At 37.8% G+C, this 58,850-nt stretch overlaps 1 protein-coding gene and 1 long non-coding RNA gene across 2 annotated transcripts; one reads left to right on the plus strand and one right to left on the minus strand.

The window, feature by feature from the left end:
• The first annotated feature begins 13,293 nt into the window (after nucleotides 1-13,293).
• On the plus strand, nucleotides 13,294-50,359 carry LOC141379925 (uncharacterized). The gene is made up of 3 exons (XR_012396980.1): nucleotides 13,294-13,424; nucleotides 14,494-14,587; nucleotides 49,554-50,359. It is a non-coding gene; the product is annotated as an uncharacterized lncRNA (long non-coding RNA).
• On the minus strand, nucleotides 24,723-31,994 carry zgc:136410. The gene is given in 9 exon segments (NM_001040294.2): nucleotides 24,723-24,876; nucleotides 24,986-25,095; nucleotides 26,107-26,245; nucleotides 26,347-26,391; nucleotides 28,407-28,522; nucleotides 29,990-30,125; nucleotides 30,626-30,670; nucleotides 30,884-30,919; nucleotides 31,943-31,994. Coding segments are annotated over 9 exon segments (669 nt in total). The 5' UTR covers nucleotides 31,971-31,994; the 3' UTR covers nucleotides 24,723-24,862.
• Nucleotides 50,360-58,850: the final 8,491 nt, after the last annotated feature.

The following is a 58,850-nucleotide window of genomic DNA, read 5'->3' on the forward strand; positions in this document are numbered from 1 at the left end:
CAGGGGAGTTCTCGAGATCTACCTGAGCTCAAACTCCCCTCTCGCCCTGCAAACGAGAGGGAGCCCCAGGCTCGGGGATCTTATGAGCTCATAAAATTAATTATTGAAGTGCAGATGATCACAGAGAGATGCAACATATGTTTTAATCCCAGTTTCTTGGCAAAAAAAAAAATGTTCTGTAGACATGTGTATACATGTTATTATGAAGACATGAAGCAAATCAATACGTTCAGCGGGGAAAACCGCACTCCTACGTCACATGGTGGCGGGCCTCAAAATCACTGGGATCTGGATCCTATTTTACTACTTATTTATTAGACTGGCTGGGTTTATATCACTCCAAATGACCGCGGACACGCTATACCAGGGGTCACCAATTTTCTTCCTGAAGGTTCGGTGCCTTGCAGGGTTTAGCTCCAACTTGCCTCAACACACCTGCCTGGGTGTTTCAAGTATACCTAGGAAGACCTTGATTAGCTTGTTCAGGTGTGTTTGAATAAGTTTGGAGCTAAAATCTGCAGGACACTGGCCCTCCAGGAAAAAGTTTAGTGACCCCTGCATTATACCTACACACAGTTCTGTGCAAAGAGCTCACAAAAGCAGATTTTCATCATAGGTGCCCTGTAAACATCATTTGGGAAATATTTGAAAAATAAATAAAATCACAGCAGGGCGACTCATTTTTGACAAATGGTAAATGATAGACAGTACTCTTATAATGTCATTCATTACACAGTGTAAAACCAAAAAAAACTGTGTGATGCTACTTTTTCAGCTTTCGCACTTGTGTAAAACAAAGTCATGGACAGTGAATTAGATTGATCAGTCAGGTTGACAGCACTGGCATTTACCATTAATTAGAAATGCAGCACATCCCATCGCCATTCATTCCACAGTGGTGACCCCTGATGAAATCAGAGACTGAGCTGAAGGAATGAGTGAGTAGCGCACTTGAATTCCCATCATAGTTTGTATTTTCTTTGCCAGTGTTAGTTTTGGCTTGTTTAGTTGAGATTTAAAAGACAATTATAAAGGCCATGACATCCATCAAATCCAAAAACATCCTGCAGGTTTCATAGATAAAAGATAATTCTCACTCTGAAAACAGCACAGACTACCTGATATCTAAAGATATGCTTTTTTAACACACTTCTAAACATTAGTTTTAATCATTTATAATAAGTAATTGTTTTTTTTTTTGTCTTTAAATCTTTGCAAGATTTACATTTACATTTACATTTAGTCATTTAGCAGATGCTTTTATCCAAAGCGACTTACAAATGAGGACAAGGAAGCAATTTACACAACTATAAGAGCAACAATGAACCAGTGCTGTAGGCAAGTTTCAGGTGTGTAAAGTGTAAGCAGCAAAACATTAGTATATATATTTTTTTTTTGTAATACAGTTAGAGGTGGAGCCAGAGAGGGAATTGCAGAAAGTGGACACTAAATAGTTGAGTTTTTAGTCGTTTCTTGAAGACAGCGAGTGACTCTGCTGTTGCAGTTAAGGAGTTCATTTCACCAACTGGGCAGATTGAGCGTGAGAGTTCGGGAAAGTGATTTCTTCCCTCTTTGGGATGGAACCACGAGGCGACGTTCATTCACAGAACGCAAGTTTCTGGAAGGCACATACATCTGCAGAAGTGAGAGCAGATAAGAAGGAGCAAAGCCAGAAGTCGCTTTGTAAGCAAACATCAGAGCTTTGAATTTGATGCGAGCAGCAACTGGCAGCCAGTGCAAACGGATGAGCAGCGGAGTGACGTGCTCTTTTAGGTTTATTAAAGACCACTCGTGCTGCTGCGTTCTGAAGCAGCTGAAGAGGTTTGATAGAGTTAGCTGGAAGCCCGGCTCGGCTATTGTTATAATGCTTATAAATGAGGCTGTTATAATTTAGGCTTCTGTTATAACGCTAACATAAATATAAAAGCAATATTCGCCCCTTTAAAAGTACTCAAGAAACGTGAGTATTACGATGTGAAAGGCTGATGCGTTTGCATGCTATTTTAGCACATTTGTGTGAAAACGTAACATTCTGTAGCAAATTTAGTGATTGTGCAAAGCCATTTGGTGATTTCAGTTCTCAAACAGTAGAAATATTTATCTTTTCATCATCTAAACAATCTCTTGGTGATTATATGTGATGGTTTCATCCTAATCTCACGAGAAAACGTAAGTATTTTACATGGGGGAAACCCACGCCAACATGAGAAGAACATCCAAACTCCACACAGGAATGCCAACTGACCCAGCTGAGGCTTGTACCGGCGACCTTCTTGCTTTGAGGCTAACGTGCTACCCATTGTGCGACCATGCAGCCAAGATGCAAACAGGAAGATGGAAATGACTTTTATTCATCTTCTATCTTTTATTCAGATTAGTCCCTTATTTATCAGGGGTCACCACAGCGGAATGAACTGCCTAAAATATTTCTTTAAACAAAAATAATTTAAATGTGGGTCAAGATAGTCAAAACTTAAATGGCCCACATTTCAATTTTTAACATCTGGGCCAAACACTGCATTTGACATGTGGCCCATGTCTTGTGTGCCGCCTTCAAGATGGTGCCACCTCAAATGCTGTATGCCAGTGCCAAATAAATGCCAGCTGTGCCAGCTTCTAACCAAATCTGGGCCAGAATTCTTTGCCACCTGGATAATAACCTTAACCTTTCAGATTTGGACTAATGCAGTGATGTGCACCTTCTGTAAAGCTGCTTTGAAATGGCGATAATTATTGTGAAGAGCGCTATACAAATCAACTTGAATTAAATCGAGTTTAACATTCACACCATGCACACACACACCTCTCCATCAGTCACTCAGGTATACTAGCATGAAAATAAAGCACTATTATATTTAACATTTGCATGGCAAAAAAAAATCGGAGAACCTTACAAATATGAAATGGCTTCCTCTTTCTGGTCTGCTTTTCCCTCACACCACATGGCTTTGCATAATTACGCTGCTGCTAATAATCAGGACATCGCTCATTCAGCTCTTCTGGCAGGGCCATTACACACGCAGGGTAAAAGTGATTCTACGTAAATTAGTTCCGGCTGAAGAAGCGGCTTTTCGTGGATTCAGGGCACAAATTACCTGCAGATAGGTTCCTCCATCATGAAGGATGAAGGCAAGATCTCAGAAATAGGTGTGCTCACAGAGGCCGAGGCTTTTAGTGTTGGCACGTTTACAGCAGTGCAGAGGTGCGGATCTTGCTTTAAGGTCCCATGAAGAGCTTTGAGTTGTGCATATTTTATTTGATGTTTGACATCCTAGAGTAGCTTTAAGTAGTTTTACATGATATTTCATACATACTCGACCCTTTTTTTGTTAATTTGTATTTATTTTGATGTATTTTCCAAATTTTAGGACGACGCAGCGGTGAAGTAGGTAGTGCTGTCGCCTCACAGCAAGAAGGTTGCTGGTTCGAGCCTCAGCTGGGTCAGTTGGTGTTTCTGTGCATGTTCTCCCTGCAAATGCGTGTGTTTCCTCCGGGTGCTGCGGTTTACCCACAGTCCAAAGACATGCGGTACAGGTGAATTTGGTAGGCTAAAATGTCCATAGTGTATTAGTGTGAATGAGTGTGTATGGATGTTTCCAAGAGAGAGTTGGAAGGGCATCCGCTGAGTTAAACATGTGCTAGATAAGTTGGTGGTTCATTCCACTGTGGCAACCCCAGATTAATAAATGGACTAAGCCGAAAACAAAATGAATAAATTAATGAATGTATTTTCCAAATATTATTGCTTTATTTTATTTTATTTTATTTTATAAAATATTGTTTAATTGTAATTGTAATTTTTTTATGCTTGAAGGCCTGGAATGATATTTGCTTCTGTTTTACTGTAAAACCATCCTGTTATTTTTGTAAACATTTCATAAACAGATGAAAAATAGAAGGAAATAGCATTTAAAGGGTCACGAAACACCAAAACACATGTTTTGAGCTATTGACAGTCATACATGTGCCCCACGCTGCTATAAACACTATTAGGACACTAAATAGAAAGTGAAAATTGGCTGTTTATGCGTTATTTCGAGCAAATTCGTTCTTCTGGTTTGAAGCTAATTTTTGAAGCTGCGTCACGGAGATTAGATTCTTGCATGTGTTCCAGTGTGGAGAGGGTGGACGTCTGTACCTGCGAGTACATCGTATTGTCTCTGAGTGTGCAGCATTAATTCATGAGAAAGACTTCGGTCAAACCAATTAGCGCGCTCTATTGTGTATGCGGTGCAACTTCATTAATATGCATGATTGCTTCAAAGACTTTGACCTCTTTGTGTTGCCGAAACAAGTGGAAGAAGAATTTGGAGACATGTCGTCAGTGTTGTGTTTATAAATGTGAAGGTTTTGCTTTCATTTCCCGCTATGAGAGCGCAGCTGGACTCACATGTGGATTACAATGCACATACAGAAATACATTTGGGAGGAACATTTTTTACCCGAGAGCTTTTCTCATCTGGAAATGGTGAAATCTGGATTAGCTGCTCGTCTCCTTTTATTAAAGACGCGGCTCCAGTTGATGTTGATTGTTCTGTCTCTACAGATTTGGTAAGTGTGTGTGATCAGTGTCTTTGTTTGTTGTCAGCAGTACTCTTTCAGTGTTTAAAGACAGACCTTAGTCAAAATGATTGAGTTACTCAGTGTACAGTAAGATAATATCACTACAACATTATAGACTGAAAGATCCAGTGTTAATGCTGCTCTCCGAATGTGAATATATGTAAACACCACAATCAAACTATTACCGTCGTGTAGATTTTTCGTCGCATTTTGTGACAGGATAGTCTACACCAGGGGTCACCAAACTTGTTCCTGGAGGACCGGTGTCCTGTTTGATCGGTGTCCAAGATTGGTGACCCCTGGTCTATACACACATGGCTTTCTGACGCTACCTGCCTAGAGCATCTAAGTTACAGAGAAATGCAGAGGGGTTTTTTTCCCATTCGCCGTGCGGTAGCAAACACTCCATTAAAACTATGCTCTTCCAGCAGTTCCTGCATCCTATATCTGGATTGTCAAGGGGGGCATGCAAGAAATGGTCCTGAATGAAAGTAAAAGAGCCAAACTGCAGTTAAAGTCCACAAATTAATAATTTGGCAAATAATTTGATTACTGATGTCCATGTAAACACACTGACTTTCTCTCCTGGGTCTGTTGTTTGTTTTGCCTCTGTGAAAATCAGCGCATGCTCGAACTGAAACTCCCTTTTTTACGCAAAAACCTTCCCTCTTTCCCTCTCCTGATACTCCCACGCAGGGCCGGCGCTTCCATAGAGGCGACCTAGGCGGCCGCCTAGGGCAGCAGAATAGAGATGGCGGCGTTCCCGAAACTACCCTCGCCACCCGCACCCTCATCCGCGTCTAGGGTGGCAGAATAGAGAGAGCGGCGTCCCCGAAACTATCCTCGCCACCCGCGCCTGTTATAGCCACGTCTAGGGCGGCAGAATAGATATGGCGGCGTTCCCGAAACTACCCTCGCCACCCGCACCCTCATCCGCGTCTAGGGTGGGAGAATAGAGAGGGTGGCGTTCCCGAAACTATCCTCGCCACCCGCGCCTCAGTTATAGCCACGTCTGGGGCGGCAGAATAGATATGGCGGCGTTCCCGAAACTACCCTCGCCACCCGCTCCTCAGTTATAGCCGCGTCTGGGGCGGCAGAATAGATATGGCGGCGTCCCCGAAACTACCCTCGCCACCCGCGCCTCAGTTATAGCCACGTCTGGGGCGGCAGAATAGATATGGCGGCGTTCCCGAAACTACCCTCGCCACCCGCTCCTCAGTTATAGCCACGTCTGGGGCGGCAGAATAGATATGGCGGCGTCCCCGAAACTACCCTCGCCACTCGCGCCTCAGTTATAGCCACGTCTGGGGCGGCAGAATAGATATGGCGGCGTTCCCGAAACTACCCTCGCCACCCGCTCCTCAGTTATAGCCGCGTCTAGGGCGGCAGAATAGAGATGGCGGCGTTCCCGAAACTACCCTCGCCACCCGCGCCTCAGTTATAGCTGCGTCTAGGGCGGCAGAATAGACCACCCCGGTTCCACTTTAGGTTTGAGGGTGGCGTGACCGTCCTTTGCCTAGAGCGGCAGTTCAGCTTGCTCCGGACCTGCTGCCACCTAAACAGAGCTGGACTCACCCACTTTGCTGACTTTGTCCAAACTAGAGATGTGAAAACACCCTGCTCCTATTATAATGCCGGCTCGCATTTTATATGACTGTCTCAGTTTGATGATAGCAAAGGGAGCTGTTGGCAAAAACGGCAACTGGATCCTGCGGTTCAACACAGTATAATAGGCTGATTTCGAGCACATCAAATTTCACCCATGAGCAGTGAGAAGCACGTTCGCGTATTCTGCATGCAGATGTCGAACAACAGGCCATTGGTGAATAATATCTGAACTCTTTTGGAACAAATCATCCTCACCTCATGCAGAAAATTAAACAACGGCACAATAGAAATGTACGTTGGCGCAGATTAGCGTGGGGGAACGGCAGAAAGATTTTTCTCACAGGGGTTTGTGTCCTGCCATCTGAGAAATCAAAGTAAACAAGTCTGGCTTCCTCGTGCACATGATCTGGGATTCTCTGTGGTACCTGCTGACAGCCAGAGGAGCATGAAGGAGCGCTTGAAAAGAGCCACGATGTGTGTGTGTGTGTGTGTGTGTGTGTGTGTGTGTGTGTGTGTGTGTGTGTGTGTGTGTGTGTGTGTGTGTGTGTTTGTGTGTGTGTGTGAAGTTTAGATGTCAAAGACCTGACACCATCCGCTGTGTTTAAACAACATACTTTTAGATGCATTTTGGAATATTACATTACAAATATGCTTAATGGAAATGCCAGCATGTGTGTATATGCACAACTGAGTAGGATAAACTTTTCTTCTGATAAGAAAAATGCATATAAACTACAATGAAAACACTGTTAGTGAATAAACTCCAGCGTGTGCATCGGTAAAGTCATGGGATTTCGTTTTTGACAGATGATCATCAAATATAGATGTGTATGATGGGACACAGTAATGGAGTTTGCAGCATTCTCAGCACACCCTGCTAAAAAATCCAGCTTAAACTAGCCTAAGCTGGTTGGTTGGTTTTAGCTGGTCGACCAGCCTGGTTTTAGAGGGGTTTTGGCCATTTCCAGGCTGAATTGCAGCCATTTCCAGCCTGGTCTTAGCTGGTTAAGCTGGAAAATGACCAGCTAAAACCCAACTAAAACCAGCTTGACCAGCCTGGTTTAAGCTGGAGACAGCTGGTTTTGGCTGGGCTCCCAGTCTGGCTAGGCTGGTCAAGCTGGTTTTAGTTGGTCATGTCCCAGCCTGACCTGCTAAGACCAGGCTGGAAATAGCTGGAATTCAGCCTGGAAATGGCCAAAACCCCTCTAAAACCAGCCTGGTCAACCAGATAAATCCAGCCAACCAGTTTAGGCTGGATTAAGCAGGATTTTTCGACAGGGCATTGTGAAAGATCTGAAATGTTGTTGTGCTGATTGTAAAAGGACTCAGCCGTCAGTCCGTCATCACAGTGCTTTAGTATTATTATTCTTCTATTATTCTTCCTAGTAGCAAAGAATTCTGGCCCAGATTTGGCATTAAGCTGGCACAGCAGGCATTCATCCGGCACTGGCATACAGCATGTGGGCCAAACATGGCCCGGGTTTGGCAGAGGTGGCATCGTCTTTAAGGCAGCACACAAGATTTGGGCCAGATGTAAACATAGTATTTGGCCCAGATTTTAAAAACTGATATGTGGGCCACGTGAGTTTGGCCAGTCTTGACCCACATTTACACAAAATACATTAAAATAATTTTTGAGAAAAGAAAAAAAAATCCACCAATCAGGTCACTTTGAGGAAAAGCATGCCCATAGTGTGCCGAAAGTGCAACGTTTCGTGGGTTTATTAATGTCATTGCAATCGTGACACACCAACCTATCTGGCCCAGATCAGGCCCAGTTATGAGTTATTAACTCTACTGAGACTTATATGGTCCATTTTTGGCCCTCATCTGGAAGCCAAATTTGGTCCAGTCATGTATTGTAATTCACTGCGGCATGTGGGCCAAGCAAACCTGACTGTGTGGGCCAGAGCTGGGCCAGAGATACTTTGCTGAGTGGGAACTGTCTTGAGCATCTGTCTGTGCTCCCGTCTCTCGCCTCCGAAAGCCACCACATTCACCGCGTTCATTGCATTTCGTCTTCGTGTTCTGAGGCTCAACTGATTTATAAGAGAAGAACAAACAGCCCAGCGGCTTCTCTACTGCACTTTCTCGGACTCATATTTATTCATATATTTTACATATTGATTTATATTTAACTCATATCGCTCCAGTTTATCAGGAAGTGATGAGTTTATTCTCTTCTGTTGCTCATTGGATGGAAACGCTGCTTTATTCGCAAATGTTTTATGCAATATTCCAGTTTGTTTGCATGTCTGGATGGATATTATGTTCAACATGTAAACCAGAAACAGGATGGCATCACTACACAGTTTCTTAGCAACGCCTGCAGTACCCGCTGTGCACACGAGCTTACAGTGATTACAGACTAGCGCCGTGGTAAACATTAACATGCTCTGCGTTTCTCTCCTGAATGAAACTTGTTCAGCACTTTTCTAAGACTTGCAGCCAGAAAGTGTGGCATTTCTGACATGATGGAGAGAGTGGTCTTATTTTCACTGACTGTAGTGTGGTTTGTGCAGAGAACTGTCAGCATATGGGTGATGTGTGCCTGGGCAAGAAGAGTTACAACCATTATATATATATATATATAGAGAGAAATTTTTACAGTATATCTGATATATTTGTTTTACTTTAGCTAGAATAAAAGTAGTTTTTAATTTTTCAAAGACCATTTTAAGATGAAAATGTATAAAAAAAAAATTATAAAAATGTATAAAAGTTGTATATTTTTTTCAATAGTCTACAGAACAAACCATCATTATACAATAACTTGCCTAATTACCCTAACCTGCGTAGTTAACCTAATTAAGCCTTTAAATGTTCAATGAGCGCAAGCTCAGCATCTACTGGGAAGAGAGTCACCGTCAGTGAAGTGCTCCCAGTTTGCTTATTGATTTAACGATAGAAGATGAAGCCTTCAACTTCACAAAAATGTATAAAAGTGGACCAGAATAAGATACTCCTGCGTCTGTCAACAATACACAAATGCAGCAGGAAACGAGTCTCCGCTGATGTCAAGAGGAAGGCCAGGGAGCGCCTTTTTTCCTGCGCTCCTCCCCATCCCAAGAATCCTGTCTGCAAGGAGACATTTCTAAGTGTAAGTTTATTTTTTAAATAATTTCCTACATGTAGCTGAGTTGCTTATCTGAAGGTTTATTTATGCAGTTGCACCTATTATGTATAGCCTAAAACCTCACATTAAGTGTTGTTGTTGTAGATTTGATATTAGGGAACATAAAGGGCACAGGTTATTATGGAGAAAAATAAACAGTTTTGCTTTTTTAATACAAGCAATAAATAAGCTATTATTAATATTATTATTATTATTATTACAGTGAAATAATTCATCAAATATGACAGGGCAAGACGATCTTTTGCTTCCGATCATACGGGTTTGGTTTTCAGCAGCGGTGGGGAAGGAGCCGCCCTTCACTCTTTCAGTAACAAGCTACAAGTCGATTATCTAACTTAAATAAATTTAATCTTACTTATCAAACAAAACATTGATGCTTTTCTTAATGGTATTACTGTAGTAGAATATAGCCTAAGGTGGATATATAGCGTTTTGCAAAAAAAAAAAAAAAAAAAAAGTTATGTTATGTGTAGTTGTGTACATTCTGGCTAAATCTAACTCAGAATCTTATTATTAATAATCAATATTTGCATAAATTATTCCATATATTTAAGGCAAGGCAAGTTTATTTATATAGCACATTTCATACATAGTGGCAATTCATAGTGCATAATATACACAGGAAAAAAAGAAGCAAGAATAAGAAAAATAAAAACAAATAATAAAAATAATTTAAAAAAAAAACATAAAAACAGATAAAATTTGTTATAAAAGAATGAAAAAGAAGAGAGAAAAAACATAATAGTGCAATCATGCAGTGCTCATTCAGTAAAGGCACAGCTAAACAGACGTGTTTTCAGTCTTGATGTGAATGTGCATATCTGCAATGTATTGAGCTCCTAGGCCATTTAGTGATTTATAGACCAGTAATAATACTTTAAAGTCTATTCTGAATGCAACAGGGAGCCAGTGTAAACACCTGAGGACAGGTGTTATTTGCTCTAATTTTCTGGTTCTGGTCAGAATCCTGGCCGCATCGTTCTGGATGACCTGTAACTGTCTAACTGTCTTCTTAGGAAGGCCAGTGAGGAGGCCGTTACAGTAATCCATCCTGCTGCTGATAAAAGCATGAACAAGTTACTCTAAGTCTTCACTGGAAACAAAGCATCTGAGTCTTGCAATTTTTTTTAGATGATAGTATGCTGATTTACTGACTGCTTTGACATGACTATTGAAACTCAGATCTGACTCCAGAGTCACAATGCCACTATTTATGTTGTATAGTTTGTTTGTTTTTAACCAATTCAAGATGTTTGACAATGTAAAGATTAAAATGTTGAATTTTGGCATGTTTTTTAACTTATTAATGAACTATTTATGGACATAAAATTAACTAAATATATCCTGCATTTGAAAATATTGTGTCCCTGGCCTTCACTGAGCTCAAGTAATAGTTTAATGTACAAAAACTGTGAATGAACTTGACTGTTGATGTCTTAAATATTAATGTCAAACATCAACACTTCTCAAAATGGATATATCTCGTTTTGCAATGAAACCCCTCATATACTGAACTAGAGAAATGGCCGCAATGACAGAGAACACACTTTGTTCTTGATCATCTTTGCGCTGATTCCGTTTATAGTTTGTGTTTTCTCTGAACAATGTTTACTTTCAGCGGCACATGAGCTCAATCGCTCTCTGCGAATATCACCATAAACACTGCCTAAACAACCTCAAGGAACACCCACAACGGTTTCCACACAGAGCGGCAGTGTGAGTGAGGCTTAACAATAACAAAATCAACTATAATGAGCATGGCAGCTCTTCAGTAGCAAAGCTGCAAACCCCTGATTTAATGCGAAGAAGAAAAGCATATGTTAGCAATATAGATGAATGACAACATCCCTTGAAAGATAATTAGCAGAGCGATATTTGCATTCTGTATGGTTAAGCATTGATTCTGATGGCTTTGGCTACTTCCATTGGCTGTGTATGGGACTACACTATGGCAGATTTCCACTAATGCACATGATATATGTGTGGTCAGAGGCTGAGCATAAGCTTTCAGTCATTATCCACTTTACATCTGTTTTTATGGTATCTAGAGTAATGCATTTGCTAATCGGCAATTGACCCTTATTTAGATTCCATTACAAGAGCCAGCATGCAGCTTCAGTATAACAGCAGCTCATCTCTGCTGCACGCTTGCTCTGTTTTGTCACGTTACAGCGTAAACAAGGTGTCAGTGTTTACAATGCAGATCTATTTCACGTATTTCCTGTTCATTGTTTGTTTAAGGAAGTAAGATTAAGGCTCTTGTTAGTAGAAGTGGATTTAAATACAACATATTAAAGCCTCACTAAAGTTTCCTTGTTTTCTAGAAAATCAAAGCGGAGCTCGAGTGTGTGTGCCATCATTAGTATGAACACCAGTGGTAAAGAGTCGTGAAACATCACGCTCGAGTAAAGGTATCATTACTTGCCCAAAAATCTAGTGCAAGACGAGTAAATGTGTCTGTTGTAAATATTACTCAAAGTATAAGTATGAAGCAGGCCTTTTAAAAGTACTGAAGAGGAATGAGTATTAAAGATGCGTTCACGTGATGCGTTTGCATGCTGTTTGTGTACATTCTGTAGGAAATTTAATGATTATTTAAAGCCATTTGGTGATTTCAGTTCTCATATAGAAATCTTCATCATCATCTAAACCAGAGATGCCCAAACTAGGGCCCGCGGGTGGTAATAAGAGTAAAGTCAAGAGTATTATTAAGATAAGACTGAAAGAAAGGTGGCAAAAACAATGGGATAATGAAAAAAAGAGCCAGTGGTTTTACAAAATTCAAAAGAAAGTATGAGAAATGAGAAGTGTATAGGAAAAAACAGGAGAGCAGAGATAATATCTAGGATGAGATTTGGACACACAAAATAAATAGTACACTTTTTTAAATGGGTGAACATGGTACAGGACAGTGTGAGTTTTGTGGACAAGAGGAGACCGAAGAATATGTTATATTACACTGCATGAAGTATGAAGACAAAAGGAGGGAACCTAGTGAAAATTTAGAAGAGATAAGAGTGCAATTCAAATGAGATGACATGCACTCTAAAAGATATTGTTAAACAAAACAAAAAAATAAAATAACTCAACAGTTTGCATTAATATATTCAAGTTACGACAACATCTAATAAAATGAAGTTCGGACAACAAACTTTATTATGTTAGCCAAATCATTTCCTCTTCAATCAGAAGCATTTTCACATAGCATAAATCTAAAAATTTTAAGTCGAGTACTCAAAATAAATGTTGTTTCAGTTAGTTTTTTTTTTTTATTAAAATTGAAAACAAGTCCAGTGTTATTAATTACATGCACAATTAAGTATCCCAAATTGTTTTAATTTTTGTTTGTTTTCAAATTTACTGTTCATGCGTTTAAGAAACACATTTAACAACAACATTTTTGTTTTCCAGTACTTTTTTATTTGCATTAAACCACAGGTTTTTATTGATTTACAAAACAAAAACATGTTCTGTCCCATATGATCAGTATTAAAAATAACAAAAATCATCAGTGTGTGGACTTCAAAATACAAAACAACTCCATTAGTGTGGAAAAATTATCAACCTAATTTCTTTGGGTTGCTACAAGTTAAGTATAGTTTTAAAGTAACTGACCAATATATTTACCTTTAAACTGGCCACATTTTTAAATTGATAAATTGATATCATTATTTTCCTGTTTTGAAAACTTAATAAAAAATTATTCTGGCAACTTAAAAGTTTTAATCTAATCAGCATTTTAGAATTTTTAAGCTACAATAATGTATTAAACTGTGTAGTGGTAACAGACCTCTTGAGTTATTTTTTAGAGTGCTACAAAATAACTCAGGAAATAAATGGTTTACCTTTTTATTGCAGTAACTTAAAAATACTCATTAATGGGAGAGGATTTATTAAAAGAAATGGGTAGGTGAGGGTTAAGTCATAATGATTCACACTCCATACCAGTTGGTGGCAGAAATACACAATTTTGTTGTTTGTCAACCGCCAGTAAATTAAAGAAGAAGAAGAAGAAGAAGAGGTCATCTTGTGGGTGGAGAGAAAGAGCAATGTTTCCTAATTCCCACATTAATTTATTATGTCATAAAGTTGAGGATTTGTAATCCCGTGTCAACCTGTAAGTGTTTATTTGATCATTTTGTGATATGTCAAGTGAACTGCAGATAATTGTTGATGTTTGTAGTTTGTTTGAGGTTTATTTTAATGTTATACGTTGTGTTTATTTTAAATAGATGGACATTTTATGATTGACTAACTTTATATTGTTTATCATTCTACTTTCAATATTGGGTCTGAAATGGCAACTAAGTAAATCTTAAAATATCTTAATCTCTATTTAATAGACTAAACAATGTTGTTCTTTGATAGTCATTGGCTGATCATATTATATCTCTATTTAGAATGTGTATACTTTACTAAAAATTATATTAAGTAAGGTGAAAGTCTGAATGTGCGAATATGAAACCAACTTTACCCCAATGCCTCTCACCAATTGAGGTAAAGTTGGTTTAATATTTACACATTCAGGGCTCTATTTTAATGATCTAAGTGCAACATCTAAAGCACATGGCTCAAAATAAAGGTAAAGTTGGTTTTATATTCGCATATTCAGACTTTCCCCTTAATAATATAACTTTAGAAAAGTATTCTTTGCAAATTATAAATTAGGAAACCATATTAGCAGCCTTTGATTATCAAAATACAGCATTGTTTACAGTCAATCAGGTAGTGTTAATGTTGTTTACAAATCATACTTGCATGCTAATTCCCATCAAACATTCAAAGTAACATGGTAAACAATATAGAGACTTCTAAATGAACAAAAATGCTAATATAAAACCAACTTTACCTCTATTGGCTCAAAAGCCAAGTCTAAATCCACTTTGGTTATTTTAAGGATGGTAAAACACGCTCTGCGCCCCGGCGCATGGTCTAACAGGGCTGTGCTTATTCTCTTAATGAGTTCTGCTCATACAAGTTGTGCTCATACCTCATAATTAATCTGTATTAGCCTTTTTAAAATCTGCTTTAGTGTTTTATTGAATGCCAAAGTCTCAGTGTGTGAATATAAAACTAACTTTACCTCAATCTCTAACAAGGAAAGACAATGAAGCATGGTGAATGAATTGATTGTAAAGCTCTTCGTTTTGCATGACGAAGTGGAGTAACTTCAGTGCTCTTTGTAGATCATCAGCGATTATTCTACACTATGGAGACTAAGAAGGTGAGCGGACGCTGTCGGTGGCCAACATTATCTCCAAGTCCAGCGGATTCAGCTAAGTGTGTCTGATATTTTTGTTGCGCCAGCACAGCGTGACTTGTTTAAAGACTCGTTGACTTTCATGGTATTATTTGATGGGTTTTTTGTCTTTGGTACTGTGTGATTGTCAATACTGTTTTGGTAGGGGTGATTAGTATACGCTGTAAGGGAAAATACAGTATGTGCATGTGTAACACAGGCCAGCTAGTATGAGCTGTGCAGGCTATGGTCTTTAGCCTACTTGTTCGAGCAACTCCCATGCAGAAGGTCGCTGGCACGATCCCAGCTCGGAGCAGGTTGGGTGGTGTAGGACCAGCGGGGTTACACATGTAACAGTTGCACTGCATTTACAGCTTTCTTTTTTTGGAATTGACCAGCTGCCTATATCAGATTATTTTTTAACTATGAGCTATTAGATATGCCCGTGTCATTTACATGCACACATGCACATACAAGATCTGACATGTTGTAACTGGCAAATATTTAGTCAAATATTGCACATAAAAAAAGAGCAATATTAGTTTTGACTTGATTTAACTTTACTTTATCCTTCAATAAATGGCAATCTATTGATTATTGCTTAACAATTTCACTTCACATCTCACAAAGTAACTTTTATTTTACATCTTGTAAACTACTACTTATTTTTTCTTTACCTCCATGTGTCCATTTATTTATTTTTATTGATTATTATTTTGCTCGTAAACAATTGTTGCATTTATTTATCTGGTACATGTTTAATTAATCTATTTGCTAACATTGTTTGTGGTTTGCTTTTGTAGTACATTTGGACTATAACCCATGGTTCATTCCTGTGATTATATTTCTGGAAGCACGTTACATCCATTCTGATAACTTTAAATAAACATGTCAACTACAAAAAAAAAGTTAGATGTAGATTTTAATCATTATAAAAGCTGAATTTGTTTTGGATGTACACTAATAAAAGGTTTTAAGAGTTCACCCTTAGCTGATGATTTTTAATAAAGCTAGTTTGGCGTGCTGTCCCGGGAGATCCTCGAGCCCTGGGCTCCCTCCCGTTGCAAGGCGAGAGGGGAGTTTGAGCTCAGGTAGATCTTGATGACTCCCCCTCTTGCTTATTGTAGCTAAGTGTCAGATATGGTGGGAACTCTGGGAGGAAACCGGAGTACCCAGGGAAAACCCACACGAGCACGGGGAGAACGAGCAAAACTGCACAGAAATGTCGCCTGGTTTGGAAAGGAATTAAACCAGGGGCATTCTTGCTGTGAGGCAACAGCGCTAATCGCTGGCCACCGTGACGCCAGTTTGAAAGGAGGGAAAGTAGGGTTGGGTGGGGGGGGGGGGTCTTCAAGATGAAGATATTGAGATGAGAAAAGTCTGGCTATTAATAGTGAGTTAAGGATCGTCTGATAGGATAATTAGTCATTAGCTAAAGTTAGCTGTGAACAATCATAAGCACGTGATCCTCTCGAAATTTGTTTACAATTAAACTTCACTTAAGGTCACAAAAACTGCTATATATTCTGATAGAATACCTTTTTGAGAAGCTTAAAGATAGCTCTCTTTTTATATGACTATAGCTACTAAATAAAAAATGTCACATTCTAACCCCGAACTAACAACATACTACGTGATGAGATTCGCAGGGATAAGCAATTTGGCTGTTTGCACCAGACAAAACCTCAGAAGCACAGAATAGAGCACTCACTGCACTCCAGCCAAATGCTAAAGTTTATAATCTAGTAAACACATATTAAACCTATTTAACATGATTCAATGTAGATGCTGGATCACTGATATGTTGATATGTTGGTTCTAAAGTTCAGTTTCAGACGGTTTATTTCATTTTCCAGATCTGAGCTGAACTATCTGCTGCTGCTTTCAGTAGTATGGCAATAAATGTCGTGTGAATTGACATCCAAACTTACATTTGTAGAAGTCAGCCCAATGGTGAAACTAGCAGCTAGGTCGAAAGTTAAATGCGTGTAAGCCTTCACTAGCGCTTCTGAAAAGAATTCTGTTATTTATAAGAACTTATTTATATTTGTTGATCAGCTCCGAATTGAATCAGACTTCAATTTTAAGTGATCGAAAAAATTTGGACTGTATTTCTAATTATAAGAACGGATCACATGCATCATTTATGAATTTAGAGTTTTGATTTATTACATACTCTTCAGTTGTACGTTCAAACTCCACACAGAAATGCCAACTAATCCAGCCGGGGCTCGAACTAGCAACCTTCTTCCTGTGAGGCGATTGTGCTACCCATTGCGCCACCATGCTGCCCCAAAGGAAATTTGATTAATTGAATGAAAAATTTATAACAAAATGTACATTTTTGAGTGAACTGATCCTTTAAGGTGAACGTTAAGCAAACAGAGACTTCCTCCATAGTAGATTCAATTCAATTCAATTCAGCTTTATTTGTATAGCGCTTTTACAATGTAGATTGTGTCAAAGCAGCTTCACATAAATGGTCATAGTAACTGGAACAGTGTGGTTCAGTAACTGGAACAGTGTGGTTCAGGTTTTAGTGTTTAAGTTCAGTTCAGTTCAGTTTAGCTCAGTTTAGTGTGATTTAATCATTACTGAGAGTTCAAACACTGAAGAGCAAATTCATCGATGTGTAGCTCTACCAATCCTGAACCATGCGAGGCAGTGGCGACAGCGGAGAGGGAAAAAAAACTTCACCTGATGGGAGTGAAGAAAAAAAACCTTGAGAGAACCAGACTCAGTTGGGCACGACCATTTTAATTTCTCCGCTGGCCAAAAGTCTTGTCCAGAACTTCATTCGCCGTGGTTTAGGCTGGAAGATGGCCTCAGCGAATTTTTTCTCAGTGAATTTTTTCTCAGTGAAAAAGATGAATGGCCTTTTCCTGTTTGTGTGCTGTAGAGACAAGTCATTTGGCCTCAGCGGTGTCCTGTGCGCTGATGAAATCTACTAATTTGATTAGGCAATGGAGACAGTTGTGCCATCTGGACCTGTCTTCCCAATGCCAGGCGGCTCTAAAAATAGACCCGTCCGTCACTATTTCAGATGACAGAATTACGAACGCAGACCCGCAATGAGGGAAAGATTTGCTAACAAGGCTCAAAATGAGGCTGGCACCTGTTCTGAACAGACCTGCTTCAGCTGCAGATTACCTTGAGACAGGCGCTGGTGAATGTGTGTGCGTCTTCTCGCCCTGCTCGAACACAGTTAAAGTCAAAATCATTAACCCTCTTGTGACATATTTATTCTTTTTAAATATTTCTCAAGTGATATTTCATGGAGCAAAAAAACACAGTATTCCTGATAATATTTTTTCTTCTGGAGGAAATCTTATTTGTTTTATTTCGGCTAGAATGAAAGCAGTTTTTTATTTTTTTAAAGCCATTTTAAGGTCAATAATATTAACCCTCTGAAGAGTCTAATCAAGGATCTGAGAAGCCTTGTAGCAAACTTATGTGTGTGTTGTTGCAAGAAAGCAACCATTCATTTGTGTTGTGTTTTATTTTCATTTGTTATTCATTTGTTTGTCATGTAATTATTTTATTTAATCAAATGATCATTAGTCATTTATATAAGTATCATTATATCATTTTATTGATCATTAATTAATGATTTGATTATTATTATTATTGATTATTTGTCATTTTATTATGCTTTTTATATTTATTTATTATTATTGGTTTAATCTTATGACTGTGGATTCAAGTGACACTTGTTTTCATGAGTAAGAGATAAGTGAATGTCTCCATTTCAAGGTCTGGATTGTCTCTAGACGATGTTGTGAATAGGCATGATGAGCAAATCGTACTAAATTCTATGAATTAGATCTTACGAATTCATACGAATTAGCCACTAAATGAGTCAAAGTTACAAATTGGCGTGAGATTGCGTTGGTTATACAATGACTAATTACCATAACTTTACCCTAATTACCCTAGTTAAGCCTTTAAATGTCTCTTTAAGCTGAATACTAGTGTCTTGAAGAATATCTAGTCTAATATTATTGACTGTCATCATGGCAAAGAGAAAAATTATCAGTTATTAAAACTATTGCAATTGAAATGTTAAATATGGAAATGTGCTGAAAAAAATATCTCGGCTAAACAGAAATTGGGGAATGAATATACAGGAGGGTTAATAATTCTAACTCCAACTATAACCGTCCTTCACTTTTATTTTTATTTAATCCAGTTGTTTGTAAACCTGTTCCTGGAGCCTTCCCATATTGTGCGTCTATCATCAAACACAGCTTCTAAATCCGACTCCAAAGCTCGAGTTGTGTTTCTATATAGATTTTTACTTCTTTCTTCCCTAACTTCTCCTAACACAAATGTATGTTATTGCTTATGTTGTACGAGTGCCCACTACTAGCAGAATGCATGTAATTGGGTTTAAATGGAACACCTGCAAACCCTTGATTCACTGTGGAGCTGACTTGGCATTAGTTCTTATATTGCAGCCAAGACTTTACAGCATCAGTAAACCGAATTTAGCATACGTTTATTTTCGTAATAACAGTGTCGCTATTTTGGTACACACAGTGTAGGTATAGGGGGGAAATGCACAAAGTTCTGGGAATAAAAGGAGTTACCTGTGACATTTAAAATTATTTATATGGTAAGGGCTCTGTAAGTAATCATATTTTTGTGAGCAATTTTTTTAAAACATGAGTATGCTTATGTGGCTTCTGCACTTTAACCACAGAGTACATATTGTGTTATTGCTGGATACATAATAGGGATTATTGAATGACACTGGAACTTTAGGCTGTTAAGTATATAATAATGTTACGCAACACTTGAATCCCAGTGCATAGCAAAACAGTTAGATTACTCTGTTGCCTTTGTAGCAAAACTGCAGTGCTTTATTATTATTATTATTATTATTATTATTATTATTATTATTATTATTATTATTAGAGATTACAGCCTGATCTCACGAGAAAACGTAAGTATTTTACGTTTTGCCAGTTTAGTGGCTAATTCGTACGAAATGGTACGATTTTAAAAAGGAGGCGTGGCACCTAACCCCGCCCCTAACCCCAACCGTCACAGGGGTATAAGCAAAACGTACTAAATTGTACGAATTAGATTGTACGAATTCATACGAATTAGCCACTAAATGAAAAAGTTACGAATTGCCGTGAGATTGTGTTGGAGATGATGAGCTCTATTTTAAGGATCTAGGCGCAAAGTCTAAAGCGCATGGTGCAAAAGCATTAAAGTCATGTCTGAATCCACTTTTGCTATTTTAAGAATGGTAAAATACGCTCTGCACCCCGGCGCATGGTCTAACAGGGTTGTGCTTATTCTATTAATGAGTTCTGGGTGTGTTTTAAGCATAATGTGCATTAACCAGAGTCTCGTCTCTCATTCCCTTTAAGAGTCAATTGCGTCGCTCCATGGTGCATTTGCTATTTACATGGCAGATTTTGTAAGAGGAAAAACTGAGCAAGCGAGAAGACATCAGTCTTCTTATGACAACAGTCATAACTAACCGATCGATACCAGCTGAATACAATATCAATACATTCCTGTATGCCTTGTGCTGGCTGTCAAGACCTGTTGATTTGTACTGGAAAGTGACTGGCGGTTCCCATATCACTCAGAGACTGAATCATTCACCTTGACCATGAGAGACTATGAAGCACTGACTCACTGAGTTGTTTTGGATGACTTAATGGACATCAGGCTAGTGAGAAGTCAGCCAAAGCTTTTCTACATGACGCTGCAGTAGGCTTGACCAGAGGATGATGACAAAGACTTGTTTGTTTACACACTCACTGGCCACTTTATTAGGTACACCTAACTATTACCAGGTTGGACCCCCTTTTACCTTCAGAACTGTCTTAATCCTTAGTGGTGTAGATTCAACAAGCTACTGGAAACATTCCTCAGAGATTTTGCTCCATATTGACATGATAGCATCACACAGTTGCTGCAGATTTGTCGGCTTCACATCCATGATGCCAATCTCCCGTTCCACCACATCCCAAAGCTGCTCTATTGGATTGAGATATGGTGACTGTGGAGGCCATTTGAGTACAGTGAACTCATTGTCATGTTCAAAAACCCAGTCTAAGATGATTCAAGCATGTTATCCATCAGAAGATGGGTTCTTCCTCAGTTTCCTGTTCTTAGCTGACAGGAGTGGCACCCGGTGTGGTCTGCTGTAGTCCATCCGCCTCAATGTTGGACGTGTTGCACGTTTAGCGATGCTCTTTTGCAGATCTCGGTTGTAACGAGTGCTTATTTGAGTTACTGTCATCTTGACCATTTGGTTCCAGTTGCTGCCATGTGATTGGCTGATTAGAAATTTGGCTTAATGAACGATTGGACAGGTGTACCTAATAAAGTGGCCGGTGAGTGTATAGCACAATTAAAATAACACAAGTTGACCAATGTGCTTAACAATAATGAAATCCACAAATAACAAAAGTAAAGGCCCGAGCACAATAACTGTGAAGATAATGATCAAGATAAAGTTGTAAAAGCGGTTCACAGTGTTAAAGAATAACTACAAAGTATTCACTATTTTAGTGATCTGTTATCATTGAATTAATTCGAGCCATTAAACCAAAATAAACTGCACGTTGCACTGATTAAACATCATAACATCTCTTTAGCGATGATCACAATCTAATTTATGTAAATTAATGATGCTTTTTCAATGCAAAAAAACCCCATGCTTGCTGAAATGAAAACACAATTGCAAAAATAACTTGCTATAGCCAGCTTAAATTATACAGACAGCCTCTGATCTATATATAAAGCTATAGGAAAACCGTCCGGAGCTTCTGAACGCACTGAAGGCCGGGAAATGTCTGAGGCGTACTATGGTAAATTAGCGAGGCAGAAGAAAAAACAAGACCTTGAGGCACAGTTTCTTGACTGTCTGCGAGAATAGTCTAATCAAGTCGACTCTCAAGGGAGCTCATTGTATTTTGTGAGACTCGGAAGTGTGTAAATAATGATTACAGCGCAGTCCAATCATATTCAATTTCATGGCCAAACATGAAGGGGGAAAGGCTTTCTGCTTGCGTTTCATAATGACAGGAATGAAATATCATTTTGTCTGAGGTTTATAGCAAAGTCTTAATTATTAACACCGTTCTTGTGAACACTGGCACAGCCTCGATTGTTTCGTGTGAATACTAAATAAACATGAAAGACTGGAAATTAAATGTAGGGCTGTATTGTAATCTGGGAGGAAATAGAGAGACTAAAGGGCGTGCACTATAATTTTTCCAAATCTGAAATACGTTACTTAGGGTACGTTTTGTTTTCCATTTCAGATGAAAAATCCACAAGGGGGCGCTGTTTACATTTATGCAATTCTGAAATGTCACTTATGGTAAGTTCTGTAGTACGATTCAATGACAAATCCACTAGAGGCGCTGTCTACATCTATTACAATCCTAAATAGTAAGTTTTGTTGTACGTTTCAGATCACAAGTCCACTAGAGGGCGCTGACCTAAACCCAACCGCTTTAAATGAAGTGAGGTTTTGGTTAAAACTAGAACAAAAAATCTACCATATCTGAAAAATTATCCAGTTTTATTCTGTTTTCACTAGGACATATTTGTGCTTGATTTACTACCAAGGATTGACTCACAGGCATTTTAGATTATACATGGCTGTAACGGCACAATGATTATAATCAATCTATGATATCAATATATAACGCAGCAGGCACAGGACGCAACCTGTCGTCAGATTGATGTTGTACCCCAATGTCGTGGGACGTCGCATTTTTATTTGGAATTGAAAATTGTGTTGACGTCAGAACCCTACATCAGTCCGACATCAATCTCTAACCTAAAATCAACCAAATATCAACGTCTAATTATGTTACAGCTTGATGTTGCTACAATTACGTCTATCAGACGTTGAATTTTGGTTGCCATACCTGATGAGTAACTGTATTTCGGGTTAATATGACGTTGGTTTAAGATGTTGACTCGACATTGAATTTTGGTCACTTTACAACACAACTTAAAATCAACCAAATATCAACGTCATTTGAAATCGCTATTAAAGGTCAAAATTACGTTGTTCTTAGACACTAGCAATCTAAATCTAACCTAATACTAATGTCTTATGATGTTGTGTCTGCTGGGAATATTCATTTTCATCAATATATGATCATCAATATTCAAAATTTCCATTACAACATTTTAAATAGTTTGAAGTGATGTATTTTATTGACTGTCGCTGTAAATTACAGTATAAAAACCTGGGAATAAAAACCTTTTCAAAAATAAATAATAAAAAAAATGTATTACCGTAAATTAGTCGTTGTTATTAATTATCTTGTGCTTTTAAATTGCATTATGGAAACTTGATCTTTGTTCCTTCCATCTGCATGTTGAAAAGTTGAAAATAGTGACTTTTATTGACATTTTTAATAGTTTAAAGTGATATACTTTCTGGAAGGTTGCTGTAAATTACAGTATAAAGATCTGGTAAAAGAAACTCCCAGTACATTTACTGGGTTGTTGCTAGATCGGATATGGTTGCGGCCGGAAGTTAACGAGAATTATTTAGATTATTTATTAAATTTCCCTTTAATTGTATTTTATTAACTTCTACTCCCACCCCAACCGTCACAGTACTGTAAAAATATTCATTATTGTTTTACAGTGTAATAAAAAAATGCTGCTATATTAATGTGCATATCACACTTCTGGCTGGCCGTGTATCCCATCCAGACTTTAGTCTTTTACTGTTACTGTTGTTTTACAGACTATTTTACAGACGATTCAATTAAACTTTAAAAACAAATGTAAAAAAATCGTAATAAAAGATAATAATGACCATAGATTAGTCGTTTTTTTTTTTTATTATTATTATTTGTGCTCTTGAATTGCATTATGGAAGCTTGATCTTTCCTCCAACAACCTGTTGATTTGAGGTTTAAAACAGTGACTTTTATTAACATTTTTAATAGTTTGACGTGATCTATTTTCTGGAGTGTTGCTGTAAAATACAGTATAAAGACCTGGTTAAAAAACGGACAGTACTTTTGTTGTTTTACTAACTATATTTAATTTAATTTAAATTCATCTGTTTTTGTACAGCACTTTTTACAGTGTACATTGGGTCAAAACAGCTTAACATACACTGTAAAAAATATCCGTAAATGTTTCCGCACATTGTGATTAATGTTTTGTTTTTTGTTTATATCGGTTTCTGAGTTGCATTATGGGATCTTGATCTTTCTTACAGCAACTTTTAATCTTGAAAAGTGTGAAAAGGTGACTTTTATTGTCATGTGCAATAGTGTGCAGTGCTGTATTGTCTGGGTTGGTTTTGTATATTAACTACACTACAGAAACCTTGTAACTGCAGTACATTTTCTGTTATTTTGCAAACCTATTTCACTAGATATTATTTCTTATCCATAATAATATTAAAACAAATAAAATGTCAATAAAAGTCACTTTGTTAAACTGTAGAGTTGAATTTTCAACATCAAAAGTGGACAGAGCAGAGATCAACATCCCATAATGGTTGGGACTTCAACTGGACTAGAGAACAGCTATTTTAATTCATCTTCATATTGCATTACTGTGTTCATGCAGTTTACCACAACAAATGAATTGATCATTAGTAAAGCATGTAAAGTAAAATACAAGATTTAAAAGAAACAAAGATCTCTAATGTGTGAACAGTGCTTTATAACTAAACTATTATCACGCTTTAAGAACTCTGCCTCGATTCCATTTTTAATGCATTTGTTTTAAGGAAACACCCAATACAGATTGTAATAAAGGACGGTTGAAATATTCATTAAATAAAAGAAGGAAGGAGAGAACAGAATACATTTATCACTGAAATAAAAAAGTTTTGGTCTTGTTTTTAGTCCAAATATCTAAACTTCTTGAATCAAGTAGCATTTTCTGGACAAGTACAAAAGAAAAGTTTGGTTTTCAGAAATAAATAATCAAAATGAAGTTATTTTTCCTTAAAACAAGCTCAAAAACCTGACTATGGGGTTAGAACACTAATCTAGTGTCTAATGAAAGTGAAAGCAAGGTTATTTCTCTTCCCCCATTGGCAGATAATTTTGCTTGTCTAGAAAATGTTTCCTGTTTTTAAGGATTTTTAGATATTTGGACTCGAAACAAGACAAAAACAAAAAAAAAAGGAAGAAAATCATATTTTTGCATACTTTCCACCTGCACCAAACTACGTTTATTACAAATATTCCAAAGACGCCAAACATCATATGCTATTATACATATAAACTTGACTATTTAATACATTGATTATGTTTCAGATGCTGGCAGAGAATAAAGAGTCCAAATCCAGAAGATCATAACCGAGCACCTGCAAGATAAAAAAAATAATTAGATGAGTTCTTTAGAAATGAGATAAAAAAACAGATTTAAAAATAGAATCCAAGTATGCTGATTTATTGCTCTCTGCAATGACTTACTTCCAGACCCGCAGCTGTAGGTGATGTACAGGTACTTGTATGTGACGTAACACGGATCCCCGAAGACATCGTTGGAGGCTGATACTGTGCATGTGTTCTTTCGATTACATCTACACCACAAAATGACAATAGTGAAAGAAAATATGATAAAAGCCAAACTTAATTCTGTTTATTGTGGTCAGGGGACAGACTGGTCTTTAGTAGCACTTACTGTAAAAAAAAAAAAAAAAAAATTGTTTTTAGTCCAAATATCTAAACATCCTTAAACCAAAAAGCATTTTCTAGACCAGCAAAAAATATTGTCTTTTAAGGAAACAAGAAGTCAAAATTCTGTGAGATTTTCCTTTTAAAAAAGCAGAATAGTCTGCCAATGGGGTGAGCAGAATAATGTTATTTCAGGTTATTTTTCTTGTTTTACAGAAAAACCCACTTTAATTTTGACTCATTATTTCTTAAAACAAAACAATATGTTTTGCTATATTTGCTTGTCCAGAAAATGCTTCTTGATTCAAGAATTTGTAAATATTTGGATTAGAAACTGGACAAAAACAAAAGAAGCATTTTTGATGATCCCATTGAAAGGCTATGGTAATATGCTGTCAATATACACTCATCAGCCACTTTACTAGGTGCACCAGGTTGAACCTACTTTTGCATTCAGAACTGCCTTAACTCTTCATAGCATATTGACATGATAGCATCACGCAGTTGGTAAAAAAGTTCTATAAACGTAAACAATACATTGTTTTTGGAGAGTGAAGAGGACAGTGTCATAAGGCTTGTGAAGACAAAGAAAGTTGAAGCTGTAAGAGCAAGCCCAGGCTTTATAAGCTTAGTATGACATCATGCTGCATCACGCATCGTGGAGACTTCAGCCAATTACAATGCAGTGACTTCACATGTGCTTCAGGACTTCCTTGAATCGAAACTCTACCCATAGTGTCAATATTTGATGCACTGTCAAAGTTCCTTGAAAGGGAATCACACTTCATACTGTTCTATTGTCTACCAGTTTGGCAAACCGTCAGATGGTTTATTTATCATAGGATGGCCTGTGTGGATGTGCAATTTCCCAGCCTGAAACTGATGTGTCCTTTTGTGCGTTATGTATGTAAACTCACGCATCAGCAACCACTGCGTCTGAAGTTGAGCTGAAGCAGTTCGTCTTGGTAAGTTGAGAAGCAGGTCGTCCAGCAGAGCATGTGCTGCTATCAGTTCGGCCGTAGTTAGTGCTTTCAACCTGTATGTAAGATCCTACCCCTGAAAAACAGCAACTTTATAGATCACAACTATAACTTTTACTAATAATCATAAACTCACGTTACGTTATCAGTCAAGACTATAAAAAAAAAATTACTCACCGCATTTCAGGACAGCATTTGTACCTTCGCAGGCTGTAACTGAACCTACAGAAAACAGAGAGATGTTGTGAAGTAATTTGAGGAAGGTAAACTCAAAATATTTAATTACTGTACAATACATGCCCGAAGCCGGGGGGGGGGGGGGGTTCGGGTGGTTCGAACGGACAAGAATGCGTCCTTTTAATTATTTTATGTGATTTAATATTATATAATATATTGATTATATAATTATTAAAATATATCAATATTTAGTATTTATTGTAATAAAGTGTCATTTTAAATAACTAGTCTCTAACTAGTCCCATGGAGACTCAAAGCCACAATAGTGTGACGCGAGTCAAATGACATAACCCACTTATCCAGCGCGTAAAAACCTGCTGGATAAGTTGGCGGTTCATTCCGCTGTGGCGACCCCGGATTAATAAAGGGACTAAGCCGACAAGAAAATGAATGAATGAATGAATGAAAATTTTTTCTTTATTGCAACGTTTAGGAAATATTTTTAGTACATCAAAATGTTATGATGACATCTGACTAGCTAATCCAGCAACAAAAAAAAAAAGTGCTGCTTAAAAAGTCACTAAAATGCAGTATTTAAATCTCATAGTTAAATAGAAACTGAGGTGTGTAACTGCAAAAAGGTCCACTTCTTGAGAAAAAAAGAGCCACCCCTTTTACCAGGCTGGCTACAGGCCTGCAGTATAGTGTATATTGTACTTTTTTTTTCTTTTTAACATTGTTAAATTTGTTACAACTTTCTGCCCAGGGACTACAGATGTAAATTAGCTTCATAGCTAACTCTGTATGTACAGTATGTATGCATGCATGTATGTATAAATAAATAAATAAATAAATAAATCTGTTTAGTTAGTACTATAACAAATTGTATCACAAAGTCATGACAACAACTGGTTTTGTTACTTTAACTTAATTTATTACAGAAATCAACTATATTTCTTTAGCTAAACTTGTTTCTAGTCCAAATATCTCAATATTTTTATATCAAGAGGCATTTTCTAGACCAGCATAAAATTACTGTCTTGTTTTCAGAAATAATGAGACAAAATGAAGCGAGTTTTCCAACCCAAGCTCATTCTGGAAACGTAGCCCCGCGGACGTTTCTGGAGACCGCGATTTACGTGGCCGGAGGTACATAAAGGCCCTGTTTGGTTTTTTTCGAGCGAACGCTGTGGGGCGGTGTGGCGCTGCTCCGCCCCTCCTCTTCGCGCTCGCCGGCCGACGGCTCACCTCCGAGTGGAGGGCTTTCCCGACGCAATCAGTTTGTCCGCCTAGCTCACAGCGTTGCGTCGGCGGAGTGGAGGCCCCGGACGAGGAGGAGGAGCCGGAGCCGGCCGCGGTGGACGACGACCGGGATCGAGTCCGGGGAACAGCGGGTTCCGGAAATCAGGTAAGACGAAAAACGGAATCCGAAAAATAAGGCCGAGAACGCAGCGGGATCCGAAAACACGGTCGAAATCCAAGACGAGGGCTTTTGCTTTTTTTAAATTTTTTTCCCGATCCAGCGGCTTTTCGCGCGAGAACGGCGCAGGCGCGAACGCCGCACACTCCCAAAACAAAAAAAGCTCGAATACGTACCTCCCGGGACGTAAATCGCGGTCCGCAGAAACGTCTGCGGGGCTACGTTTCCACAATGAGCCCGGGTTGGAGTTTTCCTTAAAACAAGCAAAAAAAATCTGCCAATGGGGGAATGGAAACAATCTTGTTTTCACTTTGACATACGATTATTCTGCTTCCCCCATTGGCAGATTATTTTTGCTTGTTTTAGTGAAAACTCGCTTCATATTGACTCATTATTTCTGAAAACAACACTATATTTTTGCTTGAGTAGAAAATGCTTCTTGATTTGAGAATTTGAGATTTGTGCTCTAGAAACAGGAGTAAAACTCTTAAGAAAAGCATCTTCTGCAGTGTACAGTCTTGCAGAGCAAAAATAACATTTATATTGAAATGAGTATGTAAGTGCACTAAATAAAGTTCATAAAAATATTTAAAATGAAGCATAAATTTATTGAGCAGGACTATGGAGAATGAATACTCACGTATTAGAGATAGCCTGCAAGAATAGAGAGTTGAAAGGTACTTGTATGTCCCGAAGCAGGGATCAGTGAAGACTTCATTTGTTGCAGAAACATCACAAATTTTCCGGCCATTGCAGCTGTATGTGACATAAACATGAGGTTACATTAATAACTGCAAATGAATGACAGCTCACAACACATTCAGATAACATTTAGCTGTAATATTAATCATCCTGTTGTCTTGTAATACTGTATAAATAGATTAGTCTATAGACTAATCCATCCTTTGGGTCAAAATGACCCATTACACTGCAAAAAATGCTTTTCTTACTTAGATTTTTTGTCTTGTTTCTAGTCCAGATATCTAAAAGATCTCAAATCAAGAAGCATTTTCTAGACAAGCAAAACATATTGTCTTGTTTTAAGAAATAATATGCCAAAATGAAGTAAGTTTTTCCCTAAAACAAGCAACATCTGCCAATGGGGGAAGCAAAATAATCTCATCACAAATCGAAAAACAAGATTATTTTGCTCACCCCATTGTCAGATTATTTAGCTTGTTTTAAGGAAAAACTCACTTTATTTTGGCATATTATTTCTTAAAACAAGACAATATGCTTTGCTTGTCTAGAAACTGCTTATTGATTTAAGAATATGTAGATATCTGGACTAGAAACAAGACAAAAAATCTAAGTCAGAAAAGCATTTTTTGCGGTGTAATCTTGTTTTTTGTTTTACCCTAAGATTATTTTGTTTACTCATTATCAGATTACTTTGCTTGTTTTAAGATGAATGTCACTTTATTTTGGCTCATTATTTCTCAAAACAAGACAACATGTTGTGCTTTCAAGAAAATGCTTCTTGATTTAATAATTTCGTCCCTCTTTATTCTGATGGTCCGTTTGTTGAATTTAAATGACATTGCATCTACATGCCAACTAATTCTCATTTAATTATAAGTAGACTGTTACACTGAAAAAATGCTTTGTTTACTTCGATTTTTCTCTTGTTTCTAGTCATATTATCTACACATTCTTATATCAAGAAGCATTTTCTAGGCAAGCAAAATATATTGTCTTGTTTTCACAAATAATATGCCAATATTAAAGGAGTTTTTCCTTAAAACAAGCTAAATAATCTGCCAATGGGGTGAGCAAATTAATCTTGTTTTTTCTTTTGACATAAGATTATTTTGCTTACCCCATTGGCAGATTATTTAGCTTGTTTTAAGGAAAAACTCACTTCATTTTTGCATATTTTATCTTAAAACAAGACAGTATGTTTTGCTTGTCTAGAAAATTCTGCTTGATTTAAGAGTTTTTAGATATTTGGACTAGAAACAAGACAAGAAATCTAAGTAAGAAGATCATTTTTTGAGGCGTAGGGGTAGGGTTAGTTGACATGTACTTGCAAAATTTCTTATAGTCAGTTAAATGTCTGTTGAAGAAATATATCAACAGATATTAAGCAGACAGTCTACTAATTCTCAAATGGACCATCAAAATAAAGTGTTACCAAGAATTTTTAGATATTTGGACTTAACCGAAACTTTAGTTTTTTTTTTTTAAGAACCTAATATTACCATGTTTTGCAGCAATTATTACCTTTGTGACACAATAGCCAGTGCACTGGGTGTATGGCAGTTGGTGTATTGAACCTCATTAAATGGACGTCCTGCAGAGCAGGTGATTTTGTCTGTACGTCCATAGTTTGCAGCAGTTATGTGAATCGTACCTGTGTCTGCATGGAGATAAAAGTAATATCATATTAGCATATGCAGTTGAAGTCAGAACTATTCGAACTTCAGTGAGATTTCTTTTCTCTTTGTCATGATGACAGCACATAATATTAGACTAGACATTCTTCAAGACACTGGAATTCAGCTATTCAAAACTAATATTGCCTAAAGGGGTTAATAATATTGACTTTAAAATGGGTTTAAAACAATTAAAAACTGCTTTTATTCTAACCGAAATAAAACAAATAAGACTTTCTCCAGAAGAACAAATATTAGAGGAAATACTGTTGAAAAATCCCCTTGCTCCTTTATATAGCACTTAAAAATATATTTGAAAAAGGATAAATATTTCACAGGAGAGTGTATAATTGTGCACACACACACACACACACACACACACACAAACACACACACACACACACACACACACACACACACACACACACACACACACACACACACAAAACAGAACTTTAATTAACTGTAACACTGCACCTCTTACCACAATTGAGATGCAGGACAGACCCCTCACACGTATTTACTGTGTCTGAAAAATGAAAGAGAGCTTTTTAAGTGTCATTCAATATTAAAAAAATAAGAGGATAGTATTTCCAGATACTGCATCACACACACACACACACACACACACACACACACACACACACACACACACACACACACATCTGAAATGTAAAACTGGACTTCACAATGAAGTCAGGTGATTTTTGTTTGATTATAGTTGATTAGATCAGTGAAATACTTGTAGGTATCAGCAGTCTGGAGTTCATCTGAACCACTGAAAGACAAAAATACGAGATAAAGCATTAAAATACCTGCTAATCTTTCAGTGTTCAAAGTCCTACACACTGCAAAAAAATCCTTATCTTAAAACTCTTAAATAAAGAAGCATTTTCTAGACCATAAAAATAATCACTGTCTTTTTTTCTGGAAAAAACTTTTCATTTTACCTTTTTTTTTTGTAACACAAGCAAAATAATCTGCCAATGGAGTAAGAGAAATTATCTTGTTTTCGCTTTGAATGACATATTGTCCTTACCCCATTGGGTACACTGCAAAAAATGCTTTTCTTGCTTAGATTTTTTTGTCTTGTTTCTAGTCTAAATATCTAAAATTTCTTATATCAAGAAGCATTTTCTAGACAAGAAAAACACATAGTCTTGTTTTCAGAATTAATATGCCAAAATTAGGTGAGTTTTTCCTTAAAACAAGCAATATAATCTGCCAATAGGGTGAGCAAAATAATCTTGTTTTTTTCTTTTGACGTAAGATTATTTTGCTCACCCCATTGGCAGATTATTTTGCTTGTTTTAAGGAAAAACTCACCTAATTTTGGCATATTAATTCTGAAAACAAGACTATGTGTTTTTCTTGTCTAGAAAATGCTTCATGATTTAGGAATTTTAAGATATTTGGACTAGAAACAAGACAAAAAATCTGAGTAAGAAAAGCATTTTTTGCAATGTAATCTTGTTTTTTGTTTTACCCTAAGATTATTTTGCAGTGTAAGTGATTATTTAGCTTGTTTTAACAAAAAATCATTTAATTTTGACTTTCTTAAAACAAGACAATATGTGTTGCTATTTGTTTGTCTAGAAAATGCTTCTTAATTGAAGAACGTTTAGATATCTGGACTAGAAACAAGACAAAAACCTTAAGAAGAGCAGTTTTTACAGTGTAAATGTTTAAAACAACAAAACTGCAATCTGAAAGTGCTGCTGAGCATGAGCGTTCACTGTACATGAAGCTTTGTCAGAGTTTTGAGCTGAATGAAAAGGTAAATTATAATAATGATACTCACAGTTGAGGAGGACACTGAGGAAGAGCATGGTTGTTTTCAGTGGAACAAAGATGTTCACACAGATCCACTGACTCATATTTATAGTCTGCTGAGTCTGATTCTCACGTCAGATAAGATTTGAAATACAACACATCCGTGCACAAATGAGATCTTGTGCAAACACTTACGAAATAAGGGTCAAAGGTTAATAGGGGTAATAAGGGTCAAAGACGTGCAGTCTCATTTTGGTGTCTGCAAATTTGCTAAATTATTTTTTTTTCCAAAATATTAAATTGAAGTGAAAAATATATATATACTTTAATGTTGCAAAAAAAAAAAGTAAAAATAAAATTTTGAATGATTGATTTGGCAGAAAAGCAATATTATTTATAGGTTTATATTTCCAAATAAAAGTTATGCAAATTAAAACTTTGTTTTTAGTCATTTTAAATCATGTAAATTTAAATTACTTATGGTTCATTTGGTTCAACTTTAAAAAAAAACATAAGGCAACAAAAAGCTTTTGACTGTGGCATGTATTCTGACACCTATGCATTCACCGGCCACTTTATTAGGTACACCTTACTAGTACAGAGTTGGACCCCCTTTTGCCTTCAGAACTGCCTTAATCCTTTATGGCAGGGGTCACTAATCTCGGATCCTGGAGGGCCAGTGTCCCTGCAGGGTTTAGTTCCATCTTGCTTTAACACATCTGCCTGGATGTTTCAAGTATACCTAGTAAGACCTTGATTAGCTTGTTCAGGTGTGTTTAATTAGGGTTGGATCTAAGATCTGTAGGACACCGGCCCTCCAGGAACAAGTTTAGTGACCACTGCTTGATGGTGTAGATTCAAGAAGCTACTGGAAATATTCCTCAGAGATTTTGCTCCATATTGACATGATAGAGTCACGCAGTTGCTGCAGATTTGTCGGCTGCACATCCATGATGCCAATTTCCCGTTCCACCACATCCCAAAGCTGCTCTGTTGGATTGAGATCTGGTGACTGTGGAGGCCATTAGAGTACAGTGAACTCATTGTCATGTTCAAGAAACCAGTCTGAGATAATTGAGCTTTATGACATGCTGCGTTATCCTGCTGGAAGTAGCCATCAGAAGATGGAGACACTGTGCTCATGAAGGGATGGACATGGTCAGCAGCAATACTCAGGTAGGCTGTGGCGTTGATGCTCAATTGGTACTAATGAACCCAAAGTGTGCCAAGAAAATCTCCCTCACACCATTAAACCACCACCACCAGCCTGAACCGCTGATACAAGGCAGGATGATCCATGCTTTCATGTTGTTGCCGCCAAATTCTGACCCAACCATCAGAATGTGGGAGCAGAAATGGAGACTCATCAGAGCAGGCAACGTTTTTTCCATGTCTATATGCCAAAATGCATTGAGTTGCAGCCATGTGATTGGCTGATTAGATATTTGCATTAACAAGCAGTTGGACAATGTAAATAAAGTGGCCAGTGAGTGCACAAGCTCACGTAAAAATGACTCAAAGTAATTGTTCTGATCTGTATATTCTAATGTATGATACAGTAAGTCATCAAATTAAATGTTATTATAATTTTCAAAATTCAAATAGTTTAGATTTTCTTTAATAAATAATTATATTTGACATTTTAGTATCGCCATGCTATGGTTATCAGTTTTTGCTAAGAAAAAAGTAAAGTTTGAAGCTGTATATTGTAGCAATAGAAGTGGACACTGCTTACAGAAAGAACTAGAACTGCCCCAGCATTCACCACTAATCTCCTGCCTGCCTGAATTGCTGGAATGTTCCACAAGTTATAAATGTACGGCTTTTGATCTCGGTCACACTTTACAATAAGGTTCATTAGTTAATGTTAAGTAATGCATGAACAAACATTGAACAATACATTTACTATAGTATTTATTCATGTTAATAAACGTTAGTTAATGAAAATACAGTTGTTCATTGTTAGTTCATGTTAACTCATGGTGCATTAAGTAATGTTAAAAAGCACTTAAATGTTATTGATGCAATAGTAAATATTCAATTATGATTAATAAATGCTGTACATGTGTTGTTCATGATTAGTTCATGTTAGTAAATGCATTAACTAATGAACCTTATTGTAAAGTGTTACCTTGATCTCCTTTCTTTATCCATGTTAAGTTGCTTTGACTCGATCAAAATTATATCTGAAATATCTAAAATTATCACTGTAGAGATAAAGATGAGTTTAGGTCTGCATTTGAGGATGTTGAGAAAGCTTTATCTAGCTTTCTGATTATTATTACAATAAGCATGATGCAATTTAAGAAATGCATTTTTAATTAAAAAAATCAACAAGGGTGTATTTGAGATTCCTGTCAGGAAACATTTCAGAACCCGCAAATGTATTTTAGATCTTATTACATTGTGACAGACTATATAAAGAGTAATCAACCTACCAACTAAATTTTGATATGAAGCTCAGCTTACCCGTTCCAGCATGTGGCTGTGTGGAAAACAGATGATGTTGACTTGACAAACTAAACACTGCACACTTTCATTTACTGTGCTTTCTGTGACTCGCTTTCTAAAATACATTATGTTCATTTAATTTGATGTGGTCATGTGGTAACTTTTGACCCAAATCTCCCGAATCAGTCCTGTGATATAATGCAAATTGTAAGTAAAACAATTCACTAATTATTTTCAATTAGCAAACCCCACTGCAATAAAATCACTACAACACATTAATTCAAGAACTTCACATGGTTAAAATTCATAGTCTGCTTCACGCAGGTGAGTGGGCTTGACAGACCACCTGTAGTTGATACTCTTTTCCTCTCCGTATGCACCCCACATGCTTAGTGAATCTATAGTGAAACGTGCTATCGATGTAAAGTGATTGGCTTTGACTAGAGACACCCAAACCACTGCAATTTGATTTTTATTTTATTACTATTGTTTATTATTATTTTTATTTCATCTAATTACAAGTTCCTTATGTTTACAGAGTGATTAATCACATTGCATTCAAAGTTGTGTATTTGTAGTGCATGCAGTTAAACTCCATTGAGATGAATGCAACTGTTGATGGCTGTTTTGCAGATATTGTAGACCTCATCACTTGAAAACATGCAGAAATGATGCAGACTGGAATAATGGTTGATGTTTCAGGATATATTTGTGCAAATTTATTAATAAATAGGTATATAAAATGCTGTCCTTCCCACCCCCTGTAATAAGCAGCAATGACTTCATGTACTTAGAAAGACCTCTGCACACACAAGTCGGCATGCGATGCATTCTTAATAAGAAAACCCAGGAGTGAATTGAACCAATAAGCAGCTGATTAGGGCCCTAGGAAAATAAGGGGCACTAATATATGCGTAGAACTATAAATTATACAGTACCTACAAATTATATAGGTTTCATATTTTGTATGGTGAGGGTCTAACCAATCAAATTTTAATGTAATTAATACATCCATGTAAGAAGGTCGCTAGTTTGAGTCCTGGCTGGATCAGTTGTCAATTCTATGTGGAGTTTGCATGTTCTCTCCATGTTGGCGTGTGTTTTTTGTGGGTGCTCCGGTTTCCCCCACAGACCGAACACATGCGCTATAGGGCATTTGAAGAAGCTAAATTGGTTGTAGTGTATGAGTGTGAATGTGTATGGGTGTTTCTCAGTACTTGGTTGCAGCTGGAAGTGCATCCACATGTGTAAAACATATGCTGGAATAGTTGGCGGTTCATTCTGCTGTGACAACCCCTGAAAAATAAAGGGACTAAGCCGAAGGAAAATGAATAAGCAAAATAAATAGTGTAGGGCCTCCTATATACACCTTTGGGAACACCTCAGGGTTCTGTCGCGGGTCCTCTGGTCTTGCAGTCTTGAGTTTTGGAGCTGAACTCTTTGAGGTGGAGTCAGTGAATGCTCAATGGTATAAGCAGTAAAACATGATCTCGTGCTGCTCTTTTGGTTTCGCCTACAGATCCCCTTTTCGTCTGACGTCTATAGATAGTAAAACCTGAGGCCATCGCCTGCAGCATTAGCTCCAGAATGGTCCACATTTACAGCACTGGGTCTCAGTGACCTAGATTTGCCAGGTCGGATTCATCAAGTCACTTGCATTTACAGCCACCCTGTCAGGAAGTGATACTCACATCCACTACATGACAACTCATTTAGGAGCTTGGCGGATTTACACTCCGTCTTATATTGGAGGAGGCATGGACGGGTCATAGTTAAGAGCGTGGAGATGGTACACTGATTCTTGCTCAAACTTCTTATTTAAAATGAGCTGAAACAACACAACTCTTAGGGCCCAATCATACACCCGGCGTAATGTGGCGCAAGGCGCAGCGCAATACTCTTTTGGTACTTTAAGCTTGGCGCAAGGGTCATTTTGAGGTGTTGCGTCACGCTGTTTAAATAGCAAATGCATTTGCGCCCATAGACGTTCTAGTCTAAAAAAGCAGCCGTGTTTTGGCGCGTTGCTATTTTGAGAAACTGTAAATAGTCTGATCTTTAAACCAGAACAAAGTCGGTCTATTGTCTGGCGCAAAGTGCGCCTGGCTCACACACTACACACAAGATGCAATACGCAAATATCTTTACATGTGAAAAAGATATAATATATTAAGGATATATAAAGGATATTAATTTAATAACATATTAATTTCTAGCCTACATGAATTTAAAAACCACTGCCTTCATACTTTCTTCATCTCGGGAGGCTTTTTCAGTTCATTCATAACAATTTGCTTTTGTATAATGTTATTATTATTAGCAGTATTATTTATTATATCCATATTTATATTTGTTTTATTAAAAACAAGCTTAGATTTGCCCACCTGTCAGGTTTTAGACAATATGGGGCATGGCAGGTGTATTTGGAAATAACTCAGTATTTTGACCACACTTGGTTATTATTGTTCATTTATTCGTTTGCTGGAAATTAGAACTGAATTTAGAAATAGTTTTGAAACAAATCTTTTTGCTTAACAAACAAAATGAATTATTTATAGGCTAATGGATGTCTGTGTGTAAAGGTTTCCCTATCCACGAGAGCAAAAGCGAAAGTGAACTTACTTTACGTCATGTTAATAGCAATGCGCTTATGGCGTGACGCAGCTGGGTCTTAAAGGGAATGGGAGATGAGACTCTGATTGGTTTATTCTTAAAACACACCAATAACTCATTAAGAAAATAAACTCAACCCTTATAGACCATGCGCCGGAGCGCAAGGCTGATTTCCCGTCCTTAAATTAGCAAAAACGCGTCCTGACACGCCCTGAAAGCGTTTGCGCCCTGCGTTTTGCGCTCTGCGCATGGACCGTCAAAATAGAGCCCTTAGAGTTTTACTCTTGTTTTTAGTCCAAATATCTAAAAATTCTTAAATCAAGAAGTATTTTCCTGAGAAGCACAACATACTTGTTTTTTCTGAAAAAAATGAGTCATAATTAAATGAGATTTATTTGAAAACAAGCAAAATAATCTGCCAAAGGGGAAGAAAAATAATCTTATGTCAAATAAAAAAAAACTAGATTATTTCCCTTTACACATTGGCAGATTATTTTGCTTGTTTTAAGATAAATCTCACTTAAATTTGACTCATTTATTCTGAAAACAAGACTATATTTTTTCGCTTGTCTAGAAAATGCTCCTTGATTTAGTCATTCTAGATGTTTTGACTATAAACAAGACAAATAATCTAAGTAAGAGAAGCATTTTTTTGCAGTGCTGCTCATTTCTTCTAGCACTCTAACGCAGCGTCTTATCGGCCCCTTGAGGCCCCGGGGCAAATATCCACAGCGACACAAGGCCAAAGCAGCAGATGACAAATTGCTCCGAGGCGCTGTTTATTCGCTCTCTCTTGCTTTTACAGCAATTCCAGCCAATTATTTTGAAGTCTGACACTTAAAGCGCAATCAGCGGTGGATCATTATCTGGCGGGAGTGATAGCCAGCAGCCTCCTTCCCCCCGGTTTGCCCAATTTAGCAGGGAGATTGCAATTAAGGCCGCACAACTCTTCTGTTTCCACCGTCTCAAACTTTTGCTATCGCTCTTGAAATGTCAGAATGTTCCTTTACAACTTTCCCCGGCATGAGAGATTGCGCGTGGATAACGGCAGTCTGGAGCTTGCAGCCGATCCATCTCGATGACGTGCGCAGTTGAGACGTCTGATTTCTGGCGGAGTTTGAGGTGTTCTCGCTGTGATTTATGAGCGGATGCTGATGTTGGGAACAGTCACAGGTGAGAGGATTTAGGGGGATAAATGCAGACCGTGTGATTTAGTTTCTCCACATTGGAGAAACCACAGCCACATCACCCTGCAGCCTGAGAGCGGTTACTGAAGCCAAGCATAGCTGAGCCTGGTCAGTACTGGATGGGAGACCACATGGGAAAGCTAGGATGCTGTTGGAAATGGTGTTATTGAGGCCAGCAGGGGGCGCTCAACCTGCGGTCTGTGTGAGTCCTAAAGCCCCAGTATAGTGAAGGGGACATTATAGTGTCAGTCAGGGCAGTCTTTCGGATGAGATGTTAAACCGAGGTCCTGACTCTCTGTGCTCATTAAAAATCCCATAACACTTCTGGTAAGGAATAGGGGTGTAACCCCAGTGCTGAATTCCCTCCATCGGCCCTTATCCACAGTGGCACAAAAAGGGGGTATGCAGTATATGCGCCACACATGGGGGGCGCCATTGTGCCAAAACTATTTTTGAAATTATCCATATTAAAAGTTTCAAATAATATATATATATATATATATATATATATATATATATATATATATATATATATATATATATTGTTAAAAATGTTTATTTAGCATTTTATATGCGTATAATATTGTATTTTTTTTTATTAAAAAATCATTCCACCCCTTCCCCCCCCATTTTTCATACCATATACATGTTTTTATGAATTTATTATGTATCATATTGATTCATCAGGCCTTTTGGTAACTTCTTAGCTCAAAGCTATTTTAATTTTAGCTACAAACAAAGTTATAACATTTCAATTAAATAGAACATTTCACACAGTTTGTTTCTGTTTTTTTTTTTCATTAAACATTTGACAGTCTTTTTTATTTCACTTTTAGCAGTTTCAGTCAATTGTTCTTGCAGAGACAGACCTTACACTTCTCACAGTGTGCATGTGAGAAGTAATTGCAATGTTCTTTTGCCCTTTAGGACTCCCATGTCTATCATTTTGTTTTGACAAATGTAGTACAAAAAGTCCAAAAGCGAGGCTAGTCAAGGTGATATAATCATTAAGTGAGGGAAAATTAAACTGAGAAGAAGTTTGGGGAGGTATGAGATGCATTTCTTTGCGACTTAACATGCTTAATGTAATCATACCTTTTACTACTTCATACTATTTCAGGTGTGTTCAGAATTGCGAAACTGTATTTTTTGAAGCATATTGATATCTTTATGAAAAAATATCTTTAATTTATTGATGGAAATATTTTCCACATTTTATCACTTGCCTGTTATAAAATATAGTTGGATTGAAGGGGGGCGCGCAAAAGTTGAAGCCGCATACCCATCAGTAAATGTGCAGTTGCGCCCCTGCTTACCCATCATGGCCTCCCAATTATCCCCATCCACTGAATTGGCTCTATCACTGTCTCTCCACTCCTCCAATAGCTGGTGTGTGGTGAAGCACTGGTGCTGTTGTCCTGTGGCTGCCGTCGCATCATCCAAATGGATGCTGCACACTGGTGGTGGTGTAAAGAGACCCCCCTCTTGATTGTGAAGCGCTTTGGGTGTACAGCCATACACAATAAATGCGCTATATAAATACACATTACATTTTCCAATGCTCATGTAGTAAATTAAAATGTAGTACCTACTGAGAAGTAAGCAATTTTGGACGCAGCCCATATAAATGTAGTCAATGTCACTGAGGCCGTTGCTGCTAGGATCGGGATGTAGATGTTAAACCTTGGATTATTTGTGGAGCGATAACCTCAGGTGTCCCGCTGCCGAGACAGGCGTCCCTCATGGAGCAAATCACAACAGCTGTGCGGCGTCCTTGTGTTGAGGGACGGCAGGAGAGGACGAAACAGAGATGGAGGAGAAAAGAGATATTCACTGCTAACATTTCAACATTGCTCTCTATATTAAGCTGTCAGAGCACTAAAAGGCATTGTGGAGTTACACTCAATGAATGACTACTGATTTACAATGAGCTGAAACTACACAATTCTGGAGTTTTGTTTTGAGAACATTTAATTTTATGTTCAATGTTAAAATGAATACGTTAAACTGATTCCTTCATGTTGTCCCAACACAAATCAGTTGTGAGGAACACGGCACTTTTCAACATATTTACCCTCCTGGCGGCCACATGCTTGTACAGCACATTTTAGCTCTTAAGTGGCTGTTTAAAATACGTTAAATGTTTTATATGTTGTCACAGACGTACAGTGTCATCCTGCAACTGTTTTTGCAGCATATGAAATGTCCCAAACATTATTTTTAGCTGTCCAAAATAGGGAAAAATTTAGTTTTTACTCTCTGATAGTCAAAAAATGTTCTGCGTTAAAATATGCATTACAAAACAGTCAGGAAAAAAGTGTTTTATGTAAATTCAGACGATTGCATTCAGTCAGTCAGTCAGTCTTTATTCATTTCCCAAAGGCAATTTGGTTGCAGCATACAAGCATGTCACACACAATACACAAGAGAACATTATACAATACAAATTCAACCCTAAGTTTAAAAACTTTACAGCTGAGGGGATGCACATATATGGACATCATTTTTCTCTAAAAGTACATCATATCAAAAGATGATACTTTAATTCTAAGTAGGTTCCAATAAGCCCAAATAGCAAAGAGAAATAAAAAATGCATGTAAAAAACACCTCGGGCATTAAAAGGTTAATTATGATTGGCTTATGATGCTTTTATTGGGAAACGAAGCCCAAAAGGGCAAATTATGGAACTTTAAAGGCATTACTATATTAGATATTTGTGCAACACAATTTCAACACCGTTGTTTAATTAAGTTAACTATTAACAATCTTTTTTCAGATCTCTAATCCTACCCAATACCCAAACATCTACCTTACTAACTATTAATAAGCAGCTATTTGGTTGTTTATTGAACTAAAAGTCTTAGTTTTTGGTTTGTAATAGTGTGAATTGTACATCCAAATAAAGTTTCTATCATTTGGATTCTCCAAGTGATTGAGCAATGTTAGCATTCTCAGGGATTAAATACAACCAATCTTAAAAACTTAGACAACCTAAAGAGACAGTTTACCAAAAATATAAATCATGTCGTCATTTATAATATCATACTGTAAAAACAAATGCTGGGTTCCACACTATTGCTTCATGTTGTTCCAACACAAATTAAGTTAACTCAATTATTTTTACAAGTTTCAGTGGATTGAACGTAAAACAAGTTGTCCGAAAGACAAGGTAAAAGTTTTGTTAGTTTTGAGTGTACTAGAAAAATGCTGCTTGATCAAACTACTTATTTAAAATGAGCTGAAACAACACAATTATCGAGGGTTTTTTTGTGACAACTTAATTGTTTTATGTTCAATCTGCTTAAATGTGTTCAAATTACTTCATGCTATCCCAACACAAATTGATATTGAGGAACACAGCATTTTTCATCATATTTAATTATGATTGGCTTATGATGATTTTATTGGGAAAAGACACTCAAAAGGGCAAATTATGGAACTTTAAAGGCATTACTATATTAGATATTTGTGCAACACAATTTCAACACTGTTGTTCAGACAAGTTAACTATTAACAATCTTTTTTCAGATCTCTAATCCTACCCAATACCCAAACGTCTTCCTTACTAACTATTAATAAGCAGCTAATTGGTCGTTTATTAAATTAAAAGTCTTAGTTAATGATTTGTTAATAGTGTGAATTGTACATAAAAATAAAGTGTGTCCATTATTTGGATTCTCCAAGTGATTGAGCAATGTTAGCATTCTCAGGGATTAAATACAACCAATCTTAAAAACTTATACTACCTAAAGAGACAGTTTACCAAAAATATTAATCATGTCGTCATTTATAATATCATACTGTAAAAACAAATGCTGGGTTCCACACTATTGCTTCATGTTGTGCCAATACAAATTAAGCTAGCTCAATTATTTGTACTAATTTCAGTGGATTGAACGTAAAACAAGTTGTCCGAAAGACAAGGTAAAAGTTTTGTTATTTTTGAGTGTACTAGAAAAATGCTGTTTGATCAAACTACTTATTTAAAATGAGCTGAAACAACACAATTATCGAGGGTTTTTTTGTGACAACTTCATTGTTTTATTGTCAATCCGCTAAAATTAGTTCAAATTAATAAGTTAAAGGCGAGGCAGTGCCGCAGTAGGTAGGGCTGTCGCCTCACAGCAAGAAGGTCGCTGGTTCGAGCCTCGGCTCAGTTTGCTTTTCTGTGTGGAGTTGGCATGTTCTCCCTGCATTTGCGTGGGTTTCCTCCGGGTGCTCCGGTTTCCCCCACAGTCCAAAGACACGCGGTACAGGTGAATTGGATAGGCTAAATTGTGTGTGTGTGAATGTGTGTGTGGATGTTTCCCAGAGATGGGTTGCGGCTGGAAGGGCATCCACTGCGTAAAAACTTGCTGGATAAGTTGGCGGTTCATTCCGCTGTGGCGACCCCGGATTAATAAAGGGACTAAGCCGACAAGAAAATGAATGAATGAATAATAAGTTAAAGTCGGAACCCAGCATTTCTCAAAATATTTACTAACGATTGGCTTACAATGCTTTTTTGGGAAACAAAGCAAATTAAACAGCATTATTGAGCTAGATCAGGGATGGGCAAACTTGATCCTCGAGGGCCGATGTCCCTGCAGAGTTTTGTTCCAACACTAGTCAAACACACCTGAACAAACTAATCAGTGTCTTCAAGATCACTTGAACTCTATAGGGAGGTCTGTTTGAATAGGGTTGGAGCTATACTATGCAGGACACCGGCCCTCCAGGATCAAGTTTGCCCACACCTGAGCTAGATACTTGTCCGCTATAGGGGAATTGATTAACTATATTGGCCGTAGTGTATGAGTGTGAATGCAAGAGTGTATGGGTGTTTCCCAGTACTGTGTTGCGGCTGGAAGGGCATCCACTGCGTAAAACATATACTGGATAAGTTGGCGGTTCATTCCGCTGTGGCGACCTCTGATTAATAAAGGAACTAAGCTGAAAAAAAAAAATGAATGACCATCCCTTACACATAACTGTACACTTAAACCTACTCATACCTCCAAACATGTCTCTAACCCGACACCACAAGTGTTCTGCAACACATTCTCAACACAGCAAGTGCATTGATTTGTATTCTGATGCAAGTACAGAGCAGTTAAGGCCACTTAAATATAAAGAAGCACCCAATATGACACTTACTCAGAAGAAATTTCTAAAGAAAGAGCGTTTCTAATGATCACGATCTCTTCAGTGGAAGTAGTTTCATCTGTGTATGGAGTTTCTCAGTATCTCTCCTTCATCATCATCCTCCCTCAGGAACAGCACGCATGAGTACCTGCATTCTGCTCCATGACTGCTTTGCATGCATGACTGATGTTTGGCTGACTATCCTTGACTGATTTCTGCATGCACAAAAAATAAAAAATCTTCCAAAACAGCCTTCTTTGAACTTGGCATGTTAGAGTTGCCCTCAGGAGTCCAACTTTATTCTGGACCTCACTCGGTTGAGGGTAAATCAGGACATTTCATAATGTTATGAATATTTAAACATATTAATTATTATACTACAAAAAATACTGTTCTTACTTTGGGTTTTTGTCTTGATTCTTGTCGAAATGACTAAAAGTTCTTAAATGAAGAAGCATATTTTAGAGTATAACATATTGTTTTGTTTTCAGAAATATTATGTCAAATTGAAAAAATTAATTCCTTAAAACATGATAAAAAAAACTGAGTTGAGTAAAATAATATTATTTCAAACTGAAAGCAAGATTACTTTGTTGACCCCATCGGCAGATTATTTTGCTTGCTTTAAGAAAAATTCACTTAATATTTAATTTTGATATAAAGTGGGATCGTTGTATTCCAGGTATGAAAATCAGTCGAGTGAATTTCAGAAAAACCGTGAATAATTACCAATTAAGAAGAAAATTGTGGTGATTTTAATCTCGCCCTCAGTACCACAAATGTCTTTTTTTTGTTGTTGTTGTTGTTGTTGTTGTTGTCTTTTTTCTAGTGCAAATATCTAAAAAAAAGTCTTAAATAAAGAAGCATTTTCTAGACAAGAAAAAAATACTGTCTTGTTTTAAGAAATGAGTGCATTTACTATTTACATGGCGGACTTTGTAAGTGTAAAAACTGAATGCTTCACTAGCCAGAAAACAGTTAAACAGAGCATCTGCAGCGCGAGGATAAAGAACGAGCCTCCTCCATTCAGCCTCTTTACTTTACTCCTTTACTTTGGTGGAGTGAGGAAACGGTGGAAACTGAACACATCCATTAGCCCACATACTTAATTTCCTTTGTTAAGCACTTCAAAACTATTTGTAAATTCAGTTCTATTCTCCAGCAGAGGAATAAATGATCAATAATAATGAAGTGTGGTCAGAAAACTGAGTTATACCCAAACACACGTCCTGTTCTTATGCCCCATATGCTGATGCAGACGTCTCCAAAACCCCACAGCTGGACACATCTACACTTGTGTTTATTAAAGCAGATATAAATCTGCATATAATCAATAATACTGCTAATAATAATCACATTATACAGATGCAGATCGTCATCAATAAAGTGAAAAAAGAAAATAGTTGGTCTGAAAATAGCAATAAATCATGCCATAAACATCTTGCGCCCTGTTGCGCCAGGTGTATGATAGGGCTCTAACTAAGAAAGGCATTTTGCTTTTGCAGTGCAGCGCTATGTTAGATTGAATTGGATTTGTGTATTTGTTTCATAACATTTCCAGTAACAATTCTCACCCAGGTACAATCTAATGTTAAGCTCCTCTCTGAGCGACCATCCGAGCTAATAAAACAAACACTCAGCAAGATCTTGGATGTGTAACAGGGAAACTCTTGATGCACCAAAGTGAGTTTTTTACCTAAGAGAAGAGCAAACAGACTACGAATGAAACGCAGAGCAACAGCAGCATCTTCTGGCTGGACGTGTCTATTATACACAACAGCAATAATGAAAAGGTGCACTTTTATTAGTTATTTAAAATGCAATTCATGCACTTTTCAGAATGAATCTGCCAGAATAACAAAAAAAAAATGTTTAATGTTTAATATTACTCCAGGATATATTTCTCATTGCTTTATTGTGTCTGCTGAGAAATAAAATACTCTAAAATGCGCATTGTATATGCTCAGATTTATTTATGTTCTTTACTTATTTTTCCCATAACAAGCGTTACACTGCAAAAAAAAAAAAAAAAAAAAAGCTTTCTTTGTCGTGTTTACATTTTGAAGTCAAGAAGCATTTTCTAGACAAGCAAAAAATATAGTCTTGTAATCGCCATATAATAATAAAATAATAATTACAAATAATACTAATAATAATAATTGTGAATTTTTGATAAAACCAAAGTTATCATAGAGTGCACGTGTCAAAAAAACGTAGAATTTTGAAAATTAAATCGCAAAATTTGAGATATCTTTTTCCCACAATGATGCTGTAAATAGTCTTATTGTATTATGATCTTTTTTGTGTGATATTGCACTTTTTTAACAAGCTGTCTCTTAATTAAAAGAATTTCTTTCTGGATAAATACAGATTTATCTGATCTTTAAAAATGCTTAGAGCACTGTAAAAAAGTTACAAATAATAATAATAATAATAGTTTGTAATAAAAACCAACAAAATAATAATAATAATAATAATAATAATAATAATAATAATAATAATAATTAAGTTATGAGACACGACACGGTGGCGATGCAATTGCGCAATGTGATAATACCAACACAATCTCACAGCAATTTGTAACTTTTTGATTTAGTGGCTAATTCGTATGAATTCGTAAGATCTAATTCGTACAATTTATTACGATTTGCTCATCCCCCAATGACGGTTGGGGTTAGGGGTGGGGTTAGGTGCCACGCCTTCTTTTTAAAATCGTACAATTTCGTATGATTGAACTCTACTACAAATTCATACGAATTAGCCACTAAACTGGCAAAACGTAAAATACTTACGTTTTGCCATGAGATCAGGCTGGAAAATACCTCAAAGTTTGGTGCCAAGCCATGCAGCTCCATGATTTTAGAATTCTGAACATTGCTTTCTGTCGGGGTATGCACACCGGCTGTTCGCAGTTCGATTCAGGACGCTGTTCAAACTTCTACCGCACAACTGAGCGCCATCTAAATAGTTTCTTATTAAAAAACATTTGAATATGTGCGTCCGGCGAATGTGGTGTGCGAACAGCTTCAGAAGAGTTGAACCTCAGGTTTAAAGCAGCACTCATGTGTCATCCAGCCTGATCTCACGAGAAAATGTAAGTATTTTACGTTTTGTCAGTTTAGTGGCTAATTCGTACGAGTTCAGTCGTACGAAATTGTACGAATTGTATGACACCTAACTCCACCCCTAAACCCAACCATCATTGAGGGATGAGCAAGTTGTACTAAATTGTACAAAATAGATCGTACGAATTCATACGAATTAACCACTAAATAAAAAAGTCACGAATTGCCGTGAGATTGTGTTGGTCTCATCACAAAGAAGCAAACAACACTGACATTTAGCTTCAAATCCTTGCACAACATACAGCTGTATCTGTTCTCTCTCCGTTTCGCTAGTACCCAATTTAAACGTGAGATTTTGGAAACCAGATCTAAATGTAGCAGGAACAGTCGTGTCAGCTATTATTCTAAGTGGGCCGTGGGTGAACAAAGACTGAGTATACAGCGGGAGCGGTCAGGTAACGGAAATAAAAACTTTGAATTAGCCACTACATCAAAAAGTTACGAATTGCTGTGAGAGGGCATTAAATAATCCTTTCGAAGTAAGTTTATTTCACTCACCCCATTGGCAGATTATTTTGCTTGTTTTAAGAATAAACTCATTTAATTTCGACTCGTTACATCTTAAAGAGGAGCAATTTTGTCATCACTTTAGACAGAATCATTCAAACACGAGCTCTAAAGCAACGTTGGTGAATTAGTAACGGCTTCTGCTGTTTTGATGTCAGCTGCAGATGTGAATGAATGGCGGAAGAAAGTAGTTCCTAATCAAAAGAGTTTTTAGACTGCCATTGTTGATTTTCTTATTTATTTACAAGATTGTGCTATTGAACTGTTGTATAAATGCAATATCACACGAGTAGCAGTGCCATATGGCTATATATCAGCACTGGTGGGACGCTTGGCGCCAACATGTTTGCTTTTTCCAGAAAATGCTTATAAACAAGCCAAAAAAACCTAAGAACTGCCTTTTTTGCAGTGAACGCTGAGCTGCTTCCCCAGTGATATTAAGCCGAGGCTGTAGATTTCATGTCTTACATATATTTGAAGCATTGCAGCAAATCTCGAAATGCCATAAAACCCTCAGTCTCGTCTCAAAGGTCATTAAATCGCACGCTTCATCAAGGTCATAACTACAGCGATAAAGGTCAGCGCTGATCTGAACATGTGTCAAGCAGCAGTGGAGTAATGGTGTAAAACCGCCCAAAACCGAAGCTCCTGGTTTAAGCGCTAGCAGCAAAAGCAGACGAGCTAAAAGTGCCAGAACCGCCAAAGCCCAGAGCGAGATGGCAAAACCTGCTGAAAGATTTATCAGCGAGAGCCACATTCACAATGAAAATGCAGAGAAATGGCACATCACACATGGTGAACAGACACAATCTGAAGCCGATGACACTAAAGAACAGTGCAAACATGCTTAAAGCACACACACACACACACACACACACACACACACACACACTTACAGTTGAAGTCAAAATTATATTTCTTTGTCAAATATTTCCCAAATGCTGTTCAACAGAGCAAGAAGTTGTTCATGGTATTTCCTCTCGTATTGTTTCTTCTGGAGAAAGTCTTATTTGTTTTGTTTCAGCTAGAATAAAATTAGTTTTTATTACTTTCAAACCATTTTAAGGTCAATATTATTGGCCCCTTCAGCAATATTAGTGTTGGATTGTCTCCAGAATAAACCACTGTTATACAATGACTTGCCTAATTACCCTAACTTTACCCTAATTACCCTAGTGAAGCCTTTACATGTCACTTTAAGCTGAACACTAGTGTCTTGAAGAATATCTAGTCTAATATTATGTGCTGTCATCATGGCAGAGATAAAAAAAAATCAGTTATCAGAGATGAGTTATTAAAAATATTATGTAAAAAAGAGGGAACAAATCAAAGTATGAAAACCATTGCAGTGTTCTTTGTATTTTTTTTTCAGAACTAGATTTAATAAGTTCTGATAACTTAATACATTTTCATAATCATACTAAATAATTTCAAATAACTAATGTAGATTTTCATAACCATATTCAATAAGTTCAGCTAATTAGATAATTAGATTATTAATAATCTTTGTGACCAAATTTATTAAGTTCAGACAACTCAAATAATTTGTGATTTGTTTATAACAAGATCCATTAAGTTCAGATAACTTAAATAAAGAGTTCAGAACCAAATCCAAAGAGTTCAGCTGACTAGAGTCAACTTTCTATAATCACATTCAATAAGTTCAGAGGACTGCAGTTTTTTAGGGGTGTAGCTGGATCACCCAGAAGCTGGGGCACGGTGATAACAGCTGGCAAACACATGGAGCTGCGCTGATACTGTTCAATAGCACTTATAAAATGGGATTTTATTCTACATCCCTGATTCCTACCCAGCAACTAAACCAAACTATTACTTTACTAACAGTTAATAAGCAGCTAATAAGTAGAATATTGAGTTCAAAATCTTTGTAATGGTTTGTTAATAATATAAATTATACATTAGTATGGGCGAGGCAGTGGCGCAGTAGGTAGTGCTGTCGCCTCACAGCAAGAAGGTCGCTGGTTCGAACCTCAGCTCAGTTGGCATGTTCTCCAACTGAGGGTTTCCTCCGGGTGCTCCCGTTTCCCCCACAGTTCATGTGGTACAGGTGAATTGGGTAGGCTAAATTGTCCGTAGTGTATGAGTGTGTGTGTATGTTTCCCAGAGATGGGTTGCGGCTGGAAGGGCATCCGCTGCGTAAAAACTTGCTGGATAAGTTGACGGTTCATTCCACTGTGGCAACCCCGGATTAATAAAGGGACTAAGCTGACAAGAAAATGAATGAATGATACATTAGTATGAGCCGAAGCACACCAGCAAGTCTAATACTGAATGGCTAAAGAAAAACTAAATGAATACTTTGGAGTGGCCTAATCAAAGTCCTGACCTAAATCCAATTGAAACGCTGAGAGATGACCCTAAAAACACTGTTCATGCTCTTTTCCAGAGCCCTGTAAAAGATTTGTTGCAAGTAATCGAAAATGCTTGATCGCAGTTATATGTTTAGGGGGCAAACACTTTTTCACACAGGGTTATGTAGTTTCACATTTTTTTGTTTGTTAACTAAAGTAAAGTTTTTAGATCCAATAAGTTCAGCTAACTAAAGTAAACTTTTTATAACCAGATTCAGTAAGTTCAGCTAACTGAAGTTTTTTTTTGGGGGGGGGGGTGTAGCTGGATCACCCAGAAACTGGGGCACGGTGATAACAGCTGGCAAACACGAAGCGCTGCGCTGGGAGAGCAGGGGGAAAGAATGCTGAGTAGTGAGGAGAAAAGTGTGGAAAAACAAAAAAAGGATTCGACAGACAGCCGCGGGACCCGAGGGAGCAGGATGGAGGAGCGGTTGTATCTGATCCAGGTCCCCGACGGTTCCTGCAGCTTCTCCTGCCTGCGGAGCTGAAGTAAACATCGCTGCTTTCAGAGGCATCGTGTAGGCAGTTTGGTCTGCTTTAAAGAACAAAAATACTCGTGAAATTGAAGCAAAGTGCGAGTTTGAGTCCTCCAGAAAACAACTGGAGATAAGCGAGAACAAAATATGGCATTCGATCTCTATTCCCTCTGGTTTATTCCTAACACATCTCTATTATACAAAACAGACAAAGCTGATTCAACCAATGTTTAAGGGTTTATTTAGTTTTTTCCATGTCTATTCCCTCTGGTTTATTCATTATATTTCTATATTGTACAATACAGACTCAAACAAAGCAGATTCATCTAATGTGCATGGGTTTATTTACCTAATATATCAATTACGGCCAAATGGTCTTGTTATGATTAATTGCTGAACCGTTTTTTTCATGATGTACAGTATGGTATTATCACGATATTGACCTAAGCTGCAAAAAATAAAAAAGAAAACTACTAATAAGCAGATAATTAGTGGAATGTTGTGCTCAAAATCTTTGTTAATGGTTTGTTATTAACATTAATTTACATTATTATGGTCCATGACAACACCATCAAGTCCACTTCTGAATGGCTGAAGAAAAACTAAATGAAGACTTTGGAGTGGCCTAGTCAGAGTCCTGACCTGAATCCAATTGAGACACTGTGACATAACCTTAAAGAACACTGTCTGTGCTAAAAAAAAAAAAAAACTACAATGTGGCCTAGTAAAAGTCCTGACCTGAATCCAATTGAGACGCTGTGAGATGACCTTAAAAAAACACAGTTCATGTTCAAAAAAAAAACTCTGATGTGGCTCAATTAAAACAATTCTGCAAAGAAGAGTGGGCCAAAACAACCCAAGTCCACTTCTGAATGTGTCATGAATCTGGTTTGTTAACTGTCAATCTTTTCCCCTTCTGTGTTTTCCCGTACCAGCTGTCAGCGCTTGCAATCAGCGCGAGCTCTGATCGGCAGTCACCTGTTCCCGCTTTGTCATTATTGACACTCCTATATCTACCTCCCTTATTTCTCCTCCTGTTGTCAGATTATTGTTACTCTGTGCGCTTGTTCTCCGTGTAGTTTGTGCATCATCTGTCTTTTCTCGTCAAGTCTCCCCGTTATTCATCCTTCCTGTGTTCATCGCTTCATGCTGAGTGCCGCAGCTTGCTTGATCACCTGTAGACTGTGCTCGGACCATCAGCACCCGGAGGTCAGTGTTTCCTGCATCGCTGTGGTGGGCACGGACCGATCGGCTCACTTCCTCTCTCGCCCCCGGCCGGGGGTTTTCCTTTTGAGTTTGCTTAGAAGAACCGGATCTGTGTGATTCATTTGAATTACTGACAGACTGCCTTTGTTGAACTATTAATAAACATTGATTGAACTGCACAAACCTCTCCTTTGATTCTGTTCCGTGACAGAATGACTGGAGAAAAACTAAATGAGGACTTTGGAGTGGCCTAGTCAAAGTCCTGATCTGAATCCAATTGAGACGCTGTGAGATGATTTCATAAAACGCTGTTTATGCTCAAAAAACCCTCAAATGTGGCTAAATTACAACAATTCTGCAAAGATGAGTGGGTCAAAACTTCTCTAGAGCCCTTTAAAAGACTCGCATGTAATCAAAAAAGGGGCAAACACTTATCTTTGACATATTTACATTAGGTTGATGATCTGAAACATTAAAGTGTGACAAACATGCAAAAAAATTTAATCACTACACTTTTTCACACCGCTGTAAACAGAAAAAAAACAAACGTTGATGAGAGCATTTCTTAGTTTTACATTTAAAAACCGATATCCGCAACACACTGCATAAGCAAATGAAATGCAGAAGGGAATGAGTGAAAGCCTGATTATTCTGCCTTTGTAGCAGTAACAGCATCTCGGTAATTGAGTGAAGGAATCGATGACATCACTCAGCGTTTCTCTGCTCCAGCACGTCACCACGGGAACAGACTGTTTCTTGAGATGGGGCGTTCCGCTGTATTGAATTTAATTTGTCCAAAAGCGCCTGATACAGCGAAACATCTTTTATTTATTTGCTCGGTAAAGCCCCTTTCAAATGAACCACTGAACCTGAGAATAGACTGCCACACCATCCTTCCTTTTCTATTCATTTTTATGAGGCTGCGTATCCCCCCGTGGGACCTTTCGAAGGCTTTCGGATGAAAAAAATACGGCAATACTGATGCGTGTTATGCGCTTTGATTGTCATTGGTGATTTAAGGCTACATTCCTGGGCCACTATGGTGCTACATCATTTTTTGTTGTTGTTGTCAATTTATCTAAACCTAACCCAAGGATTTTTACATCATTTATAAAGCCCTGACAGGACAACAAAACTACTCCAGACCTTTCCTTTGAATGCTTTCCTATTGTTTGTTCACACTCAAACTTTTCAGGTCAGAAAGCTACACAGAGAAGTTAAAGCGATAGTTTGTTTAAGAAAAAGAAATGACTTTGTATTTACTCTCACTCAAGTGATTATAAACATTTATGAGTTTCTGTATTATGTTGAAGGTGGCTTAGTGGTTAGCACTGTCGCCTCACAGCAAGAAGGTCACGGGTTCGAGTCCCGGCTGGGTCAGTTGGTGTTTCTGTGTGGAGTTTGCATGTTCTTCTCGTGTTGGTGTGGGTTTCCTCTGGGTGCTCCAGTTTCCCCCACAGTCCAAACACATGCGCTATAGGGGAATTGATGAACTAAATTGGCTGCAGTGTACATGTGTGTGTGTTAATGAATGTGTATGGCTGTTTCCCAATACTGGGTTGCAGCTGGAAGGACATCCGCTGTTTAAAACATATGCTGGATAAGTTGACGGTTCATTCCACTGTGGCTACCCCTGATGAATAAAGATACTAAGCCGAAGGAAAATGAGGAATGAATATTATTTTGAACACTAAGGTGAATTAAGCTGAAAACCTGTAATCATTGACTTCCAAAGTATTTGTTTTCTCTACTATGGAAGTTAATGGTTACAGGTATTATTATTATATTATTATATATTACAATTTTAAAATTTCAACTCAGGCTTATTCTGATTGCATACCCCTATATACATTATGGAGAGCGCCAAATAAGTCCCAGGAGCTACGTTTTTTTTTTTTTTAGGTTTTGTTTTGTTTTTTTTTGCAGTTTTTCTTTTACCGAATCCACCAGAGGGCGCTGTGTGCCCTTTTTCAGATCTTTAATTTATCTTGCAAGTGCCATTTGCACGCCTGCTGTTCACGCATAAATCCATCAAAGGCCGCTGTCAAATGACCGACCGACCGACCGACCGACCGACCAACCATCTATCAGATGGATTTTGGTTGTCATACATGACGAATAATTGTCAGTATTTCACGTCAATATGATGTTGGTTTAAGATGTTGGCTTGACGTTGGATTTTGGTCACTTTCCAACACAACCTAAAATCAACCAATTATCAACAACATTTGAGGTCGTTATTGGACGTCAAAATAACGTTAACCTTAGATGCTGGCTAGACATAGAATGTTGGTCACCTGACATCACAACCTTAATCTAACCTAATATTAACGTTTTATGATGTTGTTCTGGAGAACGCCAAATAAGTCCCAGAAGCTTTTTTTTGTTTGTTTTTTTGCAGTTTTTATTTTTAATCCACCAGAGGGCGCTGAGTACGCTTTTTCAGATCTCAAATTTATCTCGCAAGTGCCATTCGCACTTGCTGTTCTCATGTAAATTTAACGGAGGGCGCTGTCGAATGACTAACTGACCAACTGACTGACGGACTGACTGACCAACCGTTCCCCCCAACCTCCTTCTTCCCTAAACCAAACGACAGTGTTTTTAAAAGCACTGCAATTGACCAGCGCCCACCCCCTTCCCTGATCCCAACCGATAGTGTTTTTAAAAGCAATCCAGAAAAAGAAAAGCCATCGTGGCCGCCTGATTTTTACCACGTTTTAGATTTTACCATGTTCCCTTTTTATTTACTTGTTTATTTTATTATTTGACTTCTGTTTTTGTCTTTCTGGAACCATTCTTTGCCAGACTCAAACCCAGGGCTTAATTTGTGCCGGAACAAGCCGTATACAGATCTGGCACCTCTGAATTCTGATCCAGCACCTCATTTTACCGATCCCCATCTTCAGACGCGCCCCCAGCCCGCCACACGATTCACTTTCTTCCACGACTCACCAACCCTCATCACTTTCCTCCGCGACCCCCCCCCCCCCCCCCCCCTCGCTCTTCACTTTCGTCTGCAACACCACCCAACATCCGCGACACCTCTCCCTCCTCAGGTAACATGCCGGATCCGTTACCCTGATCTGTTCCGCGACCTTGCAATTAACAAAGTAAGCACTGCTCGAACCCCATCGTCATGGTCAACTCCTCTCTACGTCTCAAATCCTCCAACGTACACAGCTAGCCACTAAACAATCTGGTAACAGCAGAAAACCCATACACTTTGAGGTAATCGGTCGGCTGGAATCGCGAAAAGGAACAACATAATACTGCCTCCTAGCATTTGTTTTAAATACGAAATGCAGCAATGCTTACTACTTCTGGCTACATAATTCACGATCTCTAAAAATGTATATAGGGCTACGTTTTCACAAATGCGCATATAAATAGTATAATATCCTGGGGTCTCAGGATGAAAACCTCAAGCGTCTGTGCTAGTTTTCTAAGTTTTGTAGCTACAGGGCTCGAAATTGCGACCATTTTGGTCGCATATGCGCCCGAAAATTTATCTATGCGACATAATATATTTTGGCGCATTAGTGCGACTGCAGATAATGGTTGTAGTGCGACCTGTTTTGATTTTTTGTAAAAACGTGCTGAATTGGTCTTCCCTGCCGCTATATTGGTTCATATTAGCTGTCAATCACTCAAGACTTTCCGCTGTCAGATGACAGGGAAGGAGCTTTTATGACCACGGGAAATGCAAACGGCTGAAGAGTGAAAACTTAAAGCACACAGGTTTGCAAACCCCACCTAAAGTTGAGGCGCAGATGAAAGCGATCATGACACGTCACGTGGTGAATAATAATCCGCCAGCTGAGATCAATCGAGTACGCGCTTCTTGGAGAAGGTGGCAGAATCTCCATGTGTTGTATTCACTGCGTGTTCAGCGCAAATGTCCGCTAAAAGTCAAATCAAATACTGTACATATCATCGCCAAAGAAGCTCGCCTTTACTAAGTTTACACTGAAACTGCGGCTCATAACAAAGACCGGTATTGCGCCGATGGTTAGCGCAAGAGTCCTGCTCTGCCTGCTCATAAATTGGGTCGGCTGACTCGCCAGCTTTCCACTAACACAGAAAAATGAAAATCAGCTCAGACTGAACCTTTAAATTGACACAAACTGAAACCAAAACTTTTAAAGAGTGATAGAAGTGAGACTTTACTTACTTTCTTTTGTCTATTCTTTTTTTGAGTTGTATATTATTATTTTTTTTATTTACTGATGACTGCTTTGCAGCTTTCATCATTGAATTTAATTATTTATTATAATCTTTTGTTTGTTTTGTAGCAGAAATAATATTTACATGCATATTAATTGACATGCTTATAAAACAGCTGTACAAAAAAAACATTTCTTACTGCAATGCTTCATTTTTGTTTGATGCAAACTATACAATTATTTTTTATAGCAGATAACCTACATTCATGCACATTCAAGGCAGTATCATAATGAGAAATGGAAATCATTACTATTATTGTCATTTTTTATCATCATTAATATTCTATGGCCTAATTATTAGACATTCATTTTGGAATTATTGCACACAAATATCAATGTCTTCGCAGCATTAGTTAGATAGTTGTTTCTGGTTTTTGTCAGTCTTCTTAATGTTGTTTTAAAATACAATAAATCCCTTTAAAAACTATTTGCAGAGGTGCTCATTCATTTTTGGTGGGTGCTCCTAAATTTTTTCTGGTGCTCCTAAAATTGTTTTGGTGCTCCTAAATATTTGAAGTTGAGAGCACCGGTGCTACCAAGTAAAAAAGTTAATTTCGAGCCCTGAGCTATATAGCATGCTAGGACGCTAGGAAAGTCTGTTTTCTCTTTCCATATATATTCATCAAACTTCTCGCAGGCAAAAAAACGAAGCCTTCAATTTACAAGCAATTCGTCATCTGCTGTCATTGTGATGTGCGGCTACAGCACACCGTGAAGTCTCTTATTTTTTGTAGTAACACCGCTCTTAGACTATGTTGAGATGCGGTGGACATTTTGGCAGGTTGGTCTGCGCTGTAGAATGAATCTCTTCAATCAGACTTCACTTAAGCATTTCCCATTCTGCAGCACAGCACTTTCATTGTCATTTCTCTCAAGCAAACGCTGTTGGGGGGAAATGATGCGTGTGAAATATCACTAGTGCCCTTTGTAACTCTGCTTTGGCATGCTGACTACTGTTTGCCCTTATTTTTATTATCAGATCATGCTGTAAAGGCTTCTGTAAGGCACGTGATTTCACTTGGCAATGTTTATTTGGTCACACTTTACAATATGGTTGCATTAATGATCCGTGAAGTGCTTTGAAATATGCACTTTTATTCAATGTTTGATGTAATCTCAATCCAAAAGCGAAGAGACGGCGTAGCATAGCTATTTCTCTGTTAGCATTTTATTGTATCACAGCTCTAACAATGAGAGTGGTTGAGCTCAAGCGCATCAAATCAACAGCCAATGAAAACAAGGGGGCGGGGCATATCAGACACTAGAGAGGATTCGATTGGTCAGAAGATCTGATGAGGAACTGAACGAGGAGGTGACGTGAAAAAAACTGTTGATCCATTTTGGCTGAGGTGACAAACTGCAAGCTTTACATGTTGATATCAGTTTTATACTTTCTAAATGTGGATTTGGTCACTGTTTTGGAGCACATTAGCTTATTAGCTTATCATAAAATCCAGGAGACCCCGGGGGTGGGGTGGCTGAACTGAAGAGTGGAGATGGAGGTAGCGGTGTGCGAACTGAAGAGCGGGGAGTGGGTATGGAGATTGGATTGTTGTGCGTTGGGTTTGGTGCGCATGGGGACTGAACCAATAATGAGAAACCGGGGGGGGGGATGGGGATTCCAGGAGTTTTCCAGGAGACAGAATAATATGGGAGATGGGTCTGAAATACTTGAGACTCCCGGGAAAAACGGGAGTGTTGGCAGGAATGACTGATACTAACGTCTATAAAGCTTTATTTGTATTTCACTGGAAGTGCAATAGGTGATTATCTTTAAGGAAAACCAAATGTTGTGCTGGTTGAAAGTCTCTTCACATCCTGATAGCAATCTAATGTATGTATTTTAATATTCTGAGGTGCAGGAACAATAAAAGTTGGTCGAACAATAAACATTCTTGATTTATAAGGATAGTGCCAGCGCGTCTGCGCCCATTAGCCTGTCTTTGAGTAAAGACGGTTGATGATGTTAATCTACAAGATGGCCACAGAGACCACATAATAAGCCCTTAGGGAAAAACAGCGTAATTTCAAACTACAGCTGATCAAATCTCTAATAAACAGGGAAATCTCTCTTTTTTTGTATTGTGTTATGTTGTAGTGCTGTGTTTATATCATAGTAATATTGTGATCTCTCGATTGCAACAGAGAAATACTGAAAATTCCTTGTAGACTGATGGCATTTCATGCTGTTCATCCTTATAATATTACAATGTGAGCAAAATCAGCTGTTTTGTCGTCACTTTAGATCTACATGTTACTTTGACTTCATTGTACATCTGATTGTGAAAGCATGACGTTTGTGCTATTATATTATGTTCCCGTGTCCTGCTGCAGTGTTGGCAGCAGATACAGCTCACAGCTCTGCTTTAGGGATTTACACTTGCTCATTTGAGCTTGATTGGCTACTGGAGGCAATTTACACTCATTTTAAACAAGATTTCTCCTGGTACTGTAAATTGTAGACCACAGACAGCGGGGTGTGTATTTCCCATTACGCCACACGTGTCACTTTATTCTTCTTCAACACTTGTAGTATGTGAGCTGCTTAAAGCATCGTTGTGCCTTATAGAAACTCATTAGAACAATTTTTAAAAAATCAACATAATGTATCTGTACCGCAAAAAAAAATGCTTTGCTTACTTAATTTTAAATCTTGTTTCTAGTCTGAATATTGAAGCATTCTTAAATCAAGTAGCCTATCCTAGACCAGAAAAAAAAATACATACATACATACATACTTGCATATATAGTACGCTAAATTCAGTATGCGAGCCGAGTAATATGTCCGAATTCATAGGATTCGAAAATCAGTATGCAAGAAGTACCCGGATGACTTACTACTTCCGGCGAGATTCTGAAGTGCGCATCCCATGCACGCTGCGCTATCCCATGATGCCCCGCTAGAGAATTCATGAATGGGTGTGAAGCGACGCAACTGACGCAGGTAGGTCACTTGACCATAATAAAATGGCGTATGTAGTACGTCAGAATTTCCATTCAAACTGTATAGAACGTACTTTTCTAACGCCCGAGCAGTACGTTTAAATTCAAATGCAGTACCTACTGAGTAGTAGGCGATTTCGGACGCAGCCGAAGTCTTGTTTTCAGAAATGAGTCAAAATGAAGTGAGTTTTTCCTTAAAACAAGCAAAATAATCCGACAATGGGGTGAGCAGAATAATCTTGAATAGTTTTGAGATATTTAGATAATTCTATTTTTGTACCCCTACCCGTTCCCTTTCCCCTTGGCCCTTTAAAACACAACACCAGCACTCGTTAGCCCCTTTCACACATACAGACCTTTCCAGAAAATTGCCGGCAATTTTCCGGAAAGGTTGTATGTGTGAACAGGTCCTTTTTGAAAATACCGGTAAATTCGTTCTGGCTATTTTCTGCAAAGAGAAGTTGTAACATTACCGGCAATTTGCCGGAATGCTGCGCTGTGTGAATGCAGAAGGAAGATTCCCGTAATAAGCGCGTGCACGTCTAGAACGTGCTGACGTGAGACGTCTGCTTTAGCCAATCACAACAGTCAGACGCATTTACGTCCGCGCGGTTTGTGAGGATAAAAGCCTTTGAATATTTTTCCAGACACATTTAGCTGCTAGAAGTTAGTCAGATCACGTTTATATGTTCTTCTTAATGCCAACTG

Source organism: Danio rerio, chromosome 21 (assembly GCF_049306965.1).
Source record: "Danio rerio strain Tuebingen ecotype United States chromosome 21, GRCz12tu, whole genome shotgun sequence".
NCBI lineage: Eukaryota > Metazoa > Chordata > Actinopteri > Cypriniformes > Danionidae > Danio > Danio rerio.